At 36.8% G+C, this 72,089-nt stretch overlaps 2 long non-coding RNA genes and 1 other non-coding gene across 10 annotated transcripts; 1 reads left to right on the forward strand and 2 right to left on the reverse strand.

Moving 5' to 3' along the window:
* The first annotated feature begins 28,361 nt into the window (after positions 1-28,361).
* On the forward strand, positions 28,362-37,165 carry LOC113337417. Of its 8 annotated transcripts, none has more exons than XR_003354231.1 (15): positions 28,362-29,862; positions 30,983-31,106; positions 31,216-31,425; positions 31,885-31,990; positions 32,074-32,133; positions 32,234-32,311; positions 32,412-32,475; positions 33,321-33,432; positions 33,703-33,921; positions 34,009-34,114; positions 34,197-34,271; positions 34,369-34,426; positions 34,536-34,602; positions 35,979-36,177; positions 36,476-37,165. It is a non-coding gene; the product is annotated as an uncharacterized LOC113337417 (long non-coding RNA). The 8 variants fall into 8 exon arrangements; XR_003354230.1 differs by having other exon boundaries at positions 31,216-31,326; XR_003354232.1 differs by having other exon boundaries at positions 28,362-28,803; positions 29,044-29,862; positions 31,216-31,990.
* Positions 37,166-38,544: 1,379 nt separating this feature from the next.
* LOC113337483 lies at positions 38,545-38,746 on the reverse strand. The gene has a single exon (XR_003354280.1). It is a non-coding gene; the product is annotated as a U2 spliceosomal RNA (small nuclear RNA).
* An 869-nt stretch (positions 38,747-39,615) lies between these two features.
* On the reverse strand, positions 39,616-46,752 carry LOC113337474. Its single transcript, XR_003354275.1, has 3 exons — positions 46,458-46,752; positions 42,021-42,494; positions 39,616-40,167 (listed from the first exon to the last, which is right to left on the reverse strand). It is a non-coding gene; the product is annotated as an uncharacterized LOC113337474 (long non-coding RNA).
* Between the last annotated feature and the right edge of the window lie 25,337 nt (positions 46,753-72,089).

A 72,089-nucleotide genomic window follows, 5' to 3' on the forward strand; every position in this document is an offset into this window, starting at 1 on the left:
CATTGGCACATGTGGCATGGTCGGCATGCCTTGGCGCGGTTTGGGTGTGGCCAAAACTAGGGTTTTGGCGTTGGGCCAAAGGCTACCATGTGTTGGTTGGCGACCTTGGACGGCTAAGATTTGCATCTAAGATGGAAGGATGGCCATTGATAGTCGCAAGCCTTCGTTTTGGCAGCCGCAAAGGGAAGGCCGGCATGGTTTGGCTCGGCAAGGTGGCTGGCGTGCCATTAGCACATGTGGCATGGCCGGCATGCCTTGGCGCGTCTTAGGCGTGGCCTAAATTAGGGTTTTGGCGTTGGGCCAAAGGTTACCATGTGTTGGTTTGTGACCTTGGACGGCTAAGATTTGAACCCAAGATGGAAGGATGGTCGTTGATCGTCGCAAGCCTTGGTAGCCGCATATGGAATGCCGGCATGGTTTGGCGTGCCATTGGCACATGCGGCATGGCCGGCATGCCTTGGCGCGACTTAGGCGTGGCCTAAATTAGGATTTTAGAGTTGGGCCAAAGGTTACCATGTGTTGGTTGGCGACCTTGGACGGCTAATATTTGCATCTAAGATGGAAGGCTGGTCGTTGATCGTCGCAAGCCTTCGTTTTGATAACCGCAAAGGGAAGTCCGGCATGGTTTGGCGCGGCAAAGTGGCTTGCGTGCCATTGGCACATGTGGCATGGCCGGCATGCCTTGGCGCGGCTTAGGCGTGGCCTAAATTAGGGTTTTGGCGTTGGGCCAAAGGTTACCATGTGTTGGTTGGAGACCTTGGACGGCTAAGATTTGCATCTAAGATGGAAGGCTGGTCGTTGATCGTCGCAAGCCTTCGTTTTGGTAGCCGCAAAGGGAAGGCCGGCATGGTTTGGCGCGGTAAGGTGGCTGGCATGCCATTGGCACATGTGGCATGCCCGGCATGCCTTGGCGCGGATTAGGCATGGCCTAAATTAGGATTTTGGCGTTGGGCCAAAGGTTACCATGTGTTGGTTAGCGACCTTGGACGGCTAAGATTTTCATCTAAGATGGAAGGTTGGCCGTTGATCGTCGCAAGCCTTCGTTTTGGTAGCCGCAAATGGAAGGTCGGCATGGTTTGGCACGGCATGGTGGCTGGCGTGCCACTGGCACATGTGGAATGGACGGCATGCCTTGGCGCGGAGGTGCGTATGGCACGGCATGCCTTTGGCGCCGTGGTGCGGCTGGCATGGTTGGCATGCCTTGACGCGGAGATGTAGCTGGCATGGCATGCCATTAGTACAGTGGTGCGGCTGGCATGGTTGGCATGCCTTGGCGCGGAGATGTGGCTGGCATGGTTTGCCATTGGCACAATGGTGCGGCAGGCATGGTTGGCATTCCTTGGCGCGGAGACGTGGCTGGCATGGTTTTCCATTGGCATAGTGGTGCGGCTGGCATGGTTGGAATTCCTTGGCGCGAAGACGTGGTTGGCATGGTTTCCAATTGGCACAGTGGTGCGGTTGGCATGGTTGGCATGCGTTTGCGCGGAGACGTGGTTGGCATGGTTTGCCATTGGCACAGTGGTGCGGCTGGCATGGTTGGCATGCCTTGGCGCGGAGACGTGGCTGGCATGGTTTGCCATTGGAACAGTGGTGCGACTGGCATGGTTTTCCATTGGCACAGTGGTGCGAATGGCATGGTTAGCATGCCTTGGCGCGGTAGCATGAGAATTAGGGTTTGGCATAGATGATGTCAGTCAATGTTAAGGGTTCTGCCGTGGAACATGACCCATGTAAAAAAAAGGGACCCGGTAATTCTTACGTAGGCATGCTGATTGATTCAATAAATGTGCTAATGGTCATAGTGACGTCATGTCAGATCTACAGTTTTACAATTTTCACCCTAAGCTAAAAACCACCATCAACAGAAGGAAACATAACAAATAATAATAAAAACATAAGAGGCGGGTGGGACCGGCTAGGGCATGACCGTCCGACTGGGGGCGGTCCCACTAGTTTTCCTAATTTTATATTATTTTTCATGACTTGAAGGAAATATCATGAAATTAAGGAGTTTTCATGAGATTAGGGAAATTATAATAAGATAATGAGAAATCATGAGGTGTGGGACCGGCCATGAATAGGGCATAGCCGGACGGCTAGTAGACACGGCCCCACGATACCTTTCTCAATTTTATATTATTTCCTTGATGCGAAGGAAACATCATAAAATTGAGGAGTTTCCTTAAGACGAAAGATAATTGTTCAAATGAAGGGATTTTCATGAGATCAAGGAAAATAATAAAAGTATGATAAAATATAGAATTTGGACGTGGAACTGGTCACGGCGTGACTGGTCACGGTGTGACTGGCCAGCCGGTGAGCCCAGTCCCCTAGCTCCTTGACTAATATTTTATTATTTATTATTTTCTTCCTATTTTGCATAGGTTCATCATTCCTTCGTATTTTGGAATGCTCGTCCGTGCATTTAGGTGCTTGTTAGTGTATCATTGCTGAGTACATTTGCATTATTTTAGTCGGGGCTTACTCGATAGTTGCTCATATGCCCGTGTGTTGAATATTTATTACTAACCCATGGAATTCTGCTGGGAAAAACCATGAATTAAAGTAACAAAATATAATGGAAAACATAGAATATTTTCCAGGGATTCAGTTGATGAATCTAATGATTTAAGAATAATTAATTGATGACTCTGTACTAGTACGATCATCTAGGAGCATTAATTATTCATGAATTGAGCGATATGAGCTTGTTGAAGCGTCATATTTCTTTTCATATAGTCACGGAAAACATTATTACATCCTGAAGACGTTATTGCTCTATATAAGAAGGAAAGTTGTCTAGGAGCCGTCCAATTTTTCGATTCTATATATAAGTAATCACCGAAATTGCTCAATATTCATGGGATATGCCGTTGCCTCAGCTGAGAGACTACACATCTACATTTACTCTAAGAGACAGTATTCTCAGTCAGAGATTCTTGTTGCATGAGCTTTCATGCTTTCAATAAGAGACATGAGCCTCAATACTCATGTGATTGGTGGATCAGGAGTACATACAATTATGGGTTTACGATTTTAGCCCTTGTCGAAAATCCACCATCTACACCCTCAATTGTGAGTTTATTATTATTTCAACTGTTTTTATTGCTATGATCATGGGATGAATTCTTTTAAGTCAGACGAACAAAAGTCAGCTGAGGGTTCATATTAAAAAGTAGGAAATACCAATAAGTCATGTTGACTGAGTCAACTGTCTATTTGGTCCATTTTAAAAATATATATATTTATTTGGTCCTAAAAATTATGGTTTGGTCCTAGGGTGACGTCATGGATGATGTAATTGTGAGTTGTAGAGGTAGAAATACTCTTTTGGGACCATATATATACAAAAAATCAGTAGAAAATATCGCATTTTCATATTTACTTTCTTTCTCCTCTCTATTTTCAGATCTACTTTATCTTCTTTCCAATTTTTTTCTTTTTCTGTTGCTGCAAATAAACGATGAAGGTTGGTGTTTTTTTCTAGGGTTTTGATTTTCAGAGATGATGAAGACGATTTGCAGAGATAATGAATATGATGTATCATATGATGATGATGAAAATGAGGAAGATGAAGATGTTGTTGAAGACGACGAACTCTGTTTGAAGATGTTGTTGCTGTTTTGATGATGAAGACGATGGTGTTTTCAAGATTCTGATACTTTATATGATGAAGAAGAAGAAAATGATGAAGAAAACTAATATAATCTTGAATTCATCTCGGATCTCTGTTCTTCATTTTTTTTCCCCGTCTTTTTCATCGTTTTGATGTTTTCCGCTCGTGTTTAAGATGAAGATGTTAATAATTTTTTATTATTATTATTTGAAAATGATATATGTCGCCAACATATGATGCACCATCACACCCAGTATTAGGTGACGCACACACATTAATCTGATTACCCATGCAACAACAAATCTGTTATTTGAAGATCTTGGAATCTCCTTGAACCTTAATCTTTTTCTTCAAGTTTTATAATTTTCTAAATTTATAAATTCATATAAGATATAAAAAGGAGAAATAAGATCGTTCTTAAGAGGAATTGATGTAAATAGAATGCTATTGACAACATCAACATTAGATTCTGAGGATTTTCATCACCAAAAAGTATAGTTTTGAGTATAAGGGGAAATAAAATAATACAAATTGAAATGGGTCATCGCTAACCCGACGCTTAAGGGTTTTCTAAATAGTGAAGCCACGTGGGAGCCAGCTAATATTGGGTGTAATTGATGCATTAAATGTGAGCGTTATATATCATTTTTGTTTTTTATTATATCGCCTAATGGAATTTATGATTAAATTAGTATTTATACTTTCAAACTTATATTATTATATATATTATTCATAATCATTGACAACAAAGGAAAACTGTAAGAAACTAGTTGGAATCCTAGCAACAAGCTGGGGTCCAACGCCTTTCTGAATAACTATTCCTAGTCTATGAAAAAAGAAATTACATCTCCTTGCATTAACATCAAATCTATACAAATGGTTGTGCAGTCTCTTCAAAAACTCAATTGTGTCATCGCCGAGATCACCAAACGTGGAAAAGGCCAAAGCACCAAACCCATACCCTTGATCTACACATTTGTCGAGATATTTCTTGTTTTTACGTGAAATGGCATTGCTTAGGGCTAAGCCAGGCAGGAACGAATGGACACCACCGCCAGTGAATGAATAGACTCCAGTGACATCTAAACACATGTCATGATCATTGTACCAATTATAAACAAAAATATCAGCATGTCGCAAAGCAACACCATCATCAGTCATGAGGCCCAAGGAAACCTTTTTCCTGGCTGGGAACCTTGCACGGAAACGCATATCAAAAATGGTGTCGCAAACAAGGTCATGTTGGAATTTGAGCCCTACCTCGTGAGCAAAATGTAAGGCATGGTCACCATAACAATCCATATCACGGTTACAAAATGTGCACTGACTGCCTGCATAAAAAAGTAGAATGCCAAGACGATAACAGAGAACGGCACTAAATTGTCACACACCTACCCTCTGGTTAAGACTTTCGATAGGAAGAGCCTTAATAAAGTCTTGAACATGTCTAGACTTATTGCACTGCCATAAAGCACAATCACGCAAAAACATTGAAAATTTTGCCGACATGCTTTTCATGACAACCTCAAAATATTTAACTGCCAAATTCTTCATGGGATGGGGGGAAGTTAAGTCGGGGTTGGAATCAGTACAAGTATTAGATAAAAAATCAATGACTTTTTTTAAAACGAGGTCTGGGTCCAGCAAAGGAGAGTTGCGCATGATAATGGATTGGAGAGGCTGAGTTTGGGTAACAGATGCCAAAAAAAAAAGAAAAAGTGGTGCATTGTCCATGAAATAATACCCAACCCACCATATCTAAGAGGAAGAGAGGCAGGTTGAAGTTGCAAAAGTCCCATATCAGGTCCATCATTTGCCACAATGTGACGCAAGTGCAAGGCAAGGTGTGAATCGAAAATAGCTTGCGCCTCTGAAAGATGCTCCGCCAAAGTGATTCTCATGGAAAAATAAAGCTAAGATACACCCACACAACTCCTTAATAATTGAAGCTCACATTGAGGGTCATAAAGCTTCTTCACCGCATCCATTAAACTGATAGTCTTGCGAACTCTTGACTGAATCAGATTGCTACAAAACTCATGATCGAGGCTCACAGGTACCCCTAGCAATTTACCATCTTTGATTGGTCTACTAAACTGTAGAGGAAAACATCATCATACCGAGAGTCCATTGAAGTCCAGAAAATTTCAATTTTGGAGATATTGAGATGAAGACCAAGTTTACCCCCCCTCGGACTGTATGATGTTAAAATCCTTGAAGACCATAAGCATATCACCAATGATTATCCCGTCATATAAATACCAAGCCTATAGATCCAAATGGCACTGCTCCGCAATTCTCTTAATCAAGGGATGCAAGGTGAGTGCAAATAAAAGGGGATCGAGAGGATCACCTTGTTGAACACCTTGGGCCGACGACAAAGAAAACTCATTGTAATAAATCCTAAGAGGTGTAGAATAAAAAAACTCAACCCATTTTATAATGGAGGGAAAATAAGTTCTAACTTCTTGAAGCATCGCCGACCTATCGAATAAGTTAAAGCATTCTTGAAATCCACAAGCTAGCAACATATTCATAGACGAAGAATTACCTTTGTCCTTAATAAGCCTATTGTTAGAGCATTGCTCAGTCGAACTCGCATGCGTTGCTATATCAAGCATGTTTGTCAATGTTAGTGATAAAAACTATAAGTCTTGATTTCTAGCCTATCATAGCTAAGGTCTCGGACTAGGATAGAAAGTGTAGTTCAGCTCAAGAACTCCATGGAAATCATCATACAAGACGAAGGACTACTCAAGGAACTGGTGGATCTTCATTGATTAAAAGGTATGTGGAGAATTGAACTTATGTCACACTCAAAAGTCTATTTAATCTATCTGCGAATCTTGAGACAAAATTCATTTTGATATATAAACTTTGATTATACACATTTACTATTTCGAGCTGACTTTAACTCGCCTATCTATTTCTCGAAATATGTGTTGGTAATCTTTCGCTTTAGCCAAGTTCATCTTTGCCTAGTAACGAAAGTCATGACAAGTTTCAATCAGTTTTGGAAATTGCTTACTTTGACGAAAAATAGTTTGTGAATAACAACTATAGAATATCAACGTCCTCTAAGAATGTTCCAAATGATTTAAATGAGAGTTTAGATTGTATAACCATTTGGAGGATATAAGCATTTTTGTGGAAACACATATATGTACAAGTCCTTATTGCTTGAACCAAAGTTTGCGAACTTTGTTGATCAAGTGAGACCTGAGAAGTTCGTGAGCTAAGTTCGCGAACTGGCGAAGTTCTCAAACCCAAGAATTTCTGCTCGAGTTGGTGAACTCCATCCCGGAACTTAAGTCCGCGAACTCAGTCCGCGAACTTAAGAAGGTTATGTCTAAAAACGATATTTGTGAACTTATATTTATAAACTAAGGAATGCAATTGCAAACCGTGGCTTTATAGTTCATGAACCGATTCGAGTAAATCAAATCGTTTTTTCTTCAACTGTGTCTTGTGTAGTGCATGAGATTTCGTTGCAATTAAACAACTCTCTAACTAGTTCATTTGAGTCATTTGAACTAGTTATGGTGAAGAAGAATATGGTTGATATGAAAGTAATCATATGGCTAACCTTTTGGTTAAATTGTTGAACCAACAAATGTTAATGTTTGGGAACGGTTACATAAAACCAAAACGGAACATTTCAATTATGTGTAACAAGCTAAGTTTTCGATCTAACGGTTGAGAAATATTAGCTTGAATCTAATCAGGTTTTCATCTAACGGTGCATATTGAATTCTTTGTTACTAAGATAAAATTGATTACAAACCCTGATTTGAAAGTGTATATAAGGGAGAAACTCTAGCTACTGGGAAACCTAATCCCCACACCTTACGTGTGATATTAGTTGCATAGCTAGAGTCAATTATCCTTTAACCTTTGGTTTCTTCTTCTAAACCAGGTTAACGAATTAAATACTTCACTGGGATTGTGAAGCCAGACCGATACTACTTTTCTTGTAGTTGTGTGATCTGATCTTGCTGTTTCTATCGTACGAGTACAATTGTAATGATTGGCTTGAGATTGATATCTCCGATAGGCAAGATAGAAAATAAATCACAACCACTTCGTCGCATCGTTGTGATTTCGCAATATCTTTTTTTGCTGCGTCGATTAAGACTATTGTGAGGTGATTGATAACACTAGGCTGTTCTTCGGGAATATATGTCTGGTTTATCAATTGGTTCATGTTCACCTTGATTTATAAAAAGACGGAACCAAACTCGTAGGTACATTTGTGGGAGACGGATTTATCTATTACCGTAGACTTTTTTGTGTGATACAAATTTGTTTATTAAAGTCTTCGAATTTGGGTCGTAGCAACTCTTAGTTGTGGGTGAGATCAGCTAAGGGAATCAAGTACGTAGCATTCTGCTGAGATCAGAGACGTAGGAGCATAATTGTACCTTGGATCAGTGTGAGATTGATTGGTGTTCAACTACAGTCCAGACCGAAGTTAATTTGGAGTAGGCTAGTATCTGTAGCGGCTTAATACACTGCGTGTTCAATCTGGACTAGGTCCCGGGAATTTTCTGCATTTGCGGTTTCCTCGTTAACAAAATTTTGGTCTATGTGTTATTTCTATTCCGCATTATATTTGTTTATATAATTAAAATAATACAGGTTGTGTGTTGTTCAATCAATTAGAATATCCGACCTATTGGGTTTTTGATTTAAATTGATTGACACTTGGATATTGGTCTTTGGTACCATCCAAGTTATCTCTCTTTGATAAAGACTCGCAGATTTCTATTTGCTTGAGTAAACATCAAATCGAGAGATTGAGATATAAACTCTTTGATATAATTTTTGTCTAGATTGAGTCTAACTGTCTAGTTGATTCTCTAGAAAGTATATTGGAGTTTGTCCATACAGATTGCTAACCGAATTGTTGGGTGTGGTTGTTAGACCCCGCTTTTTCAATTGGTATCAGAAAGGAAAACACCCTAAACCTAGTAAGTTTGTGTTTGTTCGTTCCTTAAAAATTTCCCTATGGGAAATTTCTTCGGAAAACTTGCTCTTGGCATCTGTAACGCACGCCAGATTTCCTTAAAGATTGTTCAAAGATTATTATGGTTTAAATCTCTGGTTTCTCATAATAATCTTACTTCATATAAAAGAGAAGGTTTAGATGAAAAGTATCAATCTGAAGGGAAAAATAAAAATAAGGAAAGATTGAGAAAATGCTCGCCACGCTCAAGGATATGGAACCTCACTAGATTAACTCTTGATCTCTTTGAGGAATACTATCATAATGGACCAATTGATAAAGATCTATTCAAAGCGTTCGAAGGTGTTTTTAAATGTTAGAAAAACTTAAATCTGTTAAGTCTAAGAATCATTCTGAAAAAGGGTTTGTACATTGTAAATCATTTAATACTGTGCAACCTAGGAATCGGAAGAATCCTTCTTATAGCCAGATCAAACAAATGATAGAAAGCTCTGACTGCCCTGACTATCATCATTATTTTGATTATACCACAGGGACTGTTCACACATATCAACCTGAAATGTTGCATGAGAATTCCTCTGCATATTATACCTCTTGGTAACAAGCTTGGCACCACCCCATTTGTATATATTTTCTTGAAATGGGGCAAGAAATGGTTGAGTCTTGTACAATTTTGTTATTCTCTTTGAATACCAAATAAATCTTTCTATTGTATCCATGGTCCCTCACAAAATGTGTTGTCATGGGTTACATAACCTTTGATGAGTAAATGGCTAAGGAAATCCCATCTTCCTTGTGTGGGTCACAGTTCATAAACGGGTCCAAGCCCATTAATAGTCTTATAAAGAAGAAGTTCGCGCACCCTAGTCTTCTTCATCACCCGTCCGCGTACGTGAACCTCTAGGGTTTTGTGTGTTTCCTCCATTGAAGCTTCCTTGGAGAAATTGAAAAAAAAGGGTGTTCAAGGTTCTCTCCAAGTAAGTAAATTCCTCTTGTTCCTTTCAATTTCTTAGATCTCTTGATGAATTCTAAGGTCTCAAGAAGGAGCTCCAAAAGCTCAAATACCTCTAGCATGGATTTTCCTTGTGACCAAAACTCTCTTCGAATTAGGTTTGTGGATGATTCTTGTGTTAGAATTTTTGAAAAGATTTCATCTAAAGGTTTCATCCTAGAAAAGAAATTGGACCTTTCTAGTGGACATGAAGAGGATTTAGTTTGCTTCAAAAAGTTCAAGCTTGGAAATATCTTTGATGGCCTTGGTCAAGGTTTTGATTCTCTCATAACAATTTTCTATGCCAACATTCATGATGTTGATCTTAATAAGATGGAATTCAAATCCATGATAAATAGAGAAACATTTCTTGTTGATATAAAATTGATTTCTAATATTACTAAAATCCCGTTGGAAAACGTGCGTCTTCCTAGACCAAGTGATGAACGTCCATCATGTGATGAAATCTCCCTTAAGCTTTGTGGCAAGAAGGTAGCTTGGAATCAAGGAAAGTTTCCTACTAATGATCTTAGTATCCCGTTGTTGGAATTTGGGAAAATTGGAATCCCCAATCTTTTTCCCTCCACAATTGAGAATTCTTGGTGGAATCATGAGTTTGCGGAATTAGTCTATTTCCTTGAATCGGGTGTTCAAAGTCTCGATATTTGTGGTTTTATCATTTATCAAATGACTTCTATGACTTCACCCATCAAGATGTTAGGTTACCCTTGATTGATTGGACAATTTTTCCATGATTGTGGTCTTGATTCAATTGGCAACTCTCTTGGGTTTTCCAAACCTGTTCGTCCGTGTACCTTTAGACGCATACGGGAGAATGTGTGCAAAAGACAAAGAGATGCCTCACTCAACGATTGTGATCCTACCACTTTGAGTCTTCTTCAAAAAATTCACAAGGGTGTGTGTAAGGTCAATTCAAGTGTGAAGTGTGTCCAAGAACAATTGTCTTCGGTTGCAACGAAGTTTTACGAGCTCAAGGAAGAATTGAACACAATTCAAGCATCTTGGAGTATCTCCGATGAGGAAGAATATGAGTAATTTGTGTTTCTATAACATCCAGTAAATCTTCTATTTTTATTATTCTATTTAGAAGAATAACTAGAGGTTGGAATAGCCATTATTGTGATTACACATAGCTATGTCCAACGTTTTCATATTCATGTTTTTAGACTTATTGGTTTAAATTCTAAATTGTTTGGAAGATGATTTTTGCAGTATTAATCTTTATGGTTTCATATATTGCAAATTTATTATGGGATATGTGTGTTTGCATCCGTGAACTTGATTGTCCCATATCTTGTCAAAAGTAAAGTCGTTCATGAGTTGATATGCATGTATTGATGAAAGAATGAATGGACTTTTGACAAATACAAAAGTTAAGCCTGTATTGTCAATTATTGATGGAAGATAGGTTAAAGTCTCTTGTTTGCAAGGATTGTGTCTATTGAATGTCGTTATGCGAATAGTGATGGGAAAATAGAATGAATCCTTGTGTATTCCGCAATAATTGATCTTCCCTGATCCATATTCTATGTATTACTGTGAGGCTCCGTAATGTGTCTTATGTTGAGCACTAAACAACCAAGTTGATTACTTTCATGATTATCTTTGTTGTTGTTCCGTAAGGTACTTTTATGTTGAGCATTTTTCAAATAAATTAATCATACTTTGGTTATTTATTTATGACTCCGTAAGTCTTTCTTATGTTTAAGCGTTTTTGACTGGGTTGATTATTTTCATGATTAATTTAGTCATTGCTCCATAGATTCTCTTATGTCGAGTATGACCAATTAAATTGATTACTTTTCTGATTAGTTTGGTTGTGTATTTCAATTAGACTAATTATGGGTCTTCTTGTGATTAATCTAATTAAGCACTTTTAAGTCTCCATAAGTTTACTTGTGTTGAGCATATTCAGTTAATTATGAGTTCGTTTATGGTTAACTTAATTGAATATTTTTGGATTCAAATTCATACTTGTATGTGATTTGATATGTCCAAAGAAATCCTTCTTTTCTCTTCGAAATTAAGGTCGCTCTTGTTTTTCTTTCGGGAATGACATATTATGGGGGAGAGTTCTTTTTGAAATTGTGCTTAATTCCCAAATCTTTGTGGGGAGTGCGGCTGTGGAATTTTATAGGGGTTATCTTGTATCTTTAAACTCCTTGATGAATGCATTTATCTTCGGCTTTATGATTGCATCTAAATAAGATGATATGTGTTCTTACTTTTGGTCATGAAATGTCTCTTTCGGAAATTTCATTAAGATCCCGTTCTTTTGTCTTTGCCAATTTTATTGACAAAAAGGGGGACAATTAATATGTAGTTCACACTATAAATACATATGGTTTTCGGATCATTATGTAAGGGGGAGCGGTTTCCATGTGAGATGGAGTATTGACTAAGGGGGAGTGATACATATCACCATAGTATTGTTGTTAAAGTTGTGATACTATTGAACTTTGACGTTGTATAATGATACTATGACACCGTATAACAATGATTGAGAACTATTTTTTTCTTGTTGTTATAGCTACGGATTTTCAACAATGATGATGCTAAACTTACAACCTTTGGGATCATTGGAGTACTTGTAAGTGACGAAGATTTCGAGTAATATTGAAGATTAGGCATGTGGAATAGGATCTACAAAAGTTAATTTATTTACTTTTTGTATTCCCTATGTGTTAATAGTTTTGCCACTAAAATTGACAAATGGGGAGATTGTTAGAGCATTGCTCGGTCGAACTCGCATGCGTTGCTATCTCAAGCATGTTTGTCAATGTTAGTGATCAAAACTATAAGTCTTGATTTCTAGCCTATCATATCTAAGGTCTCGGACTAGGATAGAAAGTGTAGTTGAGCTCAAGAACTCCATGGAAATCATCATACAAGACGAAGGACTACTCAAGTAACTGGTGGATCTTCATCGACTAAAAGGTATGTGGAGACTTAAACTTATCTTACACTCAAAATTCTATTTACTCTATCTCCTACTCTTGAGACCAAAATCGTTTTGATATATAGACTTTGATTATACACATTTTCTATTTCGAGCCGAGTTTAACTCGCCTATCTATTTCTCGAAATATGTGTTGTTAAGATTTCGCTTTCGCCAAGTTCATCTTTGCCTAGTGACGAAAGTCGTGACAAGTTTCAATCACCTTTGGAAATTGCTTACTTTGACGAAAAATAGATTGTGAATAACAACTACAGAATATCAATGTCCTCTAAGAATGTTCCAAATGAATGAAATGAGACTTTAGACTGTATAACCATTTGGAGGATATAAGCATTGTTGTGGAAACACATATATGTACAAGTTCTTATTGCTTGAACCAAAGTTTGCGAACTTTGTTGATCAAGTGAGACCGGAGAAGTGCGTGAGCTAAGTCTGCGAACTCAGTCCGGGAACCCGATCCGCGAACTGGCGAAGTTCTCAAAACCGAGAATTTCTGCTAGAGTTGGTGAAATCCATCTGAGAACTTAAGTCCGCGAACTTAAGAAGGTTATGTCTAAAACGATTTTTGTGAACTTATCTTTATAAACTAAGGAATGCAATGGCAAACCATGGCTTTATAGTTCATGAACCGATTCAAGTGAATCAAATCGTTTTTGCTTCAACTGTGTCTTGTGTAGTACATGAGATTCCGTTGCAATTAAACAACTCTCTAACTAGTTCATTTGAGTCATTTGAACTATTTATGGTGAAGATGAATATGGTTGATAGGAAAGTAATCATATGGCTAACCTTTTGGTTAAATTGTTGAACCAACAAATGTTAATGTTTGGGAACGGTTACATGAACCCAAAATGGAACATTTCAATTGTGTGTAACAAGCTAAGTTTTCGATCTAACAGTTGAGAAATATTATCTGGAATCTAATCATTTTCATCTAACGATGAATATTGAATGCTTTGTTACTAAGTTAACATTGATTGCAAACCATGATTTGAAAGTGTATATAAGGGAGAACTCTAGCAACTGGGAAACCTAATCCCCACACCTTACGTGTGATACTAGTTGCATAGCTAGAGTCGATTCTCCTTTAACCTTTGGTTTCTTCTTCTAAACCAGGTTAACGACTATTGATGGTGGTTTTTAGCTTAGGGTTAAAATCGTAAAATTGTACATATGACATGACGTCACTATGACCATTAGCACATTTATTGAATTAGTCAGCACGCCTGTAAAAATTATCGGGGTACCTTTTTTTTACATGGGTCATGTTCCATGGCAGAACCCTTAACATTGACCGACATCATCTCTGCCAAATCCTAATTCTCATGCTACCGCGCCAAGGCATGCCAACCATGCCAGCCGCACCACCGTGCCAATGGAAAACCATGCCAGCCACGTCTTCGCGCCAAGGCATGCTAACCATGCCAGACGCACCACCGTGCCAATGGAAAACCATGCCATCCACGTCTCCGTGCCAAGGCATGCCAACCATGCCATCTGCACCACCGTGCCAATGGAAAACCATGCCAGCCATGTATTCGCGACAAGGCATGGCAACCATGCCAGCCACACCACCGTGCAAATGGCAAACCATGCCAGCCACATCTCCGCGCCAAGGCATGCCAACCATGCCAGCCACGTCTCCGCGCCAAGGCATGCCAACCATACCAGTTGCACCACCGTGCCAATGCAAAACCATGTCAGCCACGTCTCCGCGCCAAGGCATGCCAACCATGCCATCCACGTCTCCGCGCCAAGGCATGCCAACCATGCCAGCTGCACCACATGTGCCAATGGCATGTCGCGCCATCCACCTTGCCGCGCCTAAGCTATGCCATGTCGGCCTTCCCTGCACGGATTCCAAAACGAAGGCCTGCAACAATCAACGTCCACCGTTCTATCTTAGATGCAAATCTTACCCGTCCAAGGTCACCAACCAACACATGGTAACCTTTGGCCCAACGCCAAAACCCTAGTTTTGGCCACGCCTAAACCGTGCCAAGGCATGCCGACCATGCCACATGTGCCAATAGCATGCCGCGCCAGCCACCTTGCCGCGCCTAAGCTTACCATGCCGGCCTTCCTTGCACGACTACCAAAACGAAGGTCTGCAACAATCAACGGCCATCGTTCTATCTCAGATGCAAATCTTAGCCGTCCAAGCTCGCCAACCGACGCATGGTAACCTTTGGCCCAACGCCAAAACCCTAGTTTTGGCCACGCCTAAATCGCACCAAGGCATGCCGACCATGCTACATGTGCCAATGGCATGCCAGCCACCTTGCCGCGCCTAAACCCTACCATGCCGGCCTTCCCTTTGCGACTACCAAAATGAAGGCTTGCGACAATCAACGGCCATCCTCGCATATGATACGCCAATCTTAGCCGTCCAAGGTCGCCAACCAACGCATGGTAACCTTTGGGCCAACGCCAAAACCCTAGTTTTGGCCACGCATAAATCGCTCCAAGGCATGCCGGCCATGCTACATGTGCCAATGGCATGCCAACCACCTTGACGCGCCTAAACCCTACTATGCCGGCCTTCCCTTTGCGGCTACCAAAACGAAGGCTTGCGACAATCAACGACCATCCTTCTATCTGAGACACCAATCATAGCCGTCCAAGGTCGCCAACCAGCGCATGGTAACCTTCGGCCCAACGCCAAACCGCGCCAAGGCAAGCCGTCCATGCCACATGTGCCAATGGCACGCCAGCCACCTTGTCGTGCCATACCATGCCGGCCTTCCCTTTACGTCTGCCAAAACGAAGGCTTGCGACGATCAACGACCATCCCTCCATCTTAGATGCAAATCTTAGCCGTCCAAGGTTACCATCCAATGCATGGCAACCTTTGGCCCGACACCAAGCCATAATTTTGGTCGAGCCCAAACAATGCCAAAACCCTGACTTTTGGTCGCGCTTAAAACTATGTCATATTAAAGACAGGCCGACCATGCTTTCATGCCACTGGCTACCAAACGAAGGATTGCAATAATCAGCGGCTACCTTTCCTCTAAAGATGCAAAATATCGACCGTCGAAGGTCACCACCGAGCCGGCAAGTCTCCCAAGCTCAACTTACCAAACAACAACGGTATGTTATATGTTTTCCACGAAAACGCTCGAGACATCAAAAATATGTCACAAACTGGGGGATGCTCATTGGGTATTGGTTTGGCGGTTTACAACGTGCGTCGTACACTACGCCTGTTACAAGACAGTGTCATAAGGATAAGGCGGTTAGTAAATACAAGGAATAATGGTGAAACGTTTTCTTTTATGGAACATCAATTCCAGGCGTTACCGGTTACCATCTCTTCCCATTTACTCATCCATTTTCCATTTCTTACGAGACCAGAGTACGTTTCACTTCGACTTGTATAAATAGGTCTTACCTATTTCCACCGAACAACAAGTTCTGGTCAGGAGCATACACCACTAGGAAAACATTTGCTAGATTTCTCATCTGTTAGCTTCCCACTTTCTGATAGAAGTCGTAAAACAATTACTCTTCCAGAATCAACTATTCTGGTCTCAACAATCTCTTCGCTTCCCTCCCCAAAACCAATCCTTCTTCTTCACTTTGTGACCGAAGCAAGTCTGGAACGGCCATTTCTTGGTTTAGGCCGGATTTGTACAGATTGATCTCTCAAATCTAAAGTATTCCCTTGCAGTATATTGTTTGGGGTCTAAACTCGTTTCTCACCCACACACCCGAAATTACCAAAATCAGCAGAAACCATTTTCACTCTCAAACAACGACTTAAAGACTTTATTGGGATTGTGAAGCCAGACCGATACCTTTTTTCTTGTAGTTGTATGATCTGATCTTGTTGTTTCTATCGTACAAGTACAATTGTAATAATTGGCTTGAGATTGATATCTCCGATAGGCAAGATAGAAAAGAAATCGCAAACACTTCATCTCATCGTTTGTGATTCCGTAATATCTTTTTTCGCTGCGTCGATTAAGACTATCGTGAGGTGATTGATAATACTAGGTTGTTCTTCGGGAATATAAGTCCGATTTATCAATTGGTTCCTGATCACCTTGATTTATCAAAATACGGAACAAAACTCGTAGGTATATTTGTGGGAGACGGATTTATCTATTAACGTAGACTTTTCTGTGTGATACAAATTTGTTTATTAAAGTCTTCGACTTTGGGTCGTAGCAACTATTAGTTGTGGGTGAGATCATCTAAGGGAATCAAGTACGTAGTATCCTGCTGGGATCAGATACGTAGGAGCATAACTGTACCTTGTATCAGTGTGAGATTGGTTGGGGGTTCAACTACAGTCTAGACCGAAGTTAATTTGGAGTAGGCTAGTGTCTGTAGCGGCTTAATACAGTGTGTGTTCAATCTGGACTAGGTCCCGGGGTTTTTCTGCATTTGCGGTTTCCTCGTTAACAAAATTCTAGTGTCTGTGTTTTTTCTATTCCGCATTATATTTGTTTATATAATTGAAATAATACAGGTTGTGCGTTGTTCAATCAATTATAATATCTGATATATTGGGTTGTTGATTTAAATTGATTGACACTTGGATATTGGTCTTTGGTACCATCCAAGTTATCTCTCTTCGATAAAGACTCGCAGATTTCTATTTGCTTGAGTAAAGATCAAATTGAGAGATTGAGATATAAACTCTTTGATATACTTTGTGTCTAGATTGATTCTGATTGTCTATTTGATTCTCTAGAAAGTATATTGAAGTTTGTCCATACAGATTGTTATCGATTGTTGGGTGTGGTTGTTAGACCCCCGCTTTTTCACCTATTGACTGCATGCAAGATTGCTTCCCCTCCACAAGGAACGCCTACCCCAAATTGAAAATCTTCAAGATATTTACACATGTCCTTTCCCACTGATTGAGATGCTACCTTAGAAACAAGCCGTCTCCACCCGTAATCAACCGCAATCGGTAGTATCCCTCCATCGGGTTGGAGAAGTGGTGTTAATAGAGTGCTAGTCATAAACACCCCCATCTGAACCGGAAAGAGACCATCTAGCCAAAGGTTAACAAATCCATTAATCGACGAAAGTAAATCATCTGCAACTGCAGTTTCTGGCCTATTGAGAGTGTCAAGGGATTATTACACTATCAATCCATCTCTACCACATGAAGTGCCCTTTCGGAAACTATTAATTCTCCCTAAGATGAAATAACACTACCTGTGATAGTAGGACTGGAAGGAATGTGGGTGGGGGGGCACCTGGGTGTTTATCCAACAAGCTTTTGTAGGTATCTTCGTCGTGAGGTGCTAGGTCGTTAGAAGTAAAAACCTTGATTGCAGATGAAAATAGCCCATTACATATCTTTTTTCTACACACATTCAAATTTAGAGTTTCCCGGTCCTTGATCTTAATGCCCCTCTTAACAGTTGGATATTGGTTTTCTTGCAATAAATCATGAACAAGTCGGAAGCAACCATCTTGGTCAAACCATTATGCTATGGAATGGTTGATTGACGAAATATGGTGCTTTTTAAGGTTGCCTAACTTCTCTTCACCAAGGCGGAAACATCACGAGGGCGAGCTAAAACATTATCCAGCGTGAACTTCAACACCCTCGAAAACTGCAGCTTGCACTTGGGAGGAATGTGCTTGACAGTCCGAAGCTGTTGCTGAAAACCTTGTCGAGTATATCCATATAAAGGCAAGGAGGGTGAACTGCAGGAGAGGCAGAAATAATGGTATCGTATGTGGTAACTGTAACCGGAGATGAGGGGCAAACAATACCGTGAATGAGGAAGTCATCATCAGTGTCGCTGAAAGGACACAAAAGGATATCCCCATCGTGTCTGCAAGGCTTCTTTCATGAGCGAACCACCATACAATCAGCGCATAGCCACATTTGAAGCTGTAGAAACACCTATTCCTATGCTTTGTAGACCTCTGTAATGGTGGCCAATTTGTGCATGCAACGGTCATGCTCATCCCCATTAACAAAATGATTTTCTTTTAAATGCGAAAGCAGAGAATTCTTCACACAACCTCTTTCCACAACACCATCTATGCATCCATCAAACCCCTTGAATGGGCAGTGAAAGAAAGCACCAGCATGAGAATCAGATGAGGAAACAGGGCTGGGCGAACTGCTAGTATTAGGCATCGAATACCCTGAAACTTATTGTGCAGGCATGGAAGCAATAAGTGAAGGGTTTACAAGGAAAAGGGATTAAGGTTGTGCAAGAGATAAATCGAGAATAATAAGAATCACAGGAAGACTTGGGTTGATCAATGAAACCCAAAATCCTTCTCGTTATCGAACTGAGATCGCCATGATGGGGCTTTTTAATAAAGTAACCAACTTTTTGGGTCATAATTAAGAAACTGGCCGTTTTTTTGAATTGTTTTACAAACTGGCCGAGTCTGACTTTTTCCGTCCCGTTTTTTGAATAAAACGGGTAACATCAGTTAAATGCTTATGTGTCAGTTATCCTACTCAGTAAAAGACAGTTAGACCCTCACATGGATTGACTAGGTCGAGTTAATAACATGAGTCGTTTTCGAGCCAACTCAGTGACTCGGACCAAGTGAAGAACATCATTATGTAGGCATTTCTACATACATGTTGAGTGTGTAAAACAACCATGGGATTTGTAAATTTTTCCACATCTTCCTTCCCTTCTCCATACTCAGCAACACCAGAGTACCTGCAACATCACCTCTTGAACAACAGCTGCAACAAATCCTCACCTCTAATATCTTCATAAAGTATAAACCATAGCTACCAGACCCCATGTTGACTTCAAATGCTCATATGTAGCTGAATCCACAAAACTGCATCTGTAACTTTACCACCATCTCCATTTCTATAACTCTTGCCAGCCCAGAAACCACCTACAACTCCAGCTGCAACTCCACTAGAACAACAACAGCGCAACTTCACTGTAAAATCAATGCCTTCAACACATGCACATACATAACTGAGCCTCTTCATCTATTCCTTGTTTAATTTAGCAGACCCCATCTCTTCCCTGTTACAAGTGAACAATTGAAATCAAATCCCTTTGAAATCAACATAACTAAACTCTAATCAATTCTTATGTGCATGAAAATCAAATCTCTGCAACAATAATTGAAATCAAATACCCAATTAAAAGCTTACCATACCAGCAACAAAACTCATCCAAAATCCAACCAAATTGTTACTGATTCAAACCCAAATGATTTTCTTATCAACCACTGTTAATCATGATGGCAGCAGTACCCACTTAATTGATAAAATTAAAAATCCTAATTAACGCAATCCCCTAATTTCTGAAGAACCCTAATTAAGGAATCCCCAATGCAACATCCAGAACCCTAATTGTTGAAATTAGATCCAAACGAACATGCATATGATGAATTAACACAAACCCATTGTCTCAAACTGAATCAATTCAATTAAAGTATTATCAAAAAATACAACTAACTGAATTAACAAGGATTACGAACAGTTGAGAGAAAGAGAGAGACTAAGAACAATTGAGAGAAAGGGAGAGACTAAGAACAGTTGAGACAAAGAAAATCTTCTGGTGGTTCATCCCATTTGTTGCAAACTCTAACTAAAATCAGAAGATGAAGGTCGCTGCTTCTCCGTTCCTGGCTTTAGAATTTTTTTCAAAATAGACTCTCGACAATGTAAAAACCAAAGAGAAGATACAAGGGTTAGATGAAGGATATGGTGGTCATTTTAAGTATAGAAATTGACTAAGTCAACTTGTTGGACCATCTTGGTGGGACCGTATGAAATAAATAACGGAAAGGCCAGTTTATAAAACATTTTGAGAAAACGGCCGGTTTATTAATTAGGGGTGTTGAAGTTGGTTACTTTATTAATTTTCCCATATTTTTTTTCAACACAAAAAATGTTTAATACTCAGGTTTAGTCCAGAGTTTTTATATGGGTCTTATAGTAATTTCCTTTAGGGTTGAAAGGCTACAATTCTTCATTTTCTTTCGACAACAAAAATCTACTTGCTGGCGCCAGTAAGTTTTTGAGTTTCATATTTCATGGATTGATACAGGAAAACTGGTTTCTTACCCATAGGTTACATTCAACATGATTTTGAACCTCCCTATCAAGATGAAAAAATAACATAATTTCTCGATAAAGATAGTGATGTTGATATTAAAAAAGATGAAGATATTGTTGGTGATGATGAAAAAGATCATGATTCTGATGAAACAAATGAAGATGTTTTTGATGATTATGAAGAAGATCATAATTTTGATGAAAAAAATGGAGATGTTGCTAGTGATGATGAAGAAGGTTATGATTGTGATGAGGGAAGACGGTCATGATTTCAATAATGAATAAGCTTATGATGATGAGGATGAAGAATATGGGTTCAATTTATTAAATATATGAGTCATACCTAAGGCTGCGCATGAGCCGTTACGGTTCGGGTTTCTGTTAAACCCGGTACCTGTACTTGTAAGACTGGTGCGGTACAAAACTGGTACCGGGTTTTTACCCGAATTTTTAGAAACACGGTAACATACTCAGTATTCACAAGTCACAACAAATTCAACCAACAAAATTAACAAAATATAGAAACTGATTGTTCTTAATAAGCAAAGGTTTAAAACAAGTTACATACTTAAGTTCAACTTTCAACATTAAAAAATAGTAAAAACAACATATTCATAAGTCTGTCTACGACAAGAAATGAAATGAAATCATCTTGCAAAGCATACAATATATCTGCAACATGCAACAAAAAAGGATGGGGACTTCTCAAACAATGGCATTGGATGCACAACCTGCACTTGCAATCCTAGGCCATGTTATCCAAGCCATCCTGGAGACTATTGACAAAACCCAATGTCGAGAAAGATATTTTACAACAAATACATGCTTAGAGAACTTTTCAAGCCATCAAGTACACATGGATCTGGAAGAGTATTACAATGTGTACAAATTGATAAGAAATATAACATATATATGGAATGTATGGAATCTCAAATCCTATTAATACTTGGAAACATCACTGGCTTATGACTTGTCCTATTTAGTTACCTCCTAACTCAAAAGTTCCATCTACAATTGCCTATCTATCATTTTATTCATGAAAATAACCCTTAATGAACCTTCCCAAGCTACAAAAATGTTTTGGCTCTTTTGAATTTCTACAAACTACTAGCAGGGTAAATAAGTCATTAAACTGAACCCATTAGATAGATTGCTTATTGGAGTAATTCTAAATCAATTTCAAACCCTAAATCAATATATGAGATTTACAAAGATTGAAACAAATCGAACAAGAAAAAAATAAATTATTTAAACCCTAACCATGAAAACAGTAGAAATTGATAAAGTTGGACAAAATTAAATAAAATCCAATAGATAGATTTCTCATTAGCTTAAGTATAAATCAATCTCAACCCCTAAATCAATCCATAAGAGTTACAAAGATTGAAACAAATCGAACAAGAAGGAGAAGATTAAGTAAAGTACCTGACTCAGTTAGAGATGGTGAAGAAGAAGAACAAATCGAACTCAGTTAGACTTACATATAGATGGTGAATCGGTGATAGTATAAATCTGATATATTGATAGAGGGACGAGAGTTCAGCAGGCTGGTCTTCAGAGAAAAAAGAAAAATAAAAATAACGACTAAAAGAGTTACTCTCGAAGATAATAGGATTATCTAAACCTATGATAGACGAATATGATTGAAAATAACCAAGATCTCAACGGCTTGGTATTAACCGGTTCTTCTGGTCAGCTACAAGCCGGTACTCCCCCAAGAACCGTTCTTTGTACCCAGTCTTATATCGGTTCTCATGTTCAGCCCCGGTCCCTGTATCGTCTACATCGGTTCCGATAAGGTTCCGGCTCGATTTTTCCGGTTCCAGACCGGTTCTTGTGCAGCCTTAGTCATACCATACCTTTTGGTTCATTGGTCAGAAAGATATTTTTTTTAAATTGAACATGAATTTACTCAACTTGGGTAGCAAACCTACCACATCCCAGAAGTTAACATGTTTTATAATTTCCTTTTTTTATTTCGTCATCTTAGAAAATAATAACTTATGTTTGATTATTATTAATTAGTTTTACATTCCTTGAGGAGGTATGTATGTTTTTGGTCTTGATTTTGCTGAGCGACCTGACCTGTATCGATCCTATCGTTCAATTAAAATGAAACTGTGTACCATGTTGTCACGTGTTAGATCACTAATGCGATGTATTTTTGCTTTTGATCTGACCCTTATAATGAATATCGGGAAGAATATGCTTCCTCATATGTTAGCAATAGTTTGTTTATTTAGTACCACGGAATATTATATTAACATGTGTTTATTTAGTACTACGAAATATATGGATATATTTAAGTATTAATATACACTAAAAACAAAATATTATAAGAATATTATACATCAAGTTTTTGGCATGACGATTTTGCGCGGGTTTTTTTATAATACTTGTATGTGTATAAATTTAGTAGCGCATGACCTTATTTGTATAATTAATTAGTTCATCGGTATTAAGAAAATAGTGGCATTAGTATAAGAAAAAAGAAACACATCGAGATAATATTGAGATCCCTTAAATAAATTTTGTATAGAGTCCTTTATGTTCAAAATCGACTATAGATAACATCTTCGGACACTAAATTTTATAGAAGTTCATTGTAGCATCCTCCATGTTGCTTAGTAATTTCATTATTTAAATCATGTTCATCATTATAAACTTAACTAGATTATTTGATTAGGAAATCCTAATGCATAAACGTTTTTATCACTAAGCCTAGAGAATTTGCGAGATCTTTAGTTCAATATCTTAGGCTCATCTTTGTGCGCATACAACAATCATTTTCATGTCCTTTTAAAAAAAATGAAGCAACATCCTGAAAAGGGTTCCATCTTGGTGAGTGTAGGATATTATTTTCTAAGCCAGTTCACTTAGAAATTTGTATTTGTGAGTTTTAATTTATCTGTAAAAAAGGACTATCATTCCTTTTTGTTGGTTTACATGTCAATTATTAATCATTTGATGTAATCTTTCGGACATACAATTTGAATAAAAATTGTTTTCAAATATTGTTTGCATTTTTTCTTCTTGTTTAGTCAACGTGCCTTAATTACTTTCGTTTTAGTTTTATCATTCAGAAAGTATACAGATTGTTTTTAATTGTTTATCAACTCATTTTATCAATAATTTTATTGTAGGAACTAGTAACTCAAAGAGTAAAGAGTACATTCACTTTTTCTCATCACTATTTGTGTTTCTTTACTAGAAATCCTAGTTAGCTTGTGACCTTCTTGGCCGGGATCCTTTTCATGCGGTAAGTTGTTTTTCATTTTTCTTGATATGAAATGTTACTCTCGAGGGTTTGAATAAACTCGATAATTGTTCTTGGTGACATTACATCTCTTATAAATCATAAACTTTTTTTTTGTGGACTGCCTTGAGTTTAAATCTAACCAACACCTTCTCAAAGAAGCCATTTGTTTTATTATTCAGAAGATGAGTCTAATATTTTTCGTTGTGTATGTGCCTCGTAGGTTCCAAATTGTTTCAGTGTGGTTTTGGGACTGCAATCAATATTTTGTTGTTGGTATTTATCTAGGTTTTTCAAGAACCTCTTCAAAATACTGCTATTATGATTGCTTTGTTTTTTTGATGAGAAAGGTAAATAATATTAATCAAGAAATATAGTACAAATTATTTACAACGTCGTCTTTATCAAAAGCATTGGACAATATACTTGAATTACTAATTTTTTTCCCTAATATGCAAAGATAAATGTTGAACACTCTTGATTCTTGCTTCCTTAGCTATAGTATCCGGTGCTGAATTTTATTTTTTGTTAATTTATCTAATATTGGCTTGTGGAAATGTACCCAAAACCCCCTCGACTTCTTTAGTAGTGTTTTTCGCTTCCCAATAAATTTTTGCTACTATGAATGCTTAATTTTCCAAAATCCATGTATAATCATGTCGTTAATGTCATGCAGAAGTATTATATAATCATGTAACTGAACCATGTAATTAAAATTCATCACTATTATACTTCTTAATTATCCTAAATCTATCGTTCAAATACACAATTTGTAAAAAAGTAAAACAACTAGCGAGTGGAATAAGTACGATATTGACTTGTTGAAAGAGTAAGAATGGAAGCTAACTACTTATATTTGTAATTTTATTTTGGGTTAATGTGGCTAGTGATGACTATAGTTTCGAACATGTTTGTGTCATATACGGTCAATCTAGTTCTGAAATTCAAGTCACATACGTCTTTGTCCTAATAAAAAGGAGAGGGTACCAAGTACACCACAAATTAAAGGATACAAAATTGGGAATCTGTGTAGTACTTTTAAAAAAAAAAAGGATACAAAATTTTTAATTCAGAAAGTCAAAAGCGCACACACGCAAGACTTTTGTTAACGAGGAAAAGTGTAAAGCATAAAAACTTCGAGACCTAGTCCCAACTTACGGTGTTGGCATTTTAAGTTACTTATCGAGCACGTGGGCAACATTTTCTGGCATGGTCTTCATCATTTTTGGCATGATCTTCATCATTTACGGCATAGTATTCATCACTAATACAATTTCCGCATGTAAAAAAAAAAGTTCACCTCCGGCATGGTCTTCATCACTAATACAATACCAGCGGTGTAAAAAAATGTTTTCAAAGTGAGGAGCCAGCAGAAAAGGAGAAGAGAATTTGAAAGGGAGTGGGAAATATTTAAGTTTGATTTAGTTTTTGTTTTCCTATAAGAAAACAAAAATAGTTTTTATTTGTTTTAAAGGGTAATTTAGTATTTTAGCCTTTGAAAAACGCTCCTTAGATGGAATTTATTGAGTCCAAACTTTCTTATGGACTCAAATTATGAGCTCAAAATTGCTTATGGATAGGGCTGTCAATATACTTCCGAAATCTGTTTCCGAAAATTCGGCATGCTATAGGATTTAATCCTATTAATCGGATTTCAGATATCAGAATCGGATATGTTATCGGATATTTCCTATTAACCTTATTGGAACCGGATGAGGCTCATTCCTTTAGGTTAATATCCGACATCCGATAACCTAGGGTTTTACTTGTGATTTCCATCCCCAGTTTAGATGTCGAGAATACAGATAGGGCTGTCTCCCTGAATCCCTAAATCGTGAGATTTCTTGTCTCATTTATTCATCACAGAATTCCTAAAATGTAGAAAAAATAAACGCAACTATCTATTCGTTGGGTTATTTCCCTGAATCCCTAAGTCTTGAGATTTCTTCTCTCATTTATTCATCACAGAATTCCTAAAATTGAGAAAAAATAAACGCAACGCTGCTGCTGCTGCTGATTGAGACCGAGAAAGATTGAGATTGAATCGAGAGTTTCAGATCGAGAAAAAGTCTTGGGAGATCTAATGGAACTTCGAAATTGGGTTTTGTAGTGGAATTCAAAATACTATGAAGTGGGAAAAAAATCAGTAGGGTTCCTGAAATCTATGTTGCACGGACACTCCAAGAAAGATGACGTAACAGCGTCGGACACACGAACGGATACAACACGTTTACGACACTTCCCAACACGCGATGGACACGCCACATCACGTGTCGCATAAAAATCGACATTAGATACTTTTCAGACATTAATTGGGCATTCTCGGACACGCCATAAATATCCACTTTGGTTTGGAAAATCAAAATTTACAAGAATGTGATGCTGATTTATTCTCCTTTTAGTTAAAACCAAGCATTATTCATGAAAAACTTTGTTATTATTACGCTATTATTAGTTTTATTTAATTAGTACTCAAGTATTTTAAAAATAAGAATAATTATTTTGTTGAGTAGATTGTTGTAAAATTTCATTTAGTGTTGTGAATAATACATATAACGTGTCCCCATAACCCGCTTTTTTGATATTTGACGTGTCAACGTAACCGTGTCATGTCATAACTGTGTCCCGTGTCTGTGTCAGTGAAACATAGCCTGAAATCTATTGAACAGTTTGAATTTAGGGTTTTTTGTGGTCAAAAACAGATCGAGAGCTGTTGTTTCTGCGTTTGAAGATTGAAGAACAAACATCTGCTATTGCTGGTTCGATAAAGATTCAGATGCATGGGTTAATGGAGTTGGTAATACAGGGTATGGAAAATGTTACGACCATGAATGATTATGAGTTTTTTAAGGTGATGATGCGGCTGATGTTAAAGGGAATGATGGAATGATATTGTTGAATTTTCAAATAGATGTATGTTAGGAATGATACACGAAAGAAGAAAGTGGCCTGGAATCGGCCTGAGAATCGACCAGAAACAAAGGATACTCTGCTGAAATCGACCTGAACCCAAAGGATACTCTGATGAAATGATATATTAAAGTTTTTAGTTTTTTCTCCCAGTTACCGGATTTTATCGGAAAAAAATCTGATATCCGATAACTTAGCCTAATAGAATCGAATTAGGATTTTTGGATTCCGCCGGATATTATCGGATATCGGATATCCGATAACCCTTAACCTTAACCTTATCGATATTGCCAATATCCGACGGATATTTATCCGTTGTCATCCCTATTTATGGACTCAAATTTTTCCAACTGATACAAATTTTGCACGATAATGGTCCAAACTTATTGAGTAACCCATAATCTTGTCTATTAGTCACCTAGTTATCTACCTCATATTTTGGAATTTCCATCAAACACAAAATTTACATAATGACCCAAAAATATTTATATTATCACAACATCTATAAATATGACGAAATATAACCACATGACCTAGATTTTTTTATGGCCAAATCTTGCTTAATATACCAGTATTTTGCTCAATATAATAGATGATGCAGATAATGTAGTGAACTCAATTACTTCCGATAGTTTATTTGTTCAATGGAAAAATAGGAAATTAGCGAAAGATATGAAATTTATTTTAAACTCTTTCGCTCTTGGAGTATTAATCCTGCTAAAGGGAATGTAATAACTTGGCCGATGCCGTAGCTAAGAAAGTGAAAAGAGATAAGTTATGCTTAGAAGAACTTCATAATGTTCATGGATGTTTAGAAACATTCGTAGGTTGATATACTGCGCCTGCCATTCGTTAAATAAAATTTCTCATGTTATCTAAAAGAAAATACAAGCATGGAGTAAAATTGAAGTGACCGAATTGACTTTAACCGAATATATTCATCAGTATACAGCTAGAAATTAATATCGTCACCCAAAATAAGTTCGGCAACTTAAAATCTTTATTGCCCCTCGAAATTGTACTATCGCTTAAATTTTGGTAAATGGTCGGTGACCCAAAATCTAGCAAGTTTGGCACAAAAATTTCCAGGTGAACTAGAATTTTTATTATGACACAGAATTACTCCTTGATGGATAACTTGCATTATAGCTCAAAAAGTCTATCATACTCAAAATATAGAGCTTAATTCAATCCACTAAATAGCGCGTTTGGATACGAATTTGCTTCATAAAAAGCTGACTTTTCAGCTTTCAGAAATCGTTCTGAAAAATTATTGTGAAATTGATTTCCAATTTTTGGCTTCCACAAATGAAAAACAACTTATTAATATACATCCAAAAGCCCTATAAACAACCTGTTAGAAAATGTTTGGATACATGAAATAGAAATATTTCTACCAAACAAAAGTCTATCTCAAAACCAAATTTCAGCAGCTAAAAGAAATTGTTTCATAAAATGTTAATTTATTTCATTTAAGGAAGTCGTTTTCATTATTTTGGTCCCAATTTAATTTTTGATTTTTTACTTTCAAAAGTCAAAAAAATTACTTCTATATTTTTATCCAATTATGCTGTAAAAAAAATCTACCTTATCATCTTGGTAGTCTTTAGCCATTCTCCCACCATTCATTTCCTTCCACTCTCAAATATCATTTCCCTGCTTTATTCTTTCCACGCCAAGAACTTGTCCAGCTACCATCTCTGGTTCTTATAAACCCTAGATCTTTTTTCACTGGAAAAGTCAGGAACCCTAGATTTCATTTACTTCCCTCGTATCCAACAACCTCAAAGCTCTCTCGTAGCCAAAAACCCCATTTTTCCACCACAATTTCTCAAACCCTAATAAATTTTTGGTTGTCCTTGTAAAATTAAAAACAGGGTTTCATGGATTATTTCAAGATTCTCCCGACGGAGATTACAGTAGACATTTTGACTCGCTTACCTACCGAATTGGTTTTGGAGTGCAAATTAGTTCCCACGACTTGAGGAATCTCGTTTCTCATCATCCATCCTTCTGCCGTATTCACTTACACCATCTCAATCATCCTTCTGCCTGATTCTGGTAAGTTGGGTTTCCTTGCTTATACTCATGATATTGATGGTAATAGAAAATTTCACTATTTTGAATTTAATGAAAATCATGAGTCAACTCCCATTCAGAGAATTAGAAGGATTAATTTGAAACCTCCATTTAAGAGTATGATCTTTGTTGGTTCATGCAATGGGTTGATCTCTTGCTGGAAACCACCGCCCATCTGTTTGGATTTGTAACCCCATTATCAAAAATGTGTTATGTTTCCAGAACTTAAACGAGAATGTTCTTGTGATATTGATGAGACGACCAACTTTGGTTATGTTTCTTCAAACAATGAGTACAGAATCTTAAGAACATTTCTGCTGAAGACCAAGATGGAAGACGTCTACATATATACTCTAGGCAGTGGCGATGGATGGCGACTTGGCAAAACATTGGAAAGTTCGATTTTGGATCCAGCAAACCGTGGGAACAAGGTGTTTTTTCCAATGGAGCTCTTTATTGGCTGGACATAGAATTGAAAACGATCATCACATTTGATTTGAACGAGGAAAAGTTCTGCGAACATCTTTCACTTCCTCTTTTGCTACCAGACGGGCATTGGGTTTATAATGTGGGGGTTTTTGGATGGGTTTTTGTCTTTTACTATTGTTATTGCTATGGTAGAAACTCTCGATATAGTAGAAACCATATATTCTCACATATGGCTATTGAAAAAGAAGAATGATAATCATGACAAGAAAGAGGGAGAGGAGCACCATCCATTGGTTTGGAGTAAAGAGTTTAGGCTTAAAAATAGCGATCCGTTATTAACTATTACAAAGAGAAGCGGGGTTTTGACTTGGAATGATCATGATCTCTACCTTTACGACAGAAAAAATTCAACTTCTGAAAGGCTTGTGGAGTTTAAGGATCGGTTTCTTAAAGTATCCCCTCACATGAACACCTTAGTTTCATTGAAAGAATTAGGGGAAGAAGATACGAAGACAATGGAGTCAGTTGAAATTGAGGAGACAAGAAGCCGTGATTATCTTTTCAAGCCGCTCCAGGAGGATACCAACCCTGAATGCATATAATCGTAAACCGGTAATCTTCGACTTATAGTTCCGTATATCGAAATTGGATAACATGTACCTCATTGTGAACCTATTGCTATTGGCATTGTCGTAGTGAGTTATTATATCATTGATCCAACTTTGTAGCTGTATTTTTTATTTCGGGTTAAGCAATATATAGCATTGTTTACTGTGCATTTTGTCAGTGACTCGACATTTTTTCAATGGAAGAGTGTGGTATAGACACGTTAACGACTTATTTCGTTTATACATGGGAGTCGAATTATGCAGGCAAAATCAAGGAAACTGAGGGCTTCCTTAGTAGTAGGGAATGCTAACTTTTGAACATAATCTGATAGATGATTTTATTGCTCCAAATATATTATTTTCATATTCTCGTCTGGTGTTTTGATACTGCCTATGTTAGTGATGTAGTTGATGGTATCATTTTACCAAAACCGAAGTGGAAACTCAATGCATGCAGCATAATTGTTTGTCGTAGATCCAACTTTGTCTTTCTTATAAAGTCCACGATAATTTGTGAATACTCGAGATGTTTGCTTCAGGTCTAAAACTGTCGTGGCTTGTCAATTTGTCGGATATGTGTAAATGTCCAAAGTGCATGCTAAAACCACAAGTGTTCGTAATGTAGCATCAAAATGCTCGGTATACACAGATTGTATTTCAATTATCTAGCAGCTAAATTTCTATGTAGAATCTGCTAACAAGTAGCCTTGACCTTAACAAAATTCTTAGGAATATTTCATCAAAAGGTTGCAGCATTTGTAGCATCTGTTCTGCTCTTACGGTAGTGATCAGTGACTAGACAGGTAATTAGTTGATACGGTTTAGCATTTGCAATGTATTGCTCTTCCAGTAAAGATCATCGAGAATTCGTTTTTATCTTCATCGAAGCCTAGAAAAAATGTCTGAAAAACTAAAATCTTCATGAACTGTTTCGAAGTCTGGTGACGAAACTGTCCCATAATAGTGTGATTAATGAAGAGTCAGTGAGCTTCGAAAACATGGAAACTGAGAAAATTAAGCTCAAAATTTCGCTTTCATATGAAATTCTAGTTCTTGATAGTGCAAACTTCTTATATTCTCTACTTTAATGAGCAAAGAGCAAAACTGGCTTATTGCATCAGCAGGTCCGAGTTCATATTCCCATTGTAGTGAACTTGATGCTGCTGCGATGAAGCTTCAGAAAGCTTATAAGAGTTACCGGACTCGGAGAAATCTTGCAGATTATGCAGTTCTGAAGGAGGAGCTTGGGTAAGCAATTAGCATAACTATTTCCTAATCTATTGTTTTTTCAGTTGCTAGTTTTGCAAATTAGGATTTTTGGTGCTAATCTTCTTTGGTTTCCTCTCAAATGTTACAGGTGGAAAGTTGGACATTGCCTCTCTGAAGCAAGGTTTGATATCTTTTTTCAACATTGAGAACCAGAAACAGCTATTTCTGAAGGGTACGAGCAAGGACAAGAGCTGCCAAGGTACTCTTCACTTGACTACACATAAATAGTCGCAAAGAGTTTTGTTTGGATTTGCCTAGTTTCCTTACTGATATTTGGGGACCAATTTTGGTCAAAGAGGTAACCCGTCAAACTCTTTTGGTTGTATTTTCTTTTCTTTCTGTGGCGTCGACTATTGTGTCTTACATTCAAATCATGTTTTTGTTCCTCTTCGATATAATTAAAATTTTAAAAATTAGTTCTGGTGAAAGAATCACATAAAAATCACTATACTCATATAATGCAGGTTGGCAAAGGATAAAATGCACAAAAACTAGCTTTGCAATATTAGCTTGAAACTGTAACTTCAGGCACCTTGTTCAATATAAACTGTCTGAGATTGACATACATATACATATTTTATTTTTCATCGACCCAAGACATCGCTATGGTTACTACCTACACTTCTAGTATGATTTGTGGTTCGAATGCGAGAGCAGTTGACCATTCTTCTACTGGTAGATGCTTCTTCTAAAGCTCTTTCCCCCAATGGATTTACTTCCTCTTTCCTTGTAATTTTATTTTCATAAATTTTTGAAGGTTGGATGTTGGGGATCTTAACTGTTGTACTTGAGGTGCTGATGGTACTGATTCATCAAATAGGAAACTTGCTCTCTGTGTGATAGTTCAAATGCTTAACAATCGGGTTTGTGAGATTTTATTCAGGTACTTTGTTAGTCCGTTTGGTTAGTTCGTAATGTAACTAGGCCATTATTATCTAATTTCCAGAAAGAAATCCATGGAATATTCATTGCAATATGAAAAACTACCGAGGTTACGGTTGCAAAGGTATCCTACTTTCCTAGTTTGGACTTAAATATTTTGCTGTCATGCTTCTTACCGTATGAGTTATAAAGCTTATGATTCTCGCTTCATCTGTCATTATTAGGTTTCAAGTGAAGCAGAGCAGTGTTTGACTTTAGTTTTGTCTCAGTATGATCCATTCAGATGCCTACAGACACAGTAAGTAAGTAAATATATTTGCTGTTTATAAATTTTCCAGTATTTCCTAGTAAACCCTTCTTTAGCTGTGCTGAAATGCTTCTCAGTTAATTAAGGTTTTGTAGGTTATTGTGCCCTTAGAGTGAAGATGAGAAGGCTCTTGTTTCTTGCATTAACTTTCTGACCAAGGTATATATTGTTCAACTATTGTTACATACCCCTACATGTGCACCGCATATCCTAATGTTTCTGCTGAATTCTTTGACCTGAAATGATATATAGCACAAGTACATTCCTAGATTGTTGAATGTTTCACAGTTTCGACTTTGTTAACGAGCAGTGATTTTTTGAGCTGCTAAGGTTAGTTGTATCTCCATTAAGGTTGTTAGTTCCATAGCTTCTTAGGTCCTATGTTCCAGTTGTCAGTCATTGCTACAAAGTTTTTCAAGCGTATGGGGTTATTTTGGTAACCACTATTATAATAAATCAGTCCATAACTATGTGTTTGGTAATCATTATTAAAACTTATTATTTTCGGCACAAGACCATTGATTCTTTAACTGTACAATATTTGTGTTGAGGAGTGTCTCTTATCCTCAAACTGTAAGCTCAAGTGTAGACTGTGTAGGAAACAAATGAGATTATAGATTGATAAACATTGTTTTTTTTTCTTCTTTTATTGGATGCACACCTGCCATAAGAAGGCTGCTATCCAGTGTCTTAGTAAGGACACTTGAGTCTGAAATCCAAATCACACAAAGTAAGGACACTTGAGTCATTTATGTGGTCAGAAGATGTCTACGTGCTACAGGGTAGTAAAGTGAACTAATCATTTGTTCAACATCTGAGATAGAAAGGAATAGCCAAGTGTAAATGTGCTTTATAACCGGTATTCTAACTAGTCTGTAAACATACATCTGAGCTTTGGTAAGCAATTAGCATCACTATTTCTAATCTTTTTTTTTTCAGATACTAGTTTTGCAAATTAGGATTTTTGATGCTAATCTTATTTGGTTTCTTCTCCAATGTTACAGGTGGAAAGTTGGACTTTTACTCTCTGAAGCGGAGTTTGGTATCTATTTTCAACATTGAGAAACCAGAAACATCTATTTCTGACGGGTACGGGCAAGGACTAGAGCTGCCAAGGTACTCCTCACTTCACTAGCCATACATAGTTGCAAAGAGTTTTGTTTGGATTTGCTTAGTTCCCTTACTAATATTTGGGGATCAATTTTGGTCAAAGAGGTACCCTATGGAACTCTTTTGGTTGTATTTTCTTTTCTATTGTGCTTGTAGTCGACTACTGTGTCTTACATTCATATCATGTTTTTGTTCTTTTTTGATATGATGCAAAATTTTAGAAAATCAGTCCTGGTCAAAGATTCACATAAACATCACTATACTCTTATTATGCAGGTTGGCGAAGGTTCAACCAAGGATGAAAAGGCTCAAAAACTAGCTTTGCAACATTAGCTTGAAGCTGAACTTTAGGGACCTTGTTCAATATGAACTGTCTGAGATTGACATACTTTATATTTTATATTTCATTGACCCATAGAATCTCTATGGTTACTACCTATACTTGTAGTATGATGTGTGGTTCGAAAGTGAGAGCAGTTGGCCATTCTTCTACCGGTAAATACTTCTTTTGAAGTTCTTCCCCTCAATAGATTTGCTTCCTCTTTGTTTTTCCTCATAATTTATTCTTCATGAATTTTGAAGGTTGGATGTTGGGGATCTTAACTGTTATACTGGAGGTGCTGACGAGTCTGATTCGTCAATTAGGGAACTTGCTCTTCATGTGATAGTTGAAATGTTTAATAATCAGGTTAGTGAGATTTATTCTGGTACTTTGTTTGTTGGCTTGGTTAGTTTGTAATGGAACTAATCCAGTATTGTCTAATTTCTAGAAAGAATCGATGGAAGATTCAATCGAGATTGCAATTGAAAAACGGCTTCATGTTACCCAGGTTACAGTTGCAAAGGTAACCTACTTTCCTAATTTGGACTTAAATGTTCTACCGTCATGCTTCTTACCGTTTGGGTTATAAATCTTATGATTCTCGTTTCCTCTGTCATTAGGTTTCAAGTGAAGCAGAGCAGTTTTAACTTTAGTTTTGTCCCAGTATGATCCATTCAGGTGCCTACTGTAATTAAATATATTTTCCGTGTATAAATTTTCCAGTATTTCCTAGTAAAACCTTCTTCAACTGTGCCGAAATACTTCTCATTTAATTAAGGTTTTGCAGGTTATTGTGTCCTTGTTAGAGTGAAGATGAGAAGACTCTTGTTTCTTGCATCAACTGTCTGACCAAGGTATCTTTTGTTCAACTCTCGTTACATACTCCTACACGTGCTGCCTGCATATCCTAATGTTTCTGCCGAATTCTTTGACCTGAAATGATATATAGCACAAGTACATTCCTAGAGTCTTGATTGTTTCACAGTTTCAACCTTGTTAAGAGCAGTGATTTTTTGAGCTGCTAAGGTTAGCTTGTGCTTCCATCTTAAGCTGAGTACAAATCGTGTATCCTTAGCATTCTTTGTTAACGAGCAGTGATTTATCATCCATTAATGCTGTTAGTTTCATAGCTTCTTAGGTCATATGTTCCAGTTGCCTGTCTTGCTATAAAGTTTTTTAACCTTTTGGGGATGTTTGGTAACCACTATTATAATGGATCAGTCCGTAATCGCCATTATGGCAGCTCATAATCGATTCTATATGTGTTTGGTAGTCATTAATAAAACTTATTATTTTCGACACAAGATGACAAGACCATTGATTCTATAAAACGTGCAATATTTCTGTTGGGGATTGTCTCTTTTCCTCAACAAATACATCCCAAGGAATTTTGTGTAGGAAACAAATGGGATCATATATTCATAAACATTGTTGTTGTTTTTTCTTTTCGATGAACACCTACCATAAGAAGGTTGTCTTAGTCTGGGATCTACAAAATAAGGATACTTGAGTCTGAAATCCAAATCATACAAATTAGATAGTTTAGTCATTTATACTCTTCATTTGTTCAACACCTGAGGCAAAAACATATAACCAAGTGTAAATGTGTTTTAATGAATTTATTAACCAGCCTGTAAACATATATACCATCATGCTACCTTAGTAAATTGTTTTTAGAAGGTCAACTATTGTTTTGGATCGAAAGTACTGCGTAGGACGTGACTGATCTAATTGCAGAAAAACCTTCTACTTGCATGTTACAATGTTCTATTCTGTACCTGGACATCTTTGAAAGATTCGTAATGTTACGAATCTTTATTCATGAATGTTTTGTGGAAGTGCCCAACTGGTGGTTGCAAATTGGCCTAACTGGTGTTAGTGAAGGTCTGTAGGTTAACATAAAAATGATCTGGTGTTGGATAACTTTGATGCGCATACACCCAAGAGGGACTATGTCTATTTCATGATTTTTGTGTACTAGGTCTTGTAATGTAGAACATAAATCGAGTCTGGTGAGTTATTTATTTATACCTATATGTGATGGGTATCAGTGTATCAGACATGTCAAATGCATATGCCATTTCTGAGGCGGGTTCTGTTGTTATGATTAGAGGAAGCTTAGGTGGGTTCTGCTTAGTGAGTTATTTTATAATAATGATAGTTAAGTGAGGCACTTGTTATCAGGTTATTTGACTGTACTTTCATTTGATACCTTTTTTACTTGGGAAAGATTGGGACTATTCAATTGGAGTTCACTGATGCAACAGGGAGCTTCCTGCAAGCTGCTCGTAAAGCTCCTGTTGGAGCCCTTGGCTTCCGAGCTCAATGCAACAAATGGGGCATCACAGTTGTATTGCTATTGTGGGGAAATATCAGAGAGAATTCTCTTCATGCTTCAGTTTCGAGGCCGTACTTTTGAGCTTACAAATGTGAGTCTGACTCTTCAAACTTGCACTACATGAGTTATTGCCTATTCTTTTGCTCACAATGGTTTAACGCCAGCTTTCTTTTGTGTGGGTGTTTTTTTTTTTCTTTTTTGTGTATGTTTCTGTGAGCCTGCCAATTTGGTTATACATTTGGAACACGTAAAATGAAGTCACTTGACTCAGTTAGATGGGTGCTGAGTTATTGCTGCGCGTGAGCCCTTTTACTAGTCAAATAGGAAAAAATATCACCGTAAATGTTACTGTTCATATTATCTAAGGATGATTTTGTTTTGGTTTTCAGGCTGTTCGTGTAGGTGATTTGGAGCTGTTTAGGAATGTTGCGGATAAGTTTGCAAGTACTTTCAGCTCAGACACGCAATCTGGTTGTGAGGTTGCAATATAATGGTATCAGGACAGGGATTCACGATATAAGATTCTCCTAATCTCGCATTTCACTTGTTGATGTTGCTTGCAAGCTGAGGTAGGACTCCCCGAACCTTGTTGCGGATGCTGATATAGCTAGGCAGCTGTTGCTGCATTTTTAACAAGGATAAACATGCAACCGCGAAACATCACCGAGTCAGCTCCAATCAAAACATGTGAAAGGCCAAAATGGGACGCCAATTGGAAGAATTGGGATAAAGGTACCTAACAATTTTATTGTCGGGTTCTAAGACTTGATAGACATATTATAAAATCAATTACGGGGTTTCGGGGTCGTATGGTATGAATTAGTCACCTGAACTGGGAAACTTAAGAACTTGCAAATGTGTGTAAGCTTAAAACACAAAAGATGGTTGAACTTTAAAATTGACAATATTATAATTGCTCATGAAATTGTTCACACAATGAAAAGAACTAAAGCTAAGAGTGGAATCATGGGCCTTAAAATTGACATGTCTAAGGCTTTTGATAGGGTAGAGTGGTCCTTTCTAATTGATGTACTAAAAGGTTTTGGTTTTTCTATCGTTGGTGTGAGTTGATTTCTCAATGTGTCGGTACTACTAGCATCTCAGTTCTCTTGAATGGATCCCCCTGCAATGTTTATAGACCAACTAGGGGTCTGAGACAAGGTGATCCCTTGTCTCCGTACCTTTTCATCTTATGTATGGAGTCTTTTTCCAGATATCTGATGTATTGCGAGGATAGACAGTGGATCCATGGTGTTAAGGTCACTACTGAGGCACCTAGTGTGTCTCACCTTTTATTTGAGATGATTGTTTGTTGTTTATTAAAGCAACTCACTGTGAAGCTCAGAATTTAGTCGAGGCCATCAATGTGTTTAATTCTGTCTCTGGACATCAATGTGTTTAATTCTGTCTCTGGACAGATGATAAACTTTGATAAATCTGGCTGTTTTTTTAGTAAGAAAGTACACCCGGATAAATGTGTCTCACTTATAAGAACTCTTAATGTCAAGAAAATTGACCTACATGATAAATATTTAGGTATTCCTCTTTTTATTAATAAAAATAAATCTGAATCTTTTGCCTTTCTAGCTGATCACTTTGATAATAGTGTTGCCAAGTGGAAAGGCAAACATTTTAACCAGGCTGGTAGGTCAGTCATGGTTCAAAATGTCTTGAAATCATCTTCAGTTTACCATATGAACTCTTTTTTGATTCTTGATAGTGTCATTTACCAAATGGAAAAGTCTCAAAGGGACTTCTGGTTGGGTAAACAAAATCAGGGAGGTATTTACATAAAACAGTGGAAAGGTGTTTGCTCTCATAAGCATGTAGGAGGTCTAGGTTTTCGTGATTTAAAGAAGTTCAATTTAGCTCTGTTATCTAAAATTGCTTGGAGATTGATTCATGGTTCGGATGAACTTTGGTTTAGAATCCTTAGATGTAAGTACTTCAGCAATAATCATCCTTTACATTATAAGAAAAACCAAGACTCGTCTTGGGTGTGGAAAGGAATTTGTAGAGGCTTACATATTGTTAAAAATAACTCTTTTTGGGAAGTTAAGAATGGTAAGAGTATTAAAGCTTTTGAAGATAATTGGATACCTGATGTTACTAATCCCCTTTGCATTCATTATCCTAATCCTAATTTTGTGGTTGCTGATTTCATTGATGATAACACTAAATCTTGGAATGAGCCTCTGTTGAATGCTTTCTTCACTAGTGAGAATGTTAGTAGAATTAGGAAACTTCGTATCCCTTATTTCGGCGAAGATAGATTAATTTAGTCTAACTCTCATAATGGGACCTCTCATAATGGGACCTTTTCAGTTAAATCTTCATATAGGTCTTTATCTTATGTTAATGTTAATGGTACTATGAATCCTCCCCTGATCCTTTTGCAAATCCACCTTCTCTCGACAGTGGCTCACAGAATAATACTGAATTTTTTTATTAGATTTGGTAGGGGTGCGCCAGGCTATTGCAGTAGTGGAATGCAAAGGCGACACATGAGAACCCCAGCAGCAGCAAGCTGCTGTGACAGGAAATCCCCCAAGAAAAAATAAATTTAATACCACGCCATCACATAACGAGCATATATCAGATATTAAACTGATAAGAACAGATACTACACTTGATCTTAGCCAAAAGGCCGAGAAAGGTATGCTACTCCGAGTCTATAAATTCAGCTTTTATAGGTCTCAGTAATCACAATGTCTTGCAGCCGAACCGAGGTGGGACAAAAACCAAAATACGTAAAACCCAACATTACAACCCGCATGCCATCACCCCAGTGTGCATTCTCCACATCCGTGTCGGATCAGATTATTTTTTCCTAAGCACCCTATTGTTGATAAATACCAAATAAGATCAGATTTCTCTTTAGCACCTTGGAGACATTTCCTAAATGTCCGACTGAAACCAAAGGTTTTGCCCAGGCCACAAAGAGAGACATAAAAAGGGGCGAGGGTCGTACTAAGGAGGAAGTGCGCGCGCACAGATATTGGTGGATCCTCAATTTATGAGGACAAGGACTACAACAAAGAACCCGAAGTATATGAAGTCAAATAATGGGATACATGAAGGCGAAGGGAGTCATTGGAAGAATAGGAAGAGGAGCAATGAATCAGGTAGGGAAGAAGAGGAGTGAATCAGAACCACACAATTATCTTTTGCTGAGAAGTAGAAAGACATTTTAACATCTATTTTAACATCTATCTGCTATCAAGATATATGAGAGCCTCCTAGCACTATGTCCACCAAGGGTTGCTTCAGGTAGTCGTCGCTGATCGATTATTGATAGCTTGGGTTCAGTTGCAGTAACCATGGAATGCTTAAAGAAGATGTTTCTAAGTGTGGTATAACAGAATTTGCAGTTGCTTCACTTTCTTGTGCGACAGAGCTCGAAGTTGCTCTCATATAAGTACCCTTACTGAGCGATCATTTAGTAGACGCAAAACATTATAAATCCTTCACTGCTTCATAGTTCGTATACCCGACAATCAACAAAATATGCATAAAACTGCAAACGGGAACTCAAACTGTGTTGTTAAACTCGGTATATTGCTCAAGCAACAAACTTGAAATTCACAGAGAGACTTGATTATGATCATTCTACACACCAATAAGTAATATCTAAAGACAAGAAAAAACAAGAGTATCCTTCTCACAGGACCTCTCATAAATCAAACTAGGAAAAACAGGGAAGAACTTAAGTTTTGATTCGAACAAACTAAAACAGTAAAACAGGGAAGAACCTGAGCTTTATCTGTCTTAGCCACAGCTGAAGCAGCCTGCCCACGAAGACGTTCTCCTAGCAGCAATATGAGACCAACCTTTTGTCCAGGAGGTGCATCACGACAAAAAGTCCTGGCATGTCCAATATGCTGGTGGTTACCTCCTCTGTGAGGGATTCGTAGCAACACCACGAACCTTGGGCCAAGAGTTTCTCTTCACTCTGTCTTTGTGGTAAGCGTTTCCTACTTTCAACATGGGCTTCTCAGTCCTGCTTCCACCAGCAACTTGGCAAATCATAGCACGGCACCCACTTGGTACAATCTTTCTAGCTCCAGATGGAAGCTTAATCCTGAAAAACAAAAATTGGGGATTTAGACTTTGACAACCAAACAAAGGAGATCTGTATTTAGATTAAGTTTGTGAAATGCAACAGGTCAACTGAACAATGAACATACAGGACCATAAAAGTTTATCAGTAATTCTAGCCCAGATTTATAAGTGAACACTTTATACTCATTTCTTTCAATTAACACAACAGTCAAGGAGCTAGATTCTCAACAAACTTTTCAACTCATGAGACAAATGTAGTTGCTCTTCTTATGTATTCTACCCATCCAACATCCTAGCCAACGTTCTATGGATGCATTACCTCCAGCTACTATCAGTTTGCTACAGCCTACAAGAAACCAGAGGTACACTAGGAGTGTAAGTATACCTAAGCACAATCAATTTTCAGTAGCACGTTGTTGTATTACCTAGCGATATATGAAATCCTGTGCGCAGTTATCTATAACCAAGTAAGTCTAACAAATTTGTCAAACAGGAAACAAGAAAAGAGTTGGTATGGTATAAATTTTGTATTGATAATACAAATTTGCATACGAACTATGAGTACCAGCCCCTAATTGACACAGAAACTATTTAGATACTACGAGTGAAACTTTTGTTACTTGACAGCACTACAGGAATTATTATTGTTAATTAACAGATGCAAAATGTAAATTTATTTGCGTAAAAGTCACGGTTTGGCAATTTCACATGAGTTAGTGAGTACCAGAAGCAGTACGTCTAATTTTTGAAACGGAAGTTACCTCGCAGAAGCTAACATCATCATACATACTCAGAAAATTAAGATAGAAATATGCGTATTCATAAGACTCTCCTGAAACGGAAGTAACCCCTACCAACGGTCCCAACTGGCTCAGGTAGAGAAGCATTCCACCACTTAAACCAATTGACAAACACTTGCAAATATTAGCTAGAAAGATCAAAAACAATGCAACGAAGACGATGCAAAAGAAAACAAAAAGGCCAAGTTAGATGATATGACTGCTACTATGATACCGCCAACGACATCAAAGACTGATAGATATGACTCGTTGAAAACAATACAAAAAGTGAAACTTCTTAACAGAAGCGAAAGCTACAAAATAGCAATACCATCTTGAACTACCAGCATAATAACTCATTTAAAACAGCTTTCTTCTACTTGGCACAAGCTGAGCACCACAAGAACTCTCTCAGCAGGCAGCTGCGAATAACTCCTAGATATCGAAGCAACCAAGAATCATAGACAAAAAAATATCCCACTACACACTAGTAGTAGAAATAATGGTGTATATGAGGTAATGAGTAGGCACCTTAATGCATCCAGTTCGTTACAAATAAAACACTTATGCTTGAGGGGGACAGGGGAGAGAACACATTCATCTTATTTATTGACTAAAACACACCTTATCAGTTACTACTCGTGTATTAGTAAACACTTAGAGGCTCCCTAAAAACGAATTTGTAATGAGTCATGCAGAGATTGGCTTTCCATAAACTAAATTTGTGGATCAAACATGAAAGTTACGATGAAAAGTGATTCAATCAACGACAACCAATTCTATCGAAAATGTAAATCTATTACAAAGCAAAGTCTTCGTCGTTTATGAGCAATATGAGGGATATCATAAAGAAAGGAATACCAGCAGCCTCGAAAAAAACAAATTTGAACTTCCTTAAACTTAGATGTAAAAATTTGAGAAAATGCCTACTTCTTGTACCAGATCAGAATATATAAAATCGACATGAAACACCAAAAACAAAGCCACTTGAGAGGCATAAAAACGATGTGTAAGAATCAATTTATTCAACTAAGCATACTAATTAACCCCACCACAACATCTGAAATTTTCAAAAGAACAAGAAGAACTTTACCTCCCAGACGCTCCGGCAATATCCGTTTTAACCACCAATTATCTTCCAAAAGAGATTGAACAATCCAGCGCATGTCATCCACAATTCGTAAGTGATCTGCACCTGCATCAGCTCAATAATTATTGCTCACAAGCCTCCTCTCTTCCTTGACAGAACCCGTCAGAGGATAACCCTCTTCTTCCTTAATCACACCCTCATCACCCAAATTCTGCATCTCTTGAAGACTAATCATCACAAACAGTGAAGCTTCTACATGGACACTAATCTTTAATCATTACAAACACTGATACCGTTTCCAATCTCAAACGTATGTTTTTGTTTCTACTTGCCGTTTTTACTCTATAACTTGATTGAATGATTATTGTTCTTAAAAATGATAATGTAGGTGTTGCAACTCTGTTCATATCCTGACCACCATATTGGGTGCTTTTGGAGAGGCATTTAATAAGGTCATTCTTTTTATCTGTCATTCACCTGTTGAAAACAGAACAGACATATTAATGAGCATTCAATTTAAGGAATTAATTAAAGGGGATTTTAATAAAGTGCCACACTTCCAATTTGCAGTTTAAGAAAATGACACCGTTTTTTTCAGAGTTTATTTAATGCCACACGTTTGACCTTTTCCATCCAAAAAAAATGTTGCCATCAGTTAGTGCATAGGTGGCATTTATCCAGCTTAGTAAAAGACATATACACCCTCAAATCTGTCACAGCTCATCTCTGCTTAAACATCTCAACTCCATTTACTCCAGCCATCACCCTGTAATCTGGCATACTCATCTTCACCAGGACCACGACCGGCTTAACCTCCTTTCTTCATTTCCAACAATCTCTGCCTGCGAACACATCAGAACTACCACCAAACTGCAGCGGCAACAATACCAGCTGCACCATTTCATCTCATAAACATACATCTCCTCATACCATTTCCAGTGCCAATTCAATTTCATTACCAGCAAATCTGTTACTCATCTCGCTTGCAATCTCGCCATGTCCAGTTCAACAGCATCATACCCATCCGTAATCCATCACCGATTCCTCCTTGTTCTTGGGTTCACTGCACCTGCAACATCCACCAGTAAAACTCTCCAGCATCAACACTGTCATGTCACCTGTCCTAGCATTCATCTAAGTCACCAAATACCCATGGAACTCTGTAGCAACACTTCAGTTCCATGGCAATTCATCACCAACCATCGCAGTCATTTTCTCTTGCTTCATCTCAAGAGCCTACAACAACTCCCTGCAGCTCCTGTGACATTAACCAAGCACAAACCACCTTCAATTCTGTTGCAACTACCACTGCAAAACACACCTGCAATTCCAGCTCAAACCTATCTTCAGTTCATCTATAATATCAACAGCAACATCATTTCCTCAAGTACCATCAATGGCAGTAGCAGGAGTGTCTTCTTATCCCTTGTTCTCATCAACTTCCTTTCCTTGAGGATGTTCTTCACTGAACCCTAAAATTCAATTCGATATTAATTTCATCCCCAAAATCACTCAAAACTCGAATCCGAGTTGAACTCATCTTCTATTCAACAACTTTCAGCAACATCCCTTGTACACAGGCTCAACTGGTAGAAACTGAGCTTGAAGAGGTGAAGAAAAATCCATTTAGGACTTTTATCGAACACCTAATGTGCCATTCTCATCTTGGTGTAACATTGAAATTTCTAGCGCTTCTAAACTCACTGAAACACCTGCAAATTCAATTCACAACAAACCCATAGTTCAGAAACTATTCAACAATCATAAATCTCCAAATCCAGTCCAAATTATCAACCAACAAGACCATTATCTTCACTGGTTTAATTGGTCTTCAAACTCCATCAACTGCTCAGCATTTCGAACTCATTTCAGCCTGGAAGTCGAGATATAAAAGCTCTTGATAGACCCTGGCAAATACCCATTGTAGGCTCTGAAAAATGATTCACGGAAGCAACACATTTCCTCCTGTTATTCTTTTCTTTTTTTGAACCCATGACTAGTATAATAGGGTTTTCAAGGGTAAATATGTAAATCACGAAAGATTCTTTTGACCGAGTCAGCGAAAAAGACCAAGTGTGTGGGTCCTGACGGAAAAACTAACGGTTGTGGCATTTAATAAACTCTAAAAAAAACGGTGGCATTTTCTTGAATCGGGATTTGCAAGTGTGGCAGTTTGTTAAAAATCCCTTAGATGAATAAGATGGAATTGTAAACAAATATTTTTATTATTTAATGAACATTAGACATACTTCTTAGAGGAGAAATCACAATGCCGATCAGAAGCATGAGTGCGGTGTATGTGAGGTTTTCCATACAAAAGCAGTATTTCATTCATAATCCTGATTCGCAAAATCATTGTTGCACAAAATTTCTCAATAGGAGGAGGTTTCCTTGAAATATGGGGACTGGAGATCTAGAGAGAAATGGAGACTATAAAAGTTCTGTTTGTGTTGAAGGACTTGAGGTCATTTTATGGTACCATAACTCTAATGTTCAAGCCATCAGATCCGGACTCATGGTAATGCATCCAAAGTGGTAGCACAGATTTGGTGCCATTGACATTAGAGGACTGTGAGTACTAATTCTCACATGGCCTAGTTGGAAGTATAGGACTCTGTTCACTGGTTGCTCTTCTCATATCATCTACCTATAACATCCTAGCTAACTTTCTATTGATGCATTATAAGCTATTACTAGTTTTGCTCATTTAGGATCGGCCACGGCAACTCAGTGAATCAATAAGAGACACACCAAGGGTGTAAGCATACCTACCGGTTAAGTACCTCGTCGTTGTATTTACCATGCAAGTCATCATTACTCATTACTCTAACTTATAAAGTTGTGAACCAGGAAAAATGAAAAGAGTGATTTTACAAATTTCTGAACAATGAGAAATTCATGAGAACTCTTTGTTTCTTTGCTATCTTCTAATTCAATTATATGTAGCAGCTTAATGTATCCAGTCTGTTACCAATAAAACTCAAATGCTTGATGGGGACAGGGGAGAGAACATGTTGGATCTTGTTTATCGGCAAAACCACCTTTTCAGTTACACCTAAAAACGATTTTTTGGTGAGTCATGCCGATTTGCTTCCATAAACTAAATTTGCAGATCAAACATGAAAGTAATAATGAAAAGACATTCAATCAACGACAACCAATTCTATCAAAAATGTAAATTTTATAGCAAATTCCATGCATTCATCATTCATCATTCATGAACATTACGAGGGATATCATAAAGCAAGTAATTACACAAGCCTCAAAGAATATAGCTTTAAACTTCCTTACACTTGAAAAGAAAATTTTTAAGAAAATGCCTACTTAAAAAGTAACATGAAACACCAAAAACAAAGCCACTTGAGAGGCATAAAAACCGAAAGTGTAAAGTCTACTGATTCAACTAAGCCTACAAATTAACATGTGAAATTTTTTCCCCAAAGAGAGTGAAATTTTCAATTCTTACAAATGCTTTTGATAACAGAAATGCTGCTCTCTTATACTTCTTCACTTCAGTTACTAATCGTGTCTTTACTAGACACTAAGAGGATACCTAATAACCAATTTGTAATCAGTCATTCCGAGATTGGCTTCCATAAACAAAATTTGTGGATCAAACATGAAAGTTAAAATAAAAAGTGATTCCACTCCTATCAAAACATAAATTTCATGGCGAATTCCATGCCTTGGTAATTCATGAGCATTATGAAGAATATCAGGGATATCATAAAGAAAGGAATCACACCAGCCTCGAAAATACAGCTTTGAACTTCCTTAAACTTAAAAATTAAAAATTAAAGAAAATGCCTAGTTCTTGTATCAGACCAGAATATATAAAAATCAACATGAAACACCAAAAAAAAGCCACTTGAGAGGCATAAAACGAAGTGTAAAAAGCTACTTCTTCAAACATGTGAAAAACTTTCCCTAAAGAGAGTGAAATTTTTGAAGCTATTGCATTCTATGTTTGTATACTTATCTGCACATAGTATAAGCCACGCAATACTTTCAAGAAGATAAATAGCTTTCATGATATAATCAAACAAAACAGTGTGCTAATGTCGGAGAACCAGAGCAAACAACTTTAATAGGAAATCCATTTGCATCCAAAACTCAACTAATCTTACACTAAGGACAACCTAAAACGCATGTTTTCATGCTTGTTTCTAAACCCAAATCTCAAACAATAATGTATTCATTGATAGTGCTTTAAATCTAACTATTAATCCTATCAGCTGTCTTAAGAGTGACTATGTTTCTTCTTCTTCTTAAATTTCAATCAATAAAAAGGAAATTCAGTTTTGACCGGATGGAGAAAACTCCAGGTTTACCAAATGAAATTGGAGAGAATGTTTAATTCTGAATTAGAGTTATAAAAACTTGAATAAAACTCTGATTAATAAAAATTAAAACTGATTTTATTACTTGTTTGATACTTACTCTTCCGATGCCGCAGAAAATGTACCAGCATCTAGTAACCATGATGTCCGATGGTCGTCATAGGGTTATGAAATCCCTACTTCCGATTCATAATATCACCATTTTTCTCTTCGATCCCTCTTTCGATAAAAAAATTCATATTCCATTTATAACCCATCTATTAAGTGGTGATGGCGGTGGTACTGAAGATAATAATGGTGGTGGTGGTGGTAGAATTAAAGATGTAAACGGCGGAGAACTGGAATTGGAAATTAATTGAGCTGATTTGGGGATTTCTGGGTTTAGCTTCAGTAGAGTAAAGGAAGAGAAAAAAGAAAAAAAAGAGAGGATAGAGAAGAAGAATTTTGACCAAATATTGCCGGCCATAAGGCACGACATCGGCCTTGTGAATTACTGTATGACAACCCGAATGTGGCAAGAATCAAGCCCCAAACTAACCGGAAATTAGGGGTATAAATTCGGGCAGGCCGGGCCGCCCGGCCCAAAAATTAAGACATGCCGGGCAGGCCAGGCTTAATATTTATGAGCCCGTAAACAAATTCAGGCAGGACGGCCGGACACAAGTAGATAATTTGCTACCCAAAGACCGTCTAAAGTCCGCTTTTTATACGGGCAGGCCAGATCGGGTCGGACAGGCCACTATTTTGATTTTTTTTTTTAAGTTTAAATTTTCAAATGAACGGTATTAAATACAATATCCTTTCCTTTCCAACATCGCATATCGTAAGTGATAGTATTATTTTATATTTAAATTACACTGACAAATTTTTAATTTTAGCCTATAATAAATAATTAATTAGAGAACAATAAACTTTTTAATAAAAAAATATATTACCATTAATGTTTTGAAAAGGTTAATTATAAGTAAAAACAATTATATATTTTATTTTTCTTGACACAAAATTGACAATTATAAAATTGTAACTTTTAAGTCTTTTTAAGAGGATGTTAAATGATTAATGGCACATAGAAGGCTTTCAGGCCGGGCACCAGGCAAGGTATCAGGCCGGGCATCATAATTAATCTCAAAGCCCGAGACCGCCCAATAAATTAATCCAGGCCAGGCCGGGTGGTCCATGACGGGCCATAACAGGCTTTGGGCTACTTCGGGTACAGGCGGGCTCGGGCGGATACAGGCAGGCCGAGTATTTTCGGGTATTATTTACACCCCTACCCGAAACCTATCGGGGGAATTCCGCTTTTCTTATAGGAAGGGGGTGTTTGGATCACGGGAGTCGAAAAACTCATGCTTGACTCACTTAATTTGATCTATTCAATATTTTTTTACGAGTCGGATAAAACAATCCTCACATAAAATCTCGTTTCAAGTAGAATACTAATCTTCCTTCTCTACTTCTTCTTCCTATTAATTCTGAAGAACAATCATAAGACTAAAATCCAAGTGATCCATTTATGATTCATCTGATGCAAAATAATCATGATTTCATATACTTCATCACCCAAATATATATTTTTGGAAAAGGTACAATGAAAATGATGGGTGAATGTTATCTAGAGATTCTAGAATACAAAGGTTCGGAACAATTTTCAGAGCCAAGAAAATCATATGAAAACTTTTGTGAATATGTGTTTCCATATACCAGAAAAGTCTGTTGGACACTAAGTATTATGGGTACCTCAAGTGATTAAGCGATGATTCAATCTTTTTTTGATTTATCTTTATAAAAAAAAAAATCAATATATTCGTCCATACCATTAGAAGAGAAAGGAAACTATCACGTTTATAGTAACACAGGGAATTCCTGATATCTACATTGCTTACGGTTTATCAATTTGATTGATTTGAAAAGATTAATGTTGCAGAGAGTCCCTGAGAGTATATGTACTCGACTCTACATACACGATGCCTCTCCTACACTTCTCACGTGCCACACACACTCACAATTATATTACTCACACACTTTCACTCACACAGACACATACATGACACATTCATGCTATTACCTCCCCTCAATCTCAAGGAGGCTTAGCCAACTAGAGATTGCACACTCACACAGACACATCATGACACAGTCACGTATATAAGTCACTGAAACAAGGCATAGCATTGGAAGGAGGTGATGCAGAGCATGATGAATCAACCAAATAACAGCTGCTGGAGATATAGTCGAAGTAGTTGATGCTGACTGCAGTTGTACTAGACAATTGGTGACTTGAAAAACTACAATTCTGAAGAGATAACCAAGCTGGAAAACATCGAATAAGCTGTACAACAATAAATATAAACACAAGAAGCATTGGCAATCGAGATCCACTCCAGATGTTGCAGAATTTATTAATGAAAACCATGAAGCAAAGATGCAAGATAGAATCTGAAGTGAAACATGCTGGCAGTTGATGTTGGAGCAGTAGTCGGAGCATGTATAAGTATCAACAGAGGTAATACTGTGAGTAGGATAAAATGTCGCAACAAGTATGAGGTGTAGTCTGATAGAAGTAGTATAAAAAAAATTTGATTGCAGAGTTTAACAAGCGGAAATAACCACTTACTGCAATATCACAGTACCCCAGTCACACTACGACAATCAGCACTTCTGCCACTTAGTACCCATCACCATAATCGAACCAACTGAATTTGGAGCTCACACACAGCATTAAATATTCACGAGGAATAAGAAGAAAATATAGGCGCAGTAGGTGGTATAGTAATATTCAAGAAGAATCAACATGCATATGACACCTTTTGTTGCTCAAAACTGCACACACTGACATTAAAATAGACCAGACACCATCCACTAACCACTGTAGCTTGCAATATAGCTACAAAAGCTCACACTCTTGCAATTCAGACTCAACATATCACAACATATCCCAGCATAACTCAGTTCGGGTTGGTGTAGCAGCAGAATTAGTAGGTTCAGAACTTTGCGCTGTAACTGTGGTTGACCAGTCAAAAAATAATTTCGCAGAAAAATTTCTTACATTGTACCAGCAACTACCATTACAAGCAGCAAGCACTAAGGGCATTGAATCATTCCAGCTATTGCATTCATTCACTCACTGCATGTTGGAGATAGAGAGATTAATCCAAACTAAACCAAGAAGCACACTGTTGCGGCTCAAGCACCATTAAAGCATAAATGCAGTAAAATTAGATAGCATCTTTGTGTGGCATGACAAGCAGGATGTTACAGAAGTAGATAGTTGTTGTATGGAGAGTATAGTCACAGATGCAACACAAGCAATCTTCTTACCAGCTGGATCTTATCTTATTCAATTCACATAATAGCTGAAGCAACTTATTGAAAAATCTATAACCTTTGAGTATTCTTCGGAAGGACATAATTAATTCACTGGCATACGAAATAAAAGTAAAGCACCATTGAAGCTGAAACTTCAACTGAATTATTCGAAGAGCATGAAAAATTAGAAGAACCACGGGTTGCATATTGAAGAAAAAAATGCAAGCTGAAAACTAGGTTGCATACTGAGTGTATACAAACTCAACAAAAGAACTCCAGTTTGTACTTAATGTAGCTCAGCAACTCCAATTCGACGTTCATTTGCAGAAACACCATTAAGAAACACAAGATTCTTTAACACATATGTGAGGACTGCCTTGAAGTAAGATATGAGACCAACAACTTCTCAATCTTCTGCTGAATCCAATCAGTGGAACGAATTTAAGTTTTCACCCTAACTAGACCTTGGTGTAGCAGATTACAACACGCTCAGACTATCTCGGCATCAGGAATCAAGAACAATAGATCTTTATGAAGAAATTAGATGCAAAATACAATCTAATTATGATGTATAAAGCAGTTGAAGATGAAACTGGATTTAGTTGAGCAAGTGATGTAGAAATTGAACACATGAAACATGAAATTGGAGATTATGAACAGAGACTCAATTTTAGTTAATGAGGTAAGGGATTTCAATCCAAACACCAAACATGAAATTGAAATAACCAAGAGCTCAAACCCTAAAACTGAATTTTAGATCTAAAATACATGCTTAATCCTGTTTGTTGACGTAGCAGACGTATCAACCAAATCAAAACCCTAATTCCAACCAGAAAACACCATTAATGGAGGTGGATGAAGAAATTTACCTAATGTTACTGTAGATGCAGATAGAAACGCATAGATGAGTTGAATTTTTTGCAAAAAATAGATGATTTTGTGAAATTAGCCTTCAATTTTCGATCTAAAGTAACAGCAACAGAAGATGATGAACTAATGTTGGTAGTGGTGATTGTTGAAGATGAAACAGTGGAGGTTTTGGGGAAGAATCACAGGCTAGGATCGGTACCCTCAGAAATTGATGATTTCCGAGTCTGATACCATGGTAACACAGGGAATTCCTGATATCTACATTGCTTACGATTATCAATTTGATTGATTAGAAAAGATTAATATTGCAGAGAGTCCCTGAGAGTATACGTACTCGACTCTACAGACACGATGCCTCTCCTATACTTCTCACGTGCCACACACACTCACAACTATATTTCTCACACACGTTCAATCACACAGACACATACATGACACATTCATGTTATTACCTCCCCTCAATCTCAAGGAGGCTTAGCCAACTAGAGACTGCACACTCACACAGACACATACATGACACAGTCACGAATATAAGTCATTGAAACAAGGCATAGCATTGGAAGGAGGTGATGCAGAGCATGATGAATCAACCAAATAACAGCTGCTGGAGATGTAGTCGAAGTAGTTGATGCTGACTGCAACTGTACTAGACAATTGGTGACTTGAAAAACTGCAATTCTGAAGAGATAACCAAGCTGGAAAACGTCGAATAAGTTGTAAAGAAATTAAATATAAACACAAGCAGCACTAGCAATCAAAATCCACTACATATGTTGCATAAATTAATTGATGAAAACCATCAAGCAAAGATGCAAGATAAAATCTGAAGTGAAACATGCTGGCAGTTGATGTTGGAGCAGTAGTTGAGCATGTATAAGTATCAACATCGGTAATACTGTGAGTAGGATAAAATACCGCAACAACAGTTGATGCATATAGAAGAAGTAGTATTGGCATTTGACATAGCAGGGTGATATAAGGTGTAGTCTGACATAAGTAGTATAAAAAAATTGATTGCAGAGTTTAACAAGAGGAAATAACCACTTACTGCAATATCGCAGTACCCCGGTCACACTACGACAATCAGCACTTCTGCTACTTAGTACCCATCAGCATAATCAAACCAACTTAATTTGGAGCTCACACACAGCAACAAATATTCACGAGGAATAAGAAGGAAATATAGGTGCAGTAGGTGGTGTAGTAATATTCACGAATAATCAACATGCAGATGACACCTTTTGTTGCTCAAAACTGCACACACTAACATTAAAGTAAACCAGAAACCATCCACTAACAATTGTAGCTTGCAATATAGCTACAAAATCTCACACTCTTGCAATTCAGACTCAGCATATCACAGCATATCCCAGCATAACTCAGTTCAGGTTGGTGTAGCAGCAGAATTAGTCGGTTTAGAACTTTGCGTTGTAACTGTAGTTGACCAGTCAAAAAATAATTTTGCAGACACACTGCTTAGATTGTACCAGCAACTACCATAACAGGCTCAGCACCGTTACAAGCAGCAAGCACTAAGGGAATTGAATCATTCCAGCTATTGCATTCATTCATTCACTACATGTTGGAGATAGAGAGCTTAAGCCAAACTAAACCAAGAAGCAAACTGTTGAGGCTCAAGCACCATTAAAACATAGATGCATTAAAATTAGATAGCATCTTGGTGTGGCATGATAAGCAGGATGTTGCAGAAGTAGATAGTTGTTGTATGAAGAGTATAGTCACAGCTGCAACACAAGAAATCTTCATACCAGCTGGACCTTATCTATTCAATTCACATAATAGCTGAAGCAACTTATTGAAAAATCTAGTAACCTTTGAGTATTTTCCGAAAGGCCATAATTATTCACTGACATACGAAATAAATGTAAAGCACCATTGAAGCTGAAACTTCAACTGAATTATTCGAAGAGCATGAAAAGTAGAAAAACCACAGGTTGCACATTGAAAAAATAAATGCAAGCTGAAAACTAGGTTGTATACTGAGTGTATACAAACTCAACAAAAGAACTCCAATTTGTACTTAATGTAACTCAGCAACTCCAATTCGACGTTCAATTGCAGAAACACCATTAAGAAACACAAGATTCTTCAACACATATGTGAGGAATGCCTTGAAGTAAGATATGAGACCAACAACTTCTCAATCTTCTGCTGAATCCAATCAGTGGAACGACTTTAAGTTTTTACCCTAACTAGACCTTGGTGTAGCGGACTAGAACACGCTCAAACTATCTCGACATCATGAATCAAGAACAACAGATCTTTATGAAGAAATTAGATGCAAAGTACAAGCTAATTATGATGTATAAAGCAGTTGAAGATGAAACTGGATATAGTTGAGCAAGTGATGTAGAAATTGAACACATGAGATCAAATGTAAAGTAATCTAAACATGAAATTGAAGATTACCAATAGATACTCAATTCTAGTTAATGAGGTAAGAGATTTCAATCCAAACACCAACCAGGAAATTGAAATAACCAAGAGCTCAAACCCTAAAACTGAATTTTAGATCTAAAATACATGCTTAATCCTGTTTGTTGACGTAGCAGAGGTATCAACCAAATCAAAACCCTAATTCCAACCAGAAAACACCATTAATGGAGGTGGATGAAGAAATTTACCCAATGTTGTTGTAGATGTAGATAGAAATACATAGATGAGTTGAATTTGTTGCAAAACAAAGATGATTTGGTGAAATCAGCCTTCAATTCTCGATCTAAAGTAGCAGCAGAAGAAGATGATGAACTAATGGTGGTAGTGGTGATTGTTGAAGATGAAATAATGGTGGTTTTGGTGAAGAATCACAGGCTAGGATCGGTACCCTCAGAAATTGATGATTTCTGATTCTGATACCATAGTAACACAGGGAATTCCTGATATCTACATTGCTTACAATTTATCAATTTGATTGATTAGAAAAGATTAATGTTGTAGAGAGTCTATGAGAGTATATGTACTCGACTCTACAGACACGATGCCTCTCCTATACTTCTCACGTGCCACACACACTCATAATTATAATGCTCACACACTTTCACTCACACAGACACATACATGACACATTCATGATATTAGTTTACAATAATGAGAGTGAATACCGGACCTCTCTATCATGTAGTGATGGTGAAATGCAACATTTCATTACACTTGAGTGCCGATGAAATAAACCATTTCACTGCCATTTTAGTGGGGATGAAAATATTAATTCCAAACAACAAAAACCAATTGAAAGTTTCAACAATTTTAGGTTTTAAATCTTGGAGCACAACAATAAAACATCCGTAATTAACATCACTCTTTAACAGCACGTCACTTGACAAAATTGGGATGAATTGTCAATCTTTTTTTTCTTTGTTTTCGGTTGTTAGCATTTCACCACCACTACCCTAGTATAGAAACTAAGTATTCACGTTTCAAATGTAACGGGAATGCCTCATTTCACTACCTCTGGTTCGAACGAACCAACATTATGCATACAGATTTTATTCATCCATAATTCATTTACATAAAAACAAGAGAGAATCATGCTCATTTCTTTGTTTCTATTATACTCACGTATGTTTGATGATAAAGATTAACAAATTGCTATTATTATCTTAGGTTTGAATTGTTATAAAGATGCTCTTTTTATAATGGTTCTTAGCTAATTCTTCCACTCCCCGGATATGAACTACAGTAGAAACTCTTTAAATTAATAGCCCTGGGACCACAAAAATCTATTAATTTAGAGAGATTATTAATTTAGTGAGTTGAATTTTAGCTTATGCAAGCCTAGTTGGGATCATAAAATGTTATTATTTTAAGGAGATAATTAATTTAAAGAGTTTCTACTGTATTCACTATAACGGAAGTTGTGTGAGTTATCAAGAATTTCTATCGAGTTAACTTTAGAGGGTATTTCGTCCAGAATATATTGAAATCCAAATCATTTATAGATCAGCGAGCTGAGTACGAGTTTCCCACTCCCTTGATCCAAATACCCCCTCCCTATAACAAATTCGCATACATCGTCTACGTGATAAAAATTTGGATATGCCGAACAGGTTTGGGTCATTTACCAAATTTTCGGTTACATAATACTCCTTTCGTTACTAAAAACAAAGTCACTTTTTCTTTTTCAATTTGGCCTAGTTTTTTGTTAAAATGAAAAAGTATATATATAGTACCATTTCTTTTCATGAACGGAGGTAATATTTTTTTGGATCTGGAAATGATAGATTTGAACTATTATTGAGTTATGCAGTGGACTTTTATGTCACAATGATAAATTTACATCCATATTCCTTTAAATTCTTTATTATACTCTTCTTTTATTTCCTCCAAGGTTGCATCATCTTCAGCATTAAATTCGATGTTGTTAGTTTTCAAATCTTTGGCCCATTTTATTGCTAATTTTGCTCCTCTAGCTCCGCTGACTCCAGGGATATTGTCTTTGTAGCTTATTTCTGCCACCCATATTTCTGAATATGACATAGCAATCAGAGCATAGTTGGTATAAGAGTAAGAATTTAAATTTTCTTCCATGTTATGAGAGACCATGAAACTTATGCTAATAGTGATTCCAAATTTCTGCTTATGATCCCTGACAAGTCTGTCTATGTTATCTTGTTCATTTCTCTGGTATTAGAGAATGTTCAAGATATAACTTTAGCTATGCATGACATTGTCGAAAGATGAAAGATATTGTCTGATCTTGTTGGCAGTAGTAACGGCAAGACTAGTTTCACATCTAGCTTTCCAGATAAATCAACAAGTGGTAGCAACTATGGAGATCCAGTTGTTTTTATGATTCTTAGGATGATACCAAGAGTTGAGCCATTCAGAAAAGTTGCAGTTTCTCTAAAAATCTGATGTTGATGACCAAAGAGATTTGTTCAGACAACAGAAGCATATGGATGGGAGATTATGGTACGGGTTATATATCCTCCTTTGCGATGTTTCATAAGTTACATGTGGGATCAATGTAGCTGAAACTACTAGCAGTTTTACCATTTGTAGGCAGAATTTCATGAGCAAATTTCCGTATGAGCATTTGAATGAATAATGGGATGTGTCCAGTCTCCACATCTCTATCCAAACTGGGTTTTGGATATTTTCTTTGAACTTGTCATGGATTTTTTTTATCATATAAAGATTCGAATGTAAAATTCTCTTTAAAATTGAGACTCCGGACAATGGTATCTATCTTCTGATTATTGATAATGGTGTTCTTGATAGTAGTTTAATCCTCCTGTGAAGACCATATATCAAGAGTATCCAGATCACATTTCCGTCTAATGTTGATGAGTTGGTTGACAATAGTTAGGTTATTGGGGCAAAGTTGAGGCTTAGTAGTTATATTGTCCTTTTTTGGAGCCATATGTCTTCCCAGTTATAGGTTTCACATTTTAACCCTTGTCTCATCCAACTTTTTCTATACCTTACATCCATCGACCTTGTTTCAATACGTTGGTATCCTTTCAGAAAACCCTACTTTAGGGTGCGATTATGTTCTCCTTTTCCTTTTAAAATTAAAATTATATTAAAATAAAATAAAAAGTTATACATTACATAATTACGATTTATTTTGAAACAACCAATAGAAATATTGTATTACATGTACACTCTTCAGAGGAGTGTGCAAAAAATTGGACTCCCCAAATTAAGAGTAATAATTGTATTATAATAGAATGATACACACACGGGGGCCCTCAAATGGCTACCATCATAATATTATGTATGACGAAAATGGATGAAGGTTAAATTGTTATAAAAGGTTCCATTTAATCAAACGATCAATCTGCACTCAAAGATTATTTAAGAAAAAAAAATATACTCCCTCCGTCCCATTATTAAGTGACTTATTTACTTTTGGATTTCGTCCCACTATTAAGTGACATGTATCACTAAACAAGGAGATATTTCTAGAATTATCCTTTTAATTGATTATAAGAATATACATAATTTGATAGGCACGTTTGTATTCGTTAGTAGGTGCTTTAAAATTCTTTTCAATGGTATAAAGTTTGCGAACATCCGTGGTGTAGTTTCGGAGATAAATCATTTCAAAATTTCATTAATTATTATCCATAAGGGTATAATTGTAAAAAAAATGCTTAAAAATCTCTTTTCCCTTGTTTGCCTTAAAAATTGTGCAAACTTAAACTCGGTCACTTAATAGTGGGACGGAGGGAGTATTAAAGGATGATAATATTCATATTCCCATTGCAGCATTAGAAATGGATAAATGTACCCAAAATAAAGAAACTTACTCTTTTAGAAGTTGAGGAATGATCCAATGACATAGTTAGAATGACATTTGTTTGACATTTTGGCGCCATTTTTATTCTTCGTAAAAATCAAATATAATAAATATGTATTAATCTTTTTATGACATACTTCTCTTATAAAGATCTACCTTCCCAACAAAAATGAGCGTATTTCAAGATATAAAATCTCACTATCTGTAAATTTTAATTACAACCGATACTCTTCAACGTCTCTGAAAACACTCATTTTTGGTAGGAAGGTAGATCTTTATAAGAGGAATATGTCAAAAACATAATTACCTTCAACTTATAAGAAGAATATTTCGTAAATAATTAGCTTCACAAAGTATTGCATGTTAGAGCACTGCTCGGTCGAACTCGCAAGCGTTGCTATCTCAAGCTTGTTTGTCAAGTTTAATTTTCAAAACTATAAGTCTTGATTTCTAGTCTACTTATAGCTATGTCTCATATTAGGATAGAATGTGTAGTTGAGCTTTAGACTTCACGGCTTCCATCTATTGAAGACGAATAATATTAAGGGGAGTGTACGGAACTTCATCAACAAAAGGTATGTAGAGACTTGAAATCATCTATCACTCAGAAGTCTATTTCTATTGTATCTCCTATTGAGACAAAAGTCGTATAGCTATATAGACTTTACACTGCACACATTTGATATTTCGAGCTGAGTTTAACTTGCTTATATCTTTGTCGAAATATGTGTCGGAAAGATTTTTGCTTTAACCAAGTTCATCATTGTTCTTGACGAAAGTCAAAAGATGATCATGTGAAAATCACCTGGTAACTTCTTACATGATTTGTGTGAGACAATCATTTGATATAGGATCGGAATGTTGATCATTCGATTACTTGAAAATTGCTTTGAAGCTAATAGTTTTTGTGAGACATCTATTATCGTCTTCTAAGAATGTTTCAATAATTGAAATGAGAGTTAAGAGATAAAACCCATGTCTGGATACATTATGGTTTGTGTACTTAGTGTACGAACTGTTTTGTCGGAATTCAGGACCGGAAGTTTGCATACTCGTTCACAAATTTATTGAACTGTTTAGGTCAGGGTACTTAAGTTTACATACCCGTTTGCAAACTGATTTAACTGTTGAAGTAGTCCGTGAAATTTTGCGTACCCGTTCGAAAACGGTTTCAACTGAGTTCGGTCCGGAGCTAAAGTTTGCGTACTCGTTTGTAAACGGTCGGCTTATGACCAATGTCTGAAACTTAAGTTCGGGTACTCATTCGCAAACTTAAGTGGTTCAAGTTCTTAAATCGTTTAAGTATGATTTCATACTCATGAACAAATACATTTATAAATTAAGGAATGCAATCTTTGCAAACCGTGGCTAAACTGTCCATGAACTGATTCTTTTCAATCAAACCGATTTTGCTTCAGTTGTGTCCTGTATACTTCTATGAGAATATAAACAATTGAAAAACTCTATGAGTAACACAATTAGATTCATTTGATTATCAATTGATCCAGAAGTGTTAAGATGAACAAGGCTAAGAGAAAAGTGTTCATATGGCTAACTTCGGTTAACTGTTATGGAGCCAACTCAATGTACACTTTTAGGTACGTTACCCATATCTAAATGAAGGTATATATATTTCATTTGTGTGTAACAATCTAAGTTAATCTAACAGTTGAAAGATATTAGCTTGAATCTTAAATCAGGTTTCATCTAACAGTGAGTATTAATTGCTTGTTTCAAAGTTATCAAACCCTGATTTGAAGACTATATAGGGAGAACTCTAGCAACTGGGAAACCTAATCCCCACACCTCCTGTGTGATATTAGTTGCGACTAGAGTCGATTCTCCTTTAACCTAGATTTTCCTAAAACCATTATAGGTTAACGACTTAAATATTTCATTAGGATTCTGAAGCCAAACCAATTATTTTCTCTGTAGTTGTGTGTTATGATCTTACTTTGTTCTATCGTGTTGAGTATTATCTTCTCTAAGATTTTCTCTAGATTTATATCCGATAAGTAAGATGTAAAAAGTAATCACAAATCTCTTCATCTCATTCTTTGTGATTTCGCAATAACTTGTTCTACTACCATACAATTAAGTTATTGTGAGGTGACTGATATTACTAGGCTGCTCCTCGGGAATATAAGTCTGGTGTATCAATTGTTTCATGTTCACCTTGATTTATCAAAATATGAAACAAAAACTCGTAGGTATTTCTGTGGGAGACAGGTTTATCTATTCAGTAGACTTTTCTGTATGAGACAGATTTGTTTCTCAAGTCTTCGACTTTGGGTCGTAACAACTCTTAGTTATGGGTGAGATCATCTAAGGGAATCAAGTGCGTAGAGTCCTGTTGGGATTCAGAGGCGTAAGAAACACGACTATACCTTTATAATCAGTGTGAGATTGGTTAGGGCTCAACTACATTCTAGTCCTAAGTTAACTTGTATTAGGCTAGAGTATGTAGCGGCTTAATACAGTATGGTGTTCAAATTGACTAGGTCCCGGGGTTTTCTGCATTTGCGGTTTCCTCGTTAACAAAATTTCTGGTGTCTGTGTTATTTCTTTTCCGCATTATATTTTTTATGTAATTGAAATATCACAGGTTGTGTGTATTCCAATCAATTAAATAATCCAACCTTGGTTGTTAATTTATATTGATTGACGAGGAAATTGTTATTTGGTACCGTTCAAATTGGATCTCATAATAATCAAGCTCGCGGATTTCTATCTGTTTGATTTGCTGATTACATTGAGAAAAAAAGATATAACTCTTGGATGTACTTTCCTCGATTGAGTCTGACTGTCTAGTTGATTTTCTTGGAAATATATTGGAGTTAGTCCATACAGGTTGCCAAAACGAAATATTACAAGAAAAATGATGTCGAAATATCAGCCAAATGTTATTCTAACTATGTCATTGGATCCCCCCTAGAAATTGATTACAATTGCAATTGTATATGTCAAGGGAAAAATACTTATAGATGAGATAATGAACCAGAAAATTTCCTTTGAAGGAAACTGCAGTCACAAGGTGGTTACCACATACAAATTCGGACAACTAAGTACAAAGGGGAAGTGAATGAATTCAATATTTATTTATTTATTTTTTATTAAACTATCTTATTTTGAGTTTGAATCCATGTTAAACGAGTTGGTTATGTTTAAATTTGTATTGTGTTTCTATTTGTTATTACTTTCTCTTGTAACCAAGAATGTTTGACTCTTTATTTGCTATGATATGCAAATCCACTTCACTATATAAGCACATCTTTTTACAGATCACTATATATACAATGCTTGTACTTGACTTTGAAATAAATATAGAGTTGATAAATATTATACCGTTCTATATATTCTTGCTTTTAAGCTGATAAAGTCATTGTAGAAATTGTTTGTGACTTGATATTTAAATTATGGAGTACGAAGATCTGTCAAGAATTTTTTGAGCAGTGTAGATATTTTCTTGAAAAGGTTTTGCTTGTACTTAAAAAATATTTTCTTCCTGGTATGCTGGTACAGTAGTAGCGTTTCTTGTTGATTTTTTCAAGTGTTTTTAGTTTGTTTCCTAATAGGTGCGTCTAAATATTGTTTCAAGCATATTCTCATATTTTAACAAAGAAAAAACCTATGTTCATTTGTCTTTTCTTATTATTATTCATCATGCACTTACCTGTATGATTTTGTTTTAAGGCAGTGACAAGCTTTGCAGTATTTGTGGTCATAAACTGATAGAATGAATCGATGAGCACAAGGAAGCTCCGCTAAGAGGTATATATGTTGAGATAATTTGAAGGAATTTCAAATTGTGTAAAACAGTTGTAATTGTTTCATAGTGCGTCAACTCAATTTGTAATATTAAAAATTCTGAAATTTCCGATTGTGATCTTTTTTCTTCTTTATAATTATATAGTTTGAGACATTTATAAACAACATAAAAGCTCTAATTAATTAATTAATTAATTAAGAAACACTTGTAAAGGTCTTTTATCCGTCTCGAAAGTTTGGTATAGTGGAACTAAAGAATTTTCTGGGGTTAGTAGCGTTAAGTTAGATATGTCCAAAGCCTCTGATTTGTTGAAACCACGCAGCAACACATAACATTGTCAATAGTTTCAGAATACCTTCAGAGTTAGTAAGTTGGATTTTATCAATGGAAGCACAAATATATTCCAGTTCTTTAAATACTGGTGTTCTCGTGATTTCACCAGCGTCATTGCTTGGCGGAGTCGCATCAGATGCAAAAGTATTTAGGTCATGTATATCTTGATTTACCAACTCTTTCAACATACCATCGGCTTCTCTAGAAACACTTAATCCAGCAACTGCCATACCCGTTGTAGCCTCAAACACCGAAGGAAGATATATTATCAGCATGAAGCTTGTCGATACACCTTTTCAACAAAATTGATGCAGACAATACAATGTCAACAAAGTTATTCTGTTTAGAAGATACATAGTTAACTAATGAAAAAGTAACAATCAATATCTTCGGAATAGTGATCTCATCCGCCCTCTAAGACACCAAATTGTTTCAAGAAGAGCAAAGTTTTTATTTTTTTTATTTTTTTATTAAACTACCTTATTTTGAGTTTTAATCCATGTTAAAGGAGTTGGTTATGTTCAATTTCGTAATGTGTTTCTATTTGTTACTATTTTTTCTCGTAATCCAAGAATGTTTTGTTGTGATTAACAAATTTACGAGTCTTCAACTTGCTCGAGATATTTCCATTTACAAAAATAGAAAAATCTAGGTGTACCGTGAATGATCACTTCTTGGTATGGTGGAAAGTATACTTGAACTTGAAATGTCTAAAATCTAACACGTTTTAATTTATATTCGAACGCATGCATGTTTTTTCTTTTTAGTCAAAGTAGTTGTTACATTTATCCTTTGTATGTATATCGAACTTGTAGGTCTGGATCACATCTATGATCTTTCAGATGAGTCGAAGGTTCTCACCTCTCTCTGAACCTTGTCTTTCTTACATTTCTTTTTTCTTCCATGATGTGACTATTTTTATTGGGTTTCTTAAACTTTGTGTTTCTATTCCAGTATTAAGGATTATATTCATAGGTTTGGCTGAAAAACTCGTGGTTAAGTTGCCAAAGGGCATGTTTTTTTATTCTTCTTAATACCGGAAGAAACGCAGTTCCAAAAATATTTGAAGGTTTTTCTTTAATTCTTTGAAACACAAGTGTATTGTTCTTTGATATACTTTTTAAATTTTATATTATGGATAGTCCTAAATTCATACTCCATGTGGTGTTTATTATTTATTTGCAAGTAGTAAAAGTATCCGTGAAAAATTATGAATTTGACGAAAAAAAGTTATTATAAAACCTATAACTTAACTTGGTTTTTTTTCTTGTTGGATTTGACACCTCCCGACGGGTTTAAGAAGAACCCAAAACCTTACATATATGGACTTAACTTGGTTTTTTTTCTTGTGAGCAAAACAATAGTTCCACAAAAAGAAAAATAAAAGAAGTCTGAAATATCATTTATCTGCATGCGTAAGAATTTCACTCATTTATTTGTAGAAGTTTATAATTTTTTATTTTATTTTGGGTATGAATAAGAGCATAAAGTAACATAAAATAGTATGATCGCAGACAAAATTTTATCGAACTCAAAGTATGAGGACAAAACAAAACAAAACATTACAAAAAAAAATGTACCTGTCATGTGAGATTTGTAGTCGGGATAAGGACAATAACACTAGTTCCATCGTTAACATTAAACTCTAAAGAATGCTTGAGATCGATTGTTGATATCGAGAATGCTAAAGTCTTCCTAGAACCTGAAGTTATAACACCAACATCCTTTCCTTCCAGAAGAGGTGGAATACATTTAGCTTGAATCTGCAGTAGTATTTAAGATACATATCATTGCATATAATATCCCTTCGGAAGATTTGTTTCAAAGAAAAACATAATCTTAAAGTGCAACATTCTTTGTAAATTAGCAACAAAAAAAACAGTGTACAATAATGTTATATAATTCCATGTACATTCGACTCCATAGGTCATGTTATCTAACTTTGAGATAACAAAGGTTTTCCGAAAGGCTATCACAAGTGTGTCATGGCTCGCAAGTCGAGGGCAGTCATAAATCGATGGTCTTTCAGGTGGTTCAACAATTGGAACGAAGTACAAAAATGGAATCTAAACAGTAATAAAGAAAAAAATGTGCATAAATTAATCATATTGGTGGGGAAAAGATATTGTTATCCTTTTTCGTAAATTTATTTTTAAATATATGAATGCTGTGAATTTTTCATTATCAAACCAATTGTAAAAGGAATTGGCCAATTGGGTTCATATTTTTCCAAAAAAAAATGGTAAATTTTAACATTTTTTTCTTCAATAATTAGATTATATGATCGCTATTAATTTTAGTTTGAACTTTTCCAGACAACAAGGTAGAAATATTAATATAATTTAGAAAAATTTATAAAGTTAATACAACATTTAAACTAGGAATTCGTTATATCCATAATATGGATATTTTCATTTTCTTATCAACGGGATGATCAACTGATTATCACGTCTTTTCATAAACAAATTTACTATCGACGATTATCGTTAATATTGATAACAATTTTACTGATAAAGCTAGTTTATTTATTTTTTATTTTAAAAATAATAACTATTACCAATGTAACAAGTGTATTATTATTTCATGAAATACTCCTTATATGTAGTTTAAAATCTAGTTTAAGTGATAATGTATGTTCTTTCCTATTAAAAAAAAGTGTATTATTATTTCATTCCTATACTGTAGGTTATCCAAGTAGATATGCCATATATTTTCTTTTTCCAAAATTAAATTATAAAAAAACAACGAATTTTCCATCGTAACCGATATGATTTTTTTCTTTTATTTATATACACACTCTTTAAAGAAGTGTTAACAAAGTTAGATTCCAAGTCATCTAAAAAGGTCTTTACCTAGCTTGATTACAGTAATCCTAGGTAAATGCCCAACACGTCCTACTCGTAGGTGTGGACATGTAACCTACGGTAAATACTCTACACGCCCCAAACATGGTATTAGACAGTGATAGCAAGTTGTTAGATGGATGCACTTAGAAGTTGTTTGGGTGCACCCGAAAAATTAAACTTTTCATCTTAATTATATTTGGAAAGTATAAGTTAGACTGGAAGCTAAATGGGTATATGGATCCTATTTAGAAGGGAAGCATGTACAAACTAAGTTCTGAATCATAATTCTCAGTTTAGTGAGTTCGAGAAGCAACACGTCAACGTTTTTAAAATGGAAGTTACTTCGAAAAAGCAAACAACATCATGCATACACAAAAATGTAAGATGAAAATACGCGTATTTATAACTCTCCTGATATACTGAACATTAGGCATGTGAGCCCAAATGGTATTGAGCCTAAAACACGTACACATGGCATCAGGTCACAAGACCATAAATGGAACCTTCAATGCAATCTATTCTGCTCTAGTTTTCATTGAATGCTGACAAAAATATCATTGGGTATAAAACACACATATTTTGACTGTTGGTCAAGTTTTAGAGAATCAACAATGCGGTTGTACGTACTGTCACTGGGTCTTAAACCCTACAAATGGTGACAATAATATCATTTAATCCCCAACTTTACCCTGTTACATTTTATTTGTATTTTGAAAGAAAATGTGATCCTTTAACTTCATTAATATAATAAAACTCCATAAATTTTGTTTTTATACATTCTTGGAAAACATAACAAAATAGAAATATCTTGTATCACAGTAACAAATAAACTGTTAAACATCTTATGTATTAAACACATGATTTCAAAGAGGAAATCGATGATACTTGAGAAATAACCATTACATATAGCTTCTGGCACTCTGATTCAGAGAATTTTATTCTTCAGTAAGATAAAAATGATTCTAAAAATAATTTCATACACCAAGACACCATCATTACGATATAACTATTTATCTTGAACCATAATATAGACTCGCGTCACGCCGGGAAATATTTTGATCTCACATTACGCGATCAATTTTTGGACTCTCAGCCGTGTGTTGATGGTGGATTTTAGTTCAGGGCTAAAATTATAAAGCCAATATTTAATGCCCTGTCACCCTGCAAAGGGAAAGGCCTTTTAAGAAGTGATGAGTGCAGAAAACCTCCTCGCTTTATTTAAAGCAATTCAATATATATACATGAAACCAAGTAAGAATGGTACAGCAATCCCAGATATTCTGTGAATTCTGTTAGCATTATTAATTGAGGCATGATTTGCCTAGTATTTTCCGTTTTATGTTCTCAACCGAACTCTCATCATTGAAATGACATGACGATTAAGTGTTCACTCTCAGCAGAGTAGCATGAATCTCCCGAAGTGCCAATATTGAGATCTGCATGAAATACCCACATATGCTAAATCACTCTCTAACAAAGAGAATATTGCATCGACCCACTTTTGATTAAGGTTAGCTCGATCAAACATGTTGAAATTCCTTAAGGGAAACCTAGACTGTCCATATCAGTCTCAGAAACGACCACGACCGCACAAATTGGCCGCGCAATTTAACAATCCTAGCCAAATCCTGGAAGGAATGGGCAACCATCATGATGACCGTCGGCGGGCCCACCAGTGGTCCGACCAATCGGACCTTGCCCAAACACCTCCAAGCACCGTCAAACGCCAACCCCAAGTAGGGTGGTCGCGCTGCTGGAAAATGAATTCGAACGGACATGGACTTTCCATAGCAGTCTCAAAAGTATCATATCGTTCCAACTTTTCCAGCTTGGCTGGACGAGTTAGATTGCTTCAGCAAAAAGACTGTGAGAGCAATCATAGATGTTCCCAGGACAATAATCAAGAGTATTCATCCATGCTTTAGTTATCTCTCTTACCTATGTTTCAGGATTTTTTGAAGAGACTTGAACACACATAAGACCAGTTCATTATTATGGCTCTTCTAGATATTCTTATCCTTTACATTGACTAACAGAGTTCCTTTTTGAGACTTTCTTTTGCTACGTCTGAGAATTTTCTTAAGTTTCTATATAATCAGAGACAACGTAGAAATAAAGCAATTCTCACTTTTCTCGTTCGTCAAATTAGGAAGACAGGTCTTACAATTAGGAGAAGTTACATGATTACTAGACGAATCATGGTCATCTCTTGACATGTATTCGCGATCGAAAATTCTAATTTTTCCGACAAATGTGTTTCGCGAAAGAGTATTAAGGTTATTTCCCTCAACGATGGCATGTCTTTTAGATTCGTATCTGGATGTCAGCGATCGGAGGATTTTCATCACAATTTCCTTTTCAGGAATGATCTTACCCAATGCATATGATGCATTAACAATTTCAGACAGTTTGTGATAAAAATCGTCGAATGAATCTTCTTCTGCCATATAAAGGTCTTCCCATTCCGAAATAAGGTTTTGAAGCCTAGCTTCCTTTTCACTGGGGTTACCTTCCAAAACGCTTTCTAAAGCATCCCAAGCTTCTTTAGACATAGTGCACGAGGCCACATGATGTCTAAGATTTGGGGTAATAGCAACCCGTCGGAGTTTTTCGTTGCAGCAACTAACTCGGCAGTATTGTACATAAATAAATATTTTGGAACAACAAAATCACTTTCCATAACAACGGGAGTCTCATAGACATTCACAACATATATCCATGATTGGAAGTCATGCGGCTTAAGAAATGTACGCATAACAACTTTCCACCATAGATAGTTTGAGACATCGAGGACTGGTGGTACGTTTACAGAGATAGTACTTCCGTCCATAGAGTCAGATCGCTACAAACACGGACTTGTAAGGTCTCAAACGTGTTTGCCTGCTCTGATACCAATTGAAAAAGCGGGGGTTTAACAACACCACCCAATATTTCTCTTAGCAATCTGTATGGACTAACTCCAAAATAATTTTCTAAAGAATCAACTAGACAGTCAGACTCAATCTAGATTAAAGTATCTTAAGGAGTTAATATCTCTCACTTGTTTTGATTTACTCAAGATAAAACAATAGCGAGTCTTTAATCAAACACGAGGAATAACTTGGACGGTACCAAAGACAATTATCCAAGGATCAATCAATATCAATCAATAACCAAGGTTGGATTTCCAATTGATGATCTTAACGCACAACCTGTATGATTTCAATTATACAAAATATAATGCGGAAAGAAATAACACAGACACCAGAAGTTTTGTTAACGAGGAAATCGCAAATGCAGAAAAACCCCGGGACCTAGTCCAGATTGAATACACACTGTATTAAGCCGCTACAGACACTAGCCTACTACAAGCTAACTTCGTACTGGACTATAGTTGAACCCCAATCAGTCTCTCACCGATCCAAGGTACAATTGTACTCCCTACGCCTCTGATCCCAGCAGGATACTGCGCACTTGATTCCCTTAGATGATCTCACCCGCAACTAAGAGTTGCTGCAACCCAAAATCGCAGACTTGATAATAAACAAATCTGTCTCACACAGAAAAATCTATCAAAGGATAAATATGTCTCCCACAGAAAAACCCTAGGTTTTGTTCCGTCTTATGATATGAAATCAAGGTGAACAGGAACCAATTGATAATCCAGTCTTATATTCCCGAAGAACAACCTAGACAATCAATCACCTCTCAACGATCTTTCTTGACTACACAAGAAGATGTCGAGGAATAACAAATAGTGAGACGAAGATGTTTGTGACTTCTTTTATCTTGCCTATCAGAGAACTCTCACGATCTCAATCCAATCAATAGATTGTACTCGTACGATAGAAGATGCAATATCAGATCACACAACTACGATAAAAGTAGTATCTGTCTGGCTTCACAATCCCAATGAAGTCTTTAAGTCGTTAACCTGGTTTTAGAGAAGAAAAGCAAAGGTTAAAGGAGAATCGACTATAGCGAGCGCACTAGTATCACACAGGCGTGTGGGGATTAGTTTTTCCCAATGCTAGATATCTCCTTTATATAGCCCTCAAATCAGGATTTTCCCTTAGTTACAAAGCAATCCATATTCAGCGTTAGATGAAAACTTGATTAAGATTCAAGTTAATATTTCTCAATCGTTAGATCGAAAACTTATCTTGTCACACACACTTGGGTATCAGTTTACTGGGTTTGTGAAAACCATGCCCAAACGTGTACGTGTATGTTGGTTCAACATAGTAACCCAAAAGGTTAACCATATGAGCATCTCATATTAACCTTGTTCCTCCTCACCATAACTAGTTCAATTGACTCAAATGAACTAGTTAGAGAGTTGTTCAATTGCTATGAGATCTAATGTAACTACACAAGACACAATTGAAACAAAGATGATTCGATTCAATTGAATCGACTCATGAACTTTATAGCCACGGTTTGCATAAAGCATCCCTTAGTAATTTAAGTTTCATGTTCAGAGCACATTTTAGATCATAACCACTTAAGATCGCAAACAAGTTTGCGGACTTAAGATAACCGGCAAAGTTTTCCAAACTCAGCAGAAAATCTCGACAAGGAGACTTCAGCCAGTTCGCGGACTTACACGCAAACGAGTTTTTGGAAATCCCAGCAGAATTTCTCGGGAAGAGAAAGTTCGCCAGTTCGCGGACTTGTACTCACGCAAAATATTTTCCGGTTTCACTTGATTAACAAAGTTCGCAAACTTTGGTTCAAGGAATAGGACTTATGCACATATGTGTTACCACATAATGCTTATATCCATCATTGGTTATATAGACCTAAACTCTCATTCCAATCACTGAAACATTCTCAGAGGACGTTATTCATTCGTTATTCACAGACCTTTCTCGTCAGAGCAATCTCCAAAGTAATTGAAACTTTTCATGACTTTCGTCACTAGGTGAAGATAAACCAGATCAAATAGAAACGCTTTTCCAACACACGATTTCGAGAAAAAGATAAGTAGAGTATACTCATCTCGAAATGTTAAGTATGTATGATCCAGTCTATATAGCATACGACTTTTGTCTCATAAGAAGTAGGAGATATAATAGATATACTTTTGAGTGATAGATAAGTTCAAGTTTCCACATACCTTTTTGTTGATGAATTTCCATGGTTCCTTGAGTAGATCTTCGTCGTTGTATGATGAATCGCCATGAAATCCTTGAGCTCAACTACACTTTTATATCCTAGTCCGAGACTTATCTATAATAGACTATAAATCAAGACTCATAGTTTTGATCACTAACATTGACAAACATGCTTGATATAGCAACGCATGCAAGGTCGACCGAGTTATGCTCTAACAAACTCCATAAATAACTTAGTTATTTAACATAATAGCACATCATGCTATTTTTTTGCGGCAGGTCCCACGACTTGACCCACTCATTCGAGACATCAAACATGTCACAAACTGGGGGATACTTACCGGGGTATTGGTCTGGCGGTTTACAGCGTGCGGCTTGCAACACGCCCATTACGAGAACGTGTCAGTAAAAGATAAACGGTTAACGTGATGAGGGAAAGTGGGAAAAGACGTGATCGTGTGGCAATCACCATCCCTACACGACCCCACTAATCCATCACTTAACTTCTTCCACTTCCTACGAGATGAGGATTCAACTCAAATGACTTGTATAAATAGGTTCTTCGACCTATTTTCAAACACACAGAAAACCAAGTTGTTGTTAACACCGTATCCAAACACACCAAGAACTGATAGCTTACATTGTGAAAGCCAGTTCAACGTTCTGATACAAGTCATAAACAACTAACACCTTCACAATCTCAAACACCTTCTTCGCTTCCCTCCCTAAGATCAACCCTTCTCCTTCACTTTGTGACCCAAGCAAGTGTGTAACGACAATTTCTTGGTTTAGGACAGAATATTACAGATTGATCTCTCGAATCTAAAGTACTCCAGTGTAGTGTATTTGTTTAGGGTTTAGTTTCGTTTGTCATCAACACACCCAAATTTACCAAAAATAGCAGAATCAGTTTTCACTCATAAACAACTGGCGACCACAGTGGGAGATTGATCTCTCGGTTGCAAAATCAATATTCATTCCAGTTTTCTCAATTTAAAAAGGGTGAATCTTAGATCCAATTCAATCATTAAGTTCAATTTAGATTCAACAACCAATTTCAATCCTGATGTTCCATTCGCTAAGAAGCTTCACAAAAATGCATTTTCAAGCAATGCTATAGGAAATGCCTTGGATGGCGGAGCACCAGTAAATATCCCAGATGAAAGGACCAGAAATCCACGTGAAGACATAAGGAGACGTGGCTAATACCTAAAAGAGCACAACGGTATCTCTCGAAGGTCCGGATGAAGAAACCGATTTCTCTGCAACACCACGAGTGTTGTATGGAGCAAGCCAGAAATGCCTCAAAGGGTCCACACCCAAAAAGTGAAGATTCGAGTAGCTATTGTTCCAGTATGGATATAGTCGAAAACAAATCTCAACATCATTGGAGTCCCAGGAAGACACCTGCAGAGATCACAAAAGAAAAAGTCTATCTCTATTCCACCACTGCTACCAATTTAAAATCAGGAGAATCCGCTATCACTTCATCAACAAAAAGTGTAGATCCAAAACATGGCGTAATTCCGAGAATTCGTACATCTACAATAAAAAAAAGAGGCTTGATCCATCTTCAAAACATCATAAAGGATTCGCCTATTATGTCAATCTGGATAACAACGAGACACTCCCTTAGGCGTGACACCTCCAATCACCGGAGCCATAGCCGCCGTCGCCACCAATATTTCTTTGAGTGTAACACCCCCGGTCGTTACTAGAGCTACTGCCACTTCCCCATCAGGACGAGAGACCGGATGAGCCAGAGGAGGCCAACCCCTATCATTGTTGATTTGATGGAAAGACGAGAAGTTCTCCCTAATGTTCAGACGGACATGACTACAACTCAGAAAGAGGTACTCACTTTCCTAAAGACCTTTATGGAGCGACTACCACAAGATCCGCGTCATCCCATAGAAGCAATGAAGATCACTTTCAACACTTTTGGTGCAACAACTTCAACGGGCGTGCATTCATAGATGAAGAAGTTCGTGTTTCTCCTGAGCACTCAAGGGAAAGAATCAGCCGTCCAATTTCATCACACGTGAGTATCTAGAACGACTTCTCCAGAATTGAGGCAACGAAAACCCGATAGACCTGCACCAGCATCAGCCTCCTTATCCTCCTGATGTGCAAAGAGTTTATCTTTCGAGAGGATACTCCTCTCCTTAATTTACTTTTATGACGGAACTGGTAATGCTCGTGGACACATCTCTCGTTTTCTGGAGTCATTAGGAGAGCACAAATACAATCATGTCCTCTGCTTGAAAGAGTTCTCAAAGTCACTTACCGGGAGAGCGTACACCTGGTACAACAATATTGTACCAAACAATGTATCCAACTGGTGTGAGATGGTGACTGTATTTATTCGTACCCGAGCAAATCACCTTTTCAGATTAGGGGAGGATGTTCCAACGAAACAATGAGCATCCAAATGATTATATCAAGAGGTTCACGATCCAGGCACTGGATTGTCACGATCCAAATATGATTGAACAACGATTGGTGAAATTATGCATTAATAGGATGATACCCATCTATCATGCTATGCTGGAGAATCTACAATTTCAGACATCCTCTGAACTTCGTGAAACTGTTAAACGCTCTACTACAATAGCACTTTCTCTGCTAGAAAGAACCAGGACTACCAGGAATGAAGAGCCTCATGATATTCGTGGAAGCATACATGTCACCAACAGGCAATACAACCTTCAGCTTTCTGTAAGCAACTTCACTGAAGCAGTAAGAGGAAAACCACCGAGATACAACATCCTGCGCGTCCAAATCCACCGAATCCAACCTCAGTACCACATGCAGTCTATCATAATGATAAAGAAACATCCGAGATATACCATATCTGGCTTGACGACAACAAAATCGGTGAGGGACGTGATGAGTGCTAAAAAGTGCATATTTCTATATATTTTTCTTGGCATTTAACTCATCTTTTGTGCATTAATTCTACATTTTATCCCATATTCTGTGTTTTCATTGTTTTCAAGAATAAATACTTTTCTTAATTAATTTTGCATTTTTAGGTACTAAATAAAGTCTGGTTATCTCACGGAGCGAAAAGAGCAAAGGAACGGCAAAGACTCTCGCTAGGAGGAAGCGAAGAATGATGTTTGCAAGAGCCGGATCAACTAGAAGTGGGCTTGAAGAGGAAGAATTGTTTTTAAAGAAGATATGGGCTTGGAATACCCAAGGCCCAAAACCCTTACCCAAATCCATTTCCATTATCCATACCCATCTC

Source organism: Papaver somniferum, unplaced genomic scaffold (genome assembly GCF_003573695.1).
Source record: "Papaver somniferum cultivar HN1 unplaced genomic scaffold, ASM357369v1 unplaced-scaffold_16, whole genome shotgun sequence".
In the NCBI taxonomy this organism is placed as follows: domain Eukaryota; kingdom Viridiplantae; phylum Streptophyta; class Magnoliopsida; order Ranunculales; family Papaveraceae; genus Papaver; species Papaver somniferum.